This window comes from Notamacropus eugenii, chromosome 5, assembly GCF_028372415.1.
Source record: "Notamacropus eugenii isolate mMacEug1 chromosome 5, mMacEug1.pri_v2, whole genome shotgun sequence".
Lineage (NCBI taxonomy): Eukaryota > Metazoa > Chordata > Mammalia > Diprotodontia > Macropodidae > Notamacropus > Notamacropus eugenii.
The window spans coordinates 89382002-89451620 of NC_092876.1; the positions used below are offsets into that span (position 1 = coordinate 89382002).

Genomic DNA, 69619 nt, shown 5'->3' on the forward strand with positions numbered 1-69619 from the left:
AGGTCTCCTACTTCTGGGAGTAAAGTAGGTCTTAATAAGGACATTTTAAGCATTTTGGGCAGAAAAGAGAAAGAATTAGAACAGCGTAAACTTAACGTCATAGGTGGTAAGGCAGGTGAGACAACTCAGCAAGTTTTTCTAGTCCTGCCTGAGAATTTTAAACATGAATATATGCCTAAATAATAGACTTATTCTTGGGAATTCCATATTACTTCACCCTCTGAGGAAGAGGAATTGCTTAATGAGATGTGAGTTCTTCTAATAAAAGGTTGCAATTCTACAGAGGGGCTGAATGTTACAAGTAAATTCAGGAATTCCACTATATCTATGATTAAGGTTGAGACCATACCCTTTGTGGTAGACAGATATCATAGCACTAAAATTCTGAACTGAATTACATCTCCAGGAGAACAATACTGGGAGACATGGGTTGGACAGGCAGGACAGAGCTTGGGACACTGAAAGATTCCTATCAGGCAATGTAATGAGCTTACAGAGGTCCTAAGGGGGATAGCTACTTTTGTTATTCAGTTATGTCTGACTCTTTATGACCCCATTTAGAGTTTTCTTGGCAAAGATACTGGAATAATGTGCCATTTCCTTTTCCAGCTCATTTTATAGATGAGGAAACTGAGGCAAACAAGGTTAATGGATACAGTGGAAGTGAATAACCTCATGGAGACAAGGTCAGATGCTACCTGGTATGAATGTATACAAACTTTGACTGAGTTGTTTGGGGGAGCGTGGATCAGAAGACCTCTATGCTAACTTTCAGGGCTACTTCAGTCACCTTTGGTGTCTACCTTCACCCAACTCTCATGTGTGGTTCCAAAAAGCTGCAGCCTATGCAGCAGTCAAACCCTGGTAAAACTGTCTTGGCAGATGGGCTAAACCAGGTTGAGGGTAACTGATAGGCCTCAAACATGTTGGTGAGTTAGAGGGAATGCCTACTCCAAGCATGTAAAGATTTTTCCTGGCAGAGTGAGTAGATGAGAACAGTTTGTTTCAACAGTCATGAAGGTAGCTGAAACAGGTGCTATGGAGTGCTTAGAGCTTGTTTAGACATCAAAGATGACAAGATCATCCCCTGCATCCTGGGCCATTGCCAGTTATCCTGACTTTTTTTTTTTTTTGCATTGTTGGCTGATTTCTTTTTTTTTAAAATAAATATACAATTGATTTATTTTTCAGTTTTCAACATTCACTTCCACAAGAATTTGAATTAAAAATATTCTCCCCATCTTTCCCCACCCCCCAGCCCAGGACAGCATGCACCCCATTCACCCCTTCCTCTGATCTGTCCTCACTTCTATTACCTCCCTTCTTTCATCCCTCTTCCCCTCTACTTTCCTGTAGGGCAAAATAGATTTCTATACCCCATTGCCTGTACATTTTATTCCCCAGTTGCATGTGAAAGCAATTTTTGACATTCATTATTAAAGCTTTGAGTTCCACATTCTCTCCCTTCCTTGCTCCCCACCCACTCTCATTGAGAAAGCAAGCAATTCAATGTAGGTCATACATGTGTAGCCATGCAAAACACTTCCATAATAGTTAGGTTGTGAAAGACTAACCACATTTCCCTCTGTCCTATCCTGCCCTCCACTTATTCCATTCTCTCCCTTGATCTGTCCTCTCACAAGTGTTTGCTTCTGATTATTCCTTTCCACAAATTTCTATCCCTTCTATTATCTTCTCTCTCCTATCCCCTTCCCCCTTGCCTTCTTGTGGGGTAAAATAGATTTTCATATCCAATTGAGTGTGTGTTATTCTCTCCTTATGCCAAATCCCATGAGAGTAAGGCTCACTTATTCCCTTCCATTTCCCCTCTCTTCCTCTCCATTGTAAAAGTTCTTTTTTGCCTCTTTTGTGTAAGATGATTTGTTACATTCTACCTCCACTTAATAGTAAATTTTATTTTTTAGGTATTCTGCCTTCATATTTAGCTCACTCTGTGCCCTCTGTCTCTGTCTCTGTCTCTTTCTCTCTCTATACATACATATACACACATACACCCATGCACATATACATACCTACACATATATAATGTATGCATACATACTTCTCTCTCTGTATATCTATCTATATCTATCTATCTATCTATCTATCTATCTATCTATCTATCTATCTATCTATCTATCTTCCCTCTAACTACCCTAATACTGAAAAAGGTCTCATGAGTTACAAATATCATCTTTCCATGTAGGAATATAAACAGTTCAACTTTAATAAGACCCTTATGGCTTCTCTTTCCTGTTTACCTTTTCATGTTTCTCTTGATTCTTTTATTTGAAAGTCAAATTTTCTATTCAGCTCTGGTCTTTTCAACAAGAATGCTTGGAAGTCTTCTAGTTCATTGAAATTCAATTTTTTACCCCTGAAGTATTATACTCAGTTTTTCTGGGTAGGTGATTCTTGGTTTTAATCCTATCTCCTTTGACTTCTGGAATATCATATTCCAAGCCCTTCAATCCCTTAGTGTAGAAGGTGCTAAATCTTGTATTACCCTGATTGTATTTCCACAATACTTGAGTTATTTCTTCCTGGTTGCTTGTAATATTTTCTCCTTAACCTGGAATTTGGCTACAATATTCCTAGGAGTTTTCCTTTTGGGATCTCTTTCAGGAGGTGGTTGGTGAATTCTTTCCATTTCTATTTTACCCTCTGGTTCTAGAATATCAGGGAAGATTTCTTTGATAATTTCTTGGAATTTGATGTCTAGGTTCTTTTTTTGATCATAGTTTTAAGGTAGACCAATAATTTTTAAATTATCTCTTCTGGATCTATTTTCCAGGTCAGCTGTTTTTCTAATGAGATATTTCACATTGTCTTCTATTTTTTCATTCTTGTGGTTTTGTTTTATAATTTCTTGATTTCTCATTAAGTCATTAGCTTCTATCTGCTCCATTTTAATTTTTAAGGAACCATTTTCTTCAGTGAGCTTTTGGACCTTCTTTTCCATTTGGTCAATTCTGCTTTTTAAGGCATTCTTCTCCTCATTGGCTTTTTGGGCCTCTTTTGTCATTTGGGTTAGTCTCTTTTTAAAGGTGTTATTTTCTTTAGCATTATTTTGGGTCTTCTTTAGCAAGATGTTGACTCGGTTTTCATGCTTTTCTTGCATCTCTCTCATTTCTCTTCTCAATTTTTCCTCTACTTCTCTTACTTAATTTTCAAAATCCTTTTTGAGCTCTTCCATTGCCTGAGACCATTGCATATTTTTTTGAGACTTTAGATATAGGAGCCTTGACCTTGCTGTCTTCCTCTAGTTGTATGCTTTGCTCTTCCTCATCCAAAAGGATGGAATAAAATACTTCTTCACTAAGAAAGTAACCTTCTATTGTCTTATTTTTCCTCTTTTTGGGCATTTTCCCAGCAAATTACTTGACTTTTGAATCCTTTGTCAAGTGGAAGGTATAGTACTCCAGGCTTCAGAGGTTTCATGCAACTGTTCTCCAAGATATCTTTAGGTGCCTGTAAGTGTTCAGTTCCTCCAAAGCAGAATAGTTAAGGGAAAGGTGTTTACTCTTTTTCTGGTCTGCACTCTTGTCTGTGAGCAACCAAAAGCACTCTTTTCTGACTTGGAACTGTGAGTAGGATTCCCTCTCCACAACTGCCACCATCTCCGCCATGCCAGTGCTCCTTCTCACATTAGGACTGCCACTCAGGACTGAGATACAGATCAACTGTTCAGTTCCCCCAGGGTCTGTAGGCTGAGAGTTCCAGAAGTGGACACTGCTGCCTCAGTGGCTGCCACACCCCTGGAGTCAGGGCTGGCATCTGACCCTGCTCCCCTCTTACCAAGTGAAAGAGCTTTCTCACTGACCTTTGAAGCTGGCTTTGGTATTTGTGGGTTGAGAAATCTGGAAACTGCAGCAGCTGCCCATGATTCAGTGTTCTGAAGCTTGCTCCAGTTCCGTCTGTGCTCCGCTGTGAGCCTGGTATGATAGACCCTTCCTGTCAGCCTTCCAGGCTGTCTTGGGCTGGAAATCTGCTTCACTCTGTCATTTTGTGTTTTCTACTGTTCTAGAATTTGTTTAGAGTCATTTTTTACAGATATTTTAAGGGCTTTGGGGGGAGAGATAGAGTAGGTCCATGCTTCTACTCCACCATCTTGGCTCTGCCTCCTCAGTCATCCTGACTTTTGTCTTTCCACTTCACTTCTATGACTCTGGAAGAAAGAGTAAGGCTGATGCAACTCTGCCTCATTAAAATCTAATTCACATGCAAGTCAAGATGTCACCCTGTGATGTCATTGGTCCTCTTGGAAAGGTTGAACAGCAACAAAGCTAATTTTGTCTTTAATACTGTGCAGTGAAAAGGAGAAAAGCTTTTTGAATTCTCTAGGGCTTAGTACATGTGCATATACTAATGTACCTTGTGCATCTGATGTCATCAGATTTATGCAGACACAGAAACAATTTCCAACAATGTCTGTGATGAGACAAGTACTCCTGAACTTCAAGGATCAATATAATTTACAGAGCTTAGCTTCAGCAGGTTCTGGGACTTATAAAATTTGGGTTACAGAAGTGAATGAAGACAACAGTATCATCAGTGCTGAGCTGCAGGCATAGAATCTAAGATGATTAGGGGAGAGATGGAGTAGTGCACAATCCTGCTTTTCATGAAGAGGACCAAGGGAATGGAAAGCATGAAAGCCTGGCACAAGATCATCTTCATCAAGTCACCATCAGAGTAATAGATCTACATTTTATTAGAATTGTCCATTAGATGGCCCTACTTATGTTGGAAGTACTAGGAAAGGAAATGTGACATTGGTTATGAAGTAAAAACCTTCTGATCAAACTTCAGAAAAGTAGAGTGGGACCAGGGAAAGAGGTAATACTGAGTTTCAAGGATATCATATGGATTTCATTATGAATTCACTATGGGTCAATTTCACCCAAACTTATAGAACTTCATACAGAGGTGATGATAAAAATTGAGAATGTGGACTGCAATGCTGTCCTGGACAGTGGATTTTAAATTCCCATCATTTTCCAAAATTTCTATGGTAGATATTTGGGTAAAATACCATTAAAGTCTATGACAGGGCTTGTACTTGATTATTTGAGTGATAAAGACTATTCATAGCCTACATACTCCCAGGTGAGCTTTAAATTTCCCAAGGAAGTTACTGGTGTCAACAGAAAAGTAGATATTGTGGCTTTGGTATGTTCAGATCCTCCAACACTCACTGGAGTATTAGCACCAATGAGAACTAATTCTACTCCTTTCATAATTCTAGTAAGAATCTTATAAGATCTATAATCCTATAATCCTATAAGAAACTAGGAAACAGGTTCTTTTGAGAAACATTGGCATTTAAGAGACTCACATGTTAATTGACTAATGGAAAGCTTTATAAAATTATTGAGAGAGAATATAGGCAGTTAGTACAATGGGTAAAGCCCTGGGCCTGGAGTTAGGAAGACTCATCTTTCTGAGTTCAAATCCAGACTCATATGCTAACAATGGGACCAGCTGTAAAATGGGGATAATAATAGCATCTATGTTTCAGAGTTGTTATGAGGATTAAAATAATATATTTTGTACAGTACCTAGCATATAGTTCAGTTCAGTTGTTTTCAGTTGCATCTGACTCTTCATGACTCCCTTTTTGGGGTTTTCTTGACAGATATACTGGAGTGGTTTGCAACTTCCTTCTTCATCTCCTTTTATAGATAACAAAGCTGAAGCAAACAGAGTTAAGTGACTTGTCCAGGGTCACACAGCTAGTAAGTGTGACCTTTGAACTCAGGTCTTCCTGACTCTATGCCCAGTACTCTATCCATTGTGCCACCTAGAAGAGGTTTTGGCATACAACATTTCAGAGCTGGTGGGGAGCCCAAAATACAGAATATTAGAGTAGGGAGGAATTTTAAAACAGAACATAAACTGTTGGAGCTGGATTCATCCAAGTTAGAACAAGGTGCCTATAAATGTCAGTGGAATGGGATCTTAGAACATATATCTAGAACAGTAATAAGGGCAGCTAGTGGATAGATTTCAGAATTTAGAGTTAGAAAGACCTGAGTTCTAATCCTGCCTAATACACATACTAGCTCTATAACCCTGAATAAGTCCCTTAATCTTTCTCTGTCTCAAGTTTCCTCATTGGTAAAATAAGGACAAGAATAGTCCTACTTCACAAGGTTGTTGTAAGGATAAGTTAACATATGTAAAGTACTTTATACACATTAAAAACACTATATAATTGCTAGCTGTCATTATCATTGTCATTATCATCACCATCATCATCATCGCCATTATCGTTTCAGAATGTCAATTCTAAAAAAGGAGTTCAATGTTAATGGTAATAGATTGTGTTTTTTATGCCTATAATACTATTCTCTCTTTTTTTTTTTTTGGTTTTGAAATAGTCTAGGTCTTGACAAGAATATTAGTATGTCTTGTTTCATTTGAATTATAAACTGAGAGACAATGGTCTGAGCATGGTCAGTTTCTTATGCCAGCAGTAACCAATAAATTGGGTCAATGGCCTCTCTCAATGTAGGCACTATATAAACATTATCTATTATTATGTAGAGACCTCTCTCAGGATTATTTATCACAACCAGCTACTGTCCATAAGAGAGCTAATGAGCAGGTGGAGAGAATTGATGAATACTTATCCAGGCAAAGGCTGAAAAGAAGAAACTGTGTACCAGATGTGGGAGCTGAAAGTGATACAACCAGTAAGGATTGTGTGTATTATTACAGGGCAGGAGAACTGAACCTAGAGGCAACTCTTATCCTGCACCAAATTGCTACAGAGTCTTGTAGGGTACAGAATCAATCCACAGAACAGGAACATACTAGTACTCAAGTGACATGCTGGCCTGGGTGAAGACACACAAACCTATAATGATGCTCATGGTCGGCCCATACCAACTTATTAACTCTGGTATAGGAACAGAGAGATCAGTTGGTGACAAGAGAACTAAACCTATCAGACTATTCATTAGGCTGAGTTATGAATAGGTAAACTTGAAGATACAGGTCTAGATATGTGTCTAGGTGTCAATATGAAATGTTTTGAATGTAATTGTGTATTAAAATTGTACATGTGAATTGCTGCATGTTTGAGGATGCTTATTTCTTATTTTGCTTTATTCATGCTATAGCAACAACTGTTAATTTTATTTATTTGCTAATGTAAATTACATAATTTTATTTTTATATAACAATTATATATTTTTATATATAATATTTACATAATGCTAATGCATATAAATTAGTTGTATTTTGTATATAGACCTATTGATAGAGTTGTTGTAGCTAACTAGTTTTATTTTTTTAATTATCCATTATTATTGCTTTTGATTGATTGTGTACTTTGGATATGCATATATTTTTGTAATGTCCATGTGTTATATCCTATACGTAGTTAGTCATGTTGTCACTGCAGTAATCTCTGAGGTGATAAAATATATAATTCCATGTCTGTTTCATGAACTGTTAATGTGCATTTGTTTTATTTTATTTTCAACATCCCACAGGTTGGTTACATGGGACACTTAGAAAATTACTCTTCTTGTTTTAGAGTGTTGATATTTATGTCTGTACTACATAGTTATGGACTTCAAGCTTGTCCAGGCTGATGTTTGCAAGAGAGTGCAAAGAGTTTCAGTCCAGGTGTAACCCTTGGCTCTAAGGGTCAGTTGAATGGGACCCTCTCCTCATTGGTGGAGACTGATTATGTAATGCCCTATACCTACATAGGGGGTGGAGTTGGTGAGGGCTGGAATGAAGAGAGTTCTGGTGTCTCCTGGCTTTCTGGCATGCTGTTCCAACCTGTCTTCAGGTCCCTGAAAGAGAGAATTTCTGGGAAGAGTAGTTTTTAGAAGAGCTGGCACTCTCCACCATGTCCATATTCCCTACTTATACTAGAGACATCGGCGAATTTCCCCTTGGGTGAGATCTGGGACTCTTGGTTGAGCTGAGTTATCTTACTCTCAAAAGGAGAATTCATGCAATCTGTGTGCTGTCTGGTATATAGTCTCAGATAAATACTTTCTCTGATCTCTGTTTTTACTATGGATAAATGGGCTTCTTTGCTATAGGTGTTCATTGTAGAACTAGCATTTGATGGGAAGGGAGTCAAGCCTTGGTTGGATGTATAGCTAGGGGCCCTCCTCTATTAAGGGACACCAATCAGGAATGTAGTTGGAACCTAAAAATCACTTTCACTAGACTAATAAAATTTAAGGGAGCAGATAGATATAATTCCAGACTGCCATCTCTTCTTTCTGAAGACAGCTGAGTGGCCAGCTTCTGGCCACAACCTCCTGCTTCCTTTCTTTCTTGGCAAGAGTCAAAGTCTCCCTTGGAGAGATTTACCTCCCTGTAAATCACATGTAGACAGATCCATGTGACATGCATAAACCACCTAGGCAACCCATCTTCCCTCAATATATATTAAAAAAATTCAGTACATGACAAAAATTCATGATTTCATATACAATCCTCATTTGATTATTAAATTCATACTAAAAATAAAGGAAAAATATTCGAGACAGCTTATTTGAAAGGGACACAGTGATTATAAGGGTTGGGATATGTGCCGAAGAGATACAATTCTTAGAGAAATGTATCTACCTCTACCCTAGGAGGGGTTCTTTGGGTGACATTTTTGTGTGGGGTGGTTTATGTGTGATGGGAAAGTTGGCAGAAAAGGATTTTCATTTAGCTCATATAGGCTTAGTAGAGCCAATTTAATATGAATAAAATACAAGGTAGGTGTGTAATAAAAGCTTGTTTGATTGATTGGGGCTTGGCAATGATATTAGTTGTCATTGCTTCCAATCGGGCTGCTGTGTTGTGACTCTGACTGAAATGGGCCCCCTCATAGGGCAGGGAGGTCTATGACTGTCACTCTATCTGCAGTCATAGAAGTCTTGCCTACTAGCCAGCAAGGAAGGAATTTAGGGATTGCATCTCTGGAAATGTAGTTCAGATCAGGAAAAGAAACAAACTCTAGACATTCCTGTTTGGTAGATCCTTGAGGGACTGTAGGACATTTGAAGCTGAACCCTGCAATGAAAAAAAGAACATCAGAGAGGGTCACGGATCATCTGACCTTGTACTTTAATCGGCTCCCCAGATTCCTTGTGAGAGTCTGTTAATAATGACATCTGTAAATATTAATTTATTAATATTTAATCTATTAATAATGATTTAATCTATTAACAATAATCATAATAGCTCACATTTGCATAGGACTTTAAGGTTTGTAAAGTATTCTTTCAAAACCACCCCATGAAGTAGAGAGGGAAATAATTATTACTTCTTTACTGGTAAGGAAACTGAGAGTCTGTGAGGTCATGTGACTTGCCTAAGGTGACAAAAAGAATAAATCCTAGATACTTGTGGTCTTTGCACTAACTCTAAACCCTTTGTACAATAATTAATGACACACCACTATTACTCATGGAGATGATCTTCCATATCCAGGAAGCACCTTTACTGAGGAAGGGAAAAAATATAGTTTATGTCTTCAAATCATTTTGATATCTGGGGAAATACATTCATGTTTATTAGAACTTGAACCCTGTACAATACATATAATATATGTAATACACCAAAAAGTTTTTTTTTTTGTGGTAAGAGAGACTGATGAAAGCAAGACGATCATTAAAAATAATAATTAACATTTACGTGGGACTTAGCAGTTGCAAATTGATTTACATAGATTAACTCAGGTAAGGCTCATAGCAACCCTATGAAGTAGGTGCTCTGGAGATCATCTCCCCTATTTTACAGATAAGGAAAGTGAGGCTCAGAGTAGTTAAAGATTTGTCCATGGCCACACAACTAGTGTACATTGGAGGCAGGCTGCTAGTTTCAGGTTTTCCTGCCTTAGAAGTTGTGCAGGATTTTCTGTTCTGTATAACCCCTGGATTCCATAGACAAAATTGTGCTACTATGATGGCACCAGCTGTTTGACAAATTCATTGAAACAGGATTCCAATAATAACCCTGACATTTCTATTAATGTTCAAAGTTTTAAAAGTTCTTTCACATCCATTATCTCATGTAGTTCTTTGAGGAAGGCTAAATAGAAATGATTACCTCCATTTTAAAGATGAGAAAACTGAGGCCTCAAGAAGTAAATTTTTTTTTTACCCAAGGTCACAAAGCTAATAAATGTTGGGGCTAGACCTTGAATCCAGGTTTTCTGACTCCCAGTTCAGGGGTCTTTCCACTAGACCACACAATTTTACACATTGCAATTCCTGATGTTGTACTCTGACTGGGGAGAAGGGACACGAGTACATTTACAGAAACATATGGAAACACAAAAAAGGTCACAAGTGACATGACAAGGCAGAGGATACTCTAGGCACAGTCTAAGGACCTGCAGGGCACAGCAGGGCCCATAATGCCTGGGCATGGGGGCGGATGAATAACGAGGAAGGTTTCCTAGGGCAACTGAGTTGAGACAATTTTTAAAAGAGGTGAGTAATGGAACTTGGAAGAGAGAGGACAGGAAGGACAGTCTAGTGAGGACTGGGCAGAAGTTCAGACTTAGTCTATGGGTGAGTCACAGAGCCCTGCAGGTCACAGGTGAGCAGTCAATGCTTGTTGATTAGATGACTGATGTAGGTAGGGGCTAGTGAGAAGATATCTCAAGGCTCTCTAATGGTTCCAAGGTCTGCAGCCCAGACTCCCGGCATCCTATCAAAGCTGATCCTTCCAGGGTATGAAGAACGAGAAGACCTTTTCCCGGATCTGTTTGGTGCGGGCACCATAGATGAGTGGGTTGAGGGATGGGGGCAGCAGCAGGTAGATGTTTGAGAGTAGAATATGCACTGGGCGGGGAACGGTTCTGCGGCCGAATCTGTGTGTGAGGTAGGAGAAGAGGCCAGGCACATAGAAGGCAAGGATGACACAGATGTGAGAACTGCAGGTACCAAAAGCCTTGGCCCGGGCCTCACGGGTGGGCAGCCTCAGCACAGTGTGAGCAATGAGAGCATAAGATCCTGTAATGCCCATCACATCCACACCCGACACTGCCAGTGATAGTGCCAGCCCATAGAGATTGTTGGCTCTGGTATCGCCAGCTACCAGTTCTACCACTGCCATGTGTTCACAATAAGCATGGGCCACGGCCATCATCCGGAAATGCTTGAATCGGGCTACCAGCAATGGGAAGGGCACCACAATGGCCACAGCCCGCAATGCCAGTGCCACAGCAACCCAACCCACACGTGTACCTGTGACCAGGGTTGGATAGCGTAGTGGATTCCCCACGGCAACTGCACGGTCACAGGCCATGGCTAGTAAGACACCTGATTCCATGGCAGTCAGGGCATGGACAAAGAACATTTGGGCCAGGCAGGCGGCATAGGGAATGGGCCTGGGCCCAAGCCACAGGATTGCCAGCAGCCCTGGGGCCACAGAGGAGGCCAGGCCCAGGTCAGTGGCAGCCAGTGTGGCCAGGAGCAGAAACATGGGCTGATGCAGTGTAGTATCTGCCTTCACCACAGCCAGCAGAGCTGCATTGCTGAGCAGAGCTAGTAGGTACATGGAGCCAAAGGGCAAGGAGAGCCAGGCATGCATGGTGCCCAGTCCTGGGATGCCTGTCAGAAGGAAGGAAGCTGGGCAGGGGAAAGTGGTGTTTGACAGTAGGGACTGCTCTGTCATCCTTGATTGTGGCTGGAAGCTGAAGTTAGAGGAATGAAAGGAAAGACTACAGGAGAGACACTGGATTGGGGCTCCAGGCTGGGATGGGGAATAAGTCTCAGTGCTGGAGAGCCCATGACCTTGGGCTGTGGGAGCTGCCTGAGTTTTGAGGTGTCCTGTTTCTGTGGGGAGACAAAGAATTTGAGAATGGTAAAAAGGATGAGATGAGTGGTCTCTGCCCAGCTTTAGAGAACTCAGTGGTTCATGCTAACTGGCTAAGGGCTGCTCCAGGGCAGACGGGTACAGAAACAGAGAATAGGACCTAGAGTGATCAATGTCCAGTTCTGGGAAACCACTATTCTCTTTCTCCATTCTTGACCTTGAATTACTGATTGTAATTGAAGAAAGTTACTAAATTATACTGTTACCATAATAAGTTCATATCTTTTAGCTTTATCTGGGTCCTCACTGTTGCTTGGCAATTCTTTTTCTTCATATCCTACTTAAATTTCCCACCAAGGTTGTTCGTAACCTCCATTTCCTTAAAGAATCTCATTCTTCTCCTGGTTTCTCACTTTTAGTTTGACCGACTTCTTTACTAAGAAGAAGCTGTCTGTCAGAGGCAAATTTCCTAAAATATTCTTTCTCCCCTTTCATATGTCAAATCTCTTCTGTTTGCTCCCATTACTTTCCTCCTCCCTTCTGGTCTCAGAGAATAAGGTAGCCTTCCTGCCTTGTCAAAGTGAATTTCTTCATCTATGTCTTCAAGTCTATCTTTTCCTGTGTTCTTTAGGACCTAGATCCGTTAATTGTCCTAGAACTCTCTCCAAGCCCTATTGCCCAAGTTATTCTCTCAGTAGAGCAAGTCTATGGCACAACTCTTCAAATATTTGAATTTAACCACCATGTTCCCTCAAGTCTTTCCTTCCCTGGGTTAAACATCCCCAGTTCCTTCAACAGGTCCTTGTAAGGATCCTTGTCTCCTATATTTTTCATTATTGTTAGTGTCTTTCGGATGAAACCCAATTTGGTTTCAAAAATCTCATGTCCAGAACTGAAAATAATAGTCTAGATATGTCTGATCAGGGTAATGTATATGTAAGATTATTGCCTCCTTTGTTGTGGACATTACACCGTTTTTGAAAGCACTGAATATTGTGTCATGACTCATATTATACTTTCAGTCTAAAAAAACCTCGAAATCTTTTTTTATATGAATTATTGCCTTTCCACGACAGCCTCCTGCCCAAATTCTGTATTTATACAGTTGTTTTTATGAGAAAATCTCTAAGAGTAGGAATTTTATACAGGATGTCCCAAAAATCAGAGTTCAGTTGTAAGCTTCGGTAGCTTAAAACTGCACTAGAATGCTCTATATTTATTCCTGAAAATTTTATCTTTTTTCACTGGAAAGGAATTGTGGAGCTGGATGAGAAAAGCTCTAAATACTAGGCTAAGGAGTTGAAATTTTACCTTCTTGCTAATGGGTAGCCTTTGAAGACTTTTGAGCAGGGATGTGACATGACCAAACTTATGCATTATGAAGATTATTTTGGCAGCTGTGTGAAGGATGGATTGAAGAGAGGAGAGATAAGAGACATAGAAGATACAATAATCCTCCAGGTGATAGCCTATGAGGGCTAAAATCACGATGCTGGCAATGTATATGGAAAGGAAGGTACAGACAGAATTGGTGATGTAGGAGGAGGGAAGAATAATAGGTAACGCTAAGGTTTCAAACCTGGTTGACTGGGATGATCAATGGTGCTATTAATGCTTATGAAAATGAGATGCAGAAACAGGTTTTTGGGTTGAGAAAAAGAAGATGAATTCAGTTTAAGACAGATGAACAGAATATCAGAGTTAGAAGGGACTTCAGATACTATTTAGACTAACTCGTTCCTGAATACCTTTACGAACATCCAGACCAGTGGTGCATTGCGCCTCAGGTTGAAGATCTTCAGTGAGGTCTACTCCACTTGTGCACATGTCTAGTTGTTAGGAACATTCTTTTCCATCAAGCCTAAATCTACTTTACAACTTTCACCCATTCATCCTGGTCCTGTCTTCTGGGACCAAGCAGAGCAAGTTTAGTTTCTCTTCTATATTGTATGTCTTCAAATACTTGAGGACAATTATCACATCTCCTTTAAAATTTCTCTTTTTCAGGCTAGACATCTACATTTTCCTCACCTCTTCCTTGAATGGCATGACTTCCAGTCCCTCCATCATTCTTGTCATTCATTTTTCTCTGGGTGCATTTGAGTTTCAATGTCTCTGCTAAAATATGCATCCAGAATTAAGCATGATATGTTACATATAGTTGACCTAGGTCACTGCCACTATCACTTCCCTCATGTCATGACTGTCATGGCTCTTTTAATGTTGCCTAAGAACACATTAACATTTTTATTTATGGTATTATGTTATTTACTTATTTTGAACTTGCAGTTTATCAAAGCACCTAGATCTTCTGCACACAAGCTATTATATTGCTATGACGCCAAACTCTCAGTGAGCATCTGTACAGTTAATTTTTTGAACCCAAGTGTAATAATTTGCATTTCTCCCTATTTAACTCTATCTTCTTAGATTCAGCCCATAGTTAAGGCCCATAGAGATGTTTTTAGACACATTATGCAACTCAGTATATTCCCTATCCTTCTCATCTTTGAACCACTTTCAGATTTTATAATCATACCATGTATGTCTCCAACCAAGTCAATGATAAAAATGCTTAACAATAAAAGGCTAAGGATAAATCCTTGGGACACTCAATTAGTGAATTTTCTCTGAGTTGGATACATCAATTATTCACTGCTTTTTGTTTATAATTATTCAACAAGTTCTTCAAGCCATAAGACTGTTCCATCTATCAATTAGCCAATATTGTTCTATTATGTTCAAAAGGATATTGTGTGAGCTCTTACAAAATAATTTACAAATACATATGACACTTTGGTGGTACATTAGGTCAATGGCATTCCTCATTCTACCAGTCTAAATAATCCCGCTCAAAAAAAGAAATGCAGTTAATTTGGTTAAGATCTATTTTTGATGAAGGCATGCTTCTCTTAGTAATCATTACTTTCCATTTTAAGTGCTCATAAACCATCACTTTCATAATACACTCTAGAATTTTGTCATATGAGAACTGAAGTAAAGCTTTTCATTTTATATCTTGAAGACAACTCTTTTCACGTGATTCCTACTTCTTTCACACTTTTCCTTTTCTTCTGTCTTGTACATGCTGAGAGATTAATCTTTCAGGTATGGGTCTGATCATGTCTCTCCCTTGTCTCTCCAATCTAACCTCTAGCGCACTCCCCAATGCTGGCCAAATGAAGTCCAGATGATGCAACAATTACATGGTGTGCACAATAAACCATTCCCTCTTTGCCTTTTAGATTTATCACATGCTTCTCTAATTCATAGGATTTAGAATTGAAAGGGACCTCAGAAATTATTTATTCCAATTCCTTCTTTTTATAAATGAGAATACTGAAGCCAAGAAAGGTGAAGTAACTTGCACAAGATCACTGGTGGTGTCAGAGTCAAAATTCAAACCCAGGCTTCATGACTCCAAATTTGTGCTTGTTCTGTCTGTTTTTTTGTGCAGTCATTTTCAGTTATGTCTGACTTTTTGTGATGCCATTCGGAGTTTACTTGGCAAAGGAACTGGAGTGGTTTGCCACTTCCTTCTCCAGTTCACCTTACAGATGAGCTGAGGTAAACAGAGTTAAGTGACTTGCCCAGGTTCACAGAGCGACTAAATGTTTGAGACTGGATTTGAACTGAGGTTCTCCTGACTCCAAGCCTGGTGCTCTACCCACTGCATCACTTAGCTGCTCTTGTTCTGATTGTACTCTACTTTTCCTAGTTCATATCACAATTTTTGGCTCTACTATTTACTATCTCTTAAAGTTTGGACAAGCTCCATCTCATCTCTGGAGTCCAATTTGCTCATTTGTAAAAAGAGCAGATGGAATTAAAATGACTTCTGTTCTCTCTCAGATCCCACAATCTAGATCTAGATAATCATAAAATTAGGTACCTACCAGGGATCTTATCATCAATTCAGTCCAGCCTCATCATTTTATAGATGAGGAACCTGAGGTTGCTAAAGATAAAGTTAATTGCTCAAAGTCACTTAGCTGGTTGCCAAGCCAGGCTTATGGACTATGTTGACGATGTTCAAGGCTGTTTCTCCAAAATATCTAGTTGTAATTGTTAGAGAAGAGAACAAAGGTGTACGGGGGAGGAGATGGGACCAATGAGTTACAAGAAGGAAGAAACAGAAAGACTCAATGAGGGAGAAAAGAGTGGAAGAATGAGAGAACAAGGGATGGATGGGGAGGTTAAGAAGCTATGAGCTTGAGGGCAAACCAGGGAAGTAATCCTGCTTAAGTGATGGTTAGTGTCAGCTAGGACTGAAAACTGAAATGACCCTTATTAGCCTTAACTCACGCAAGATCTAGATAAGAGTCAGATTCATAGAATGAATTGGAATCCATAGAAATTGGAAGGAAACACAGAGATCATGGGATCATAGGAGAAGACCTAGAAGACACTTTGGAGGTTATGTAATCTAACATTTTATAAACAAGGAAACTAAAATCCGGGGGAGGTCAGGTGACTTGCTCAGGGTCACTCAGGTGAAGGGCATCAGAGGTAGGAATCAAACTTAGACCCTCTCATTCCAGAACCAGAGCTCTTTCCATTACGTCTCCTCTACAACATTTAAGCTGACTTGTTCTGTTTAGTACTAGGCAGAACTAGAAATAGTAGATGGAAGTTGCAAAGAGATAATGGTTAGGGTTGATGTTAGGAAAAACTTTCTAAAAATTTTGTTGTTTAGTTGTGTCTGACTCCTTGTGACCCCATTTGGGGTTTTCTTGACTTGTCCAGGGTCATATAGCTACTAAGCATTGGAAGCCCGATTTGAAATCAAGTCCTTTTGACTCTAGGCCTGTCACTCTATCCACTGGGCTGCCTAGCTGCCCTTCTAAAAATCAGTGTTATCTATAAGTAGAATTGGCTGCCTTGGGAGGTAGTGGATCTCTAGTCATTCGAGGTCTTCCAGTAAGGCTGGATGACCATGGCCTGACATCTCTTCCAACTCTAGGGTTCTGTGACACTGTAATTCCTCACAGATAATCATCTAATCTTCTTGTAAAGGTTCCAATAATGAGGAACTAACTACTTTTTGAGGTACCCTATTCTACTTTTGGGCAGCTATGATGGTTAGGAAGTTTTTCCTTATTTGGACCCCAAATCTGTCATTACAACTTCCCTTACTCCTTGCTCTGCTCTTTGAAGCCAAAAAGACCAAATTGAAACCTTTCCCCAACATCATAGCTCTTTAAATACTTGTATACAGTGATCATATCCCTCTAAGAGTTTTCTCATCTCTAATCTAAATATCCCCTTCAACAAAATTCTATTATGATCTGGACCTGGGCCAGGTGGGGAAAAAAATCAGGAGACACTAACAGAACTCTTGCTTCTCTTTCTTTCTCCTTCCCCATCTTTTATCTTCTTTCCCCATCTACTACTCCTTTTTAGGGGATCCCACTGAATAATTCTTTCTACAGTATCACTAGCTAATGGTTAGCATATAGCACTTTAAGGTTTGCAAAGTGCTTTACAAACATTATCTCATTTAATTCTCATCCCTGGGATATAGGTGCTGCTATTATCCTTATTTTGCAGATGAGGAAACTGAGGCAGAGGTTAAGTGGCTTGCCCAGGTTTGCATAGCTGGTAAGTTCCTGAGGCTGGACTTGAACTTAGGTCTTCTTGATTCCAGTTCCATCACTCTAACTCCTTAAGAATTATATCAGAAGGGACTGAGGATAAGGAACTAAAGAAGATAAAGAGAAAAAGGAGAAGAAAGGAGTCTGGAGAGGGACTTTACGCAGGGGAATGAGGGAGGAATGAAGGGCGAAAGGGAACAAAAGAATTAAGAACTTACCCCAAGCAGCAGTGGTAGAAGCAGTGACGGGAGAAGTATTTCTGAGGCAAGAATGACTTGGGAAGGGGAGTTGGGACAGAGGCAGCGGACAGGTAGAGAGTAGAGGAACAGTACAATGGTAGAGATGAGGCAGAGGACAGGCGTAAAACTGGGGAGGTTACACTAAAGTAGAGATTGGCCACAGGACTACGGAGGTGATACAGGGTTACAAGTTAGCAAGAGGTCCAGACACAGAGGCTGGGTTCCAGGAAAAAGAGGCCAGGTGTCTTTAGGGCCAGTGCTTATTAAACTATTCTGTCCCCTGAGGTCCCTCTTTTTCTCAGATAGGGTTCCCTAGGTAATCTTTCCCTGACTACCTTTATGTGTATGTATATAGGTCCTTAGTCCTCGGAAACTGGAAAAAATAGGGAAATAATATAATAATACTGCAATTATTATATTAATCATCATAGTAATGTCAGTTAGTTATATATGACCATAATTATTATACTGCAAATTAATTATATGTTTATCATTATTAATTATTTTAGTAATGATTACTGCAAGCAGTGAGAGGTGACATTTATACAGTACTTTTAGTTTTACACTTTATACACATCTCATTTTATTTTCACAACTCTGTGAGGTAGATGCTATTATTACCTCCATTTACAGATTAAGAAACTGAGACAGACAGAAATGGAGTGGTTGTGTCATATAACTAAAGTGTCTGAAGCAGAATTTCAGTTTAGGTCATTCTGGCTCCAAGTTCTATACTACGCATTGCACCATCTAGCGGTTTCAAGTCATATTGCGTTTTGCAGTTTTTAAAATACCTTCCAATGTACTGTTTCATTTGACACTCAAAAAACTCTACTAATTAAGAAGAGTGAATATTAGAATTATTGAATCCAAATCTCTGAACTGTAAAAGAGCTTAGAGTCCTATCTGAAGTATGAATTCTCTCTACAATATCACTAGTAATAACTCTTGCCTTTGTGGGATAATGACGTTTAATGTCATGGATGGTCATGGTCAAAGAATACATCAGCATGTGGCCAGTCAGCTGGTGAAGAGTCTTCCTCTGTGTTTAGCTGGATTCATCCTCAGAAAGCATACATAGGTAGTATGTCACCTGGAGCATTTTCTATGCCTCTCTAGGTTCCTCTCCACCCTTTATCATGTCACAGAAGCCTCCTCAACCTGGAAGTTCATTCTAGCACTGAACGTATCCCACTGGAACTACACTCAGACCCTGCGACTCCTTTCTCTGATTGGCTTGTTCCTCTCAGGATCTCTATGGAAATGCCCTTGTCAGCCATGTCTTAATTTCTCTCCAGCCTCCACTTTTAACTCTTTGGACTTTTCTATCACGGTCCTTTGAGAGTACCTTCTCCCACTACCTTTTCAGCTTTGATTTTGGCATTCTTCCCCAAACTCCCCCATTAGAATGGAAGCTCCATGAAGGCAGAGACTGTTTTTCTTTTTCCTTGTACTTGTCTTCCTAGTCCTTAGTACAGTGCCTAGCACAGACTTGACTTTGCGATGGAACCAGAAAGAATTTGTACTCTATTGGAATAACCTTTGAGATTTCATTTTTCCCATTTAATAGAGGAGGAAGATGAGGTTTTGATAGCAAAGTGACTTGCTCAGGATTACACAGTTGATCGTAGAGCCAGGACTAGACCGATCCTCAACTTTGCCATTATGTCATACACTTCAAAAAAGGTAGGTCTTACACATCAGAAGAAAAACTATAGATTCTAGTATTCAGGGGAAGAGGAAGTAGGCATGGCCAAGAAGGAAGAAACCAGTTTATGCGAAGAGAGAAAGTGTGTGTGTGTGTGTGTGTGTGTGTGTGTGTGTGTGTGTGTTTAGTGAGAGGAAGATAGCACTATGGATCTGATGGGCATGTATCTCCTGATCAACCATATGGGGGCAGCTGAGCCCTAGGGATCATTGGTTGCTATGTAACCAGGAATTGTCCTGAGAGTACAGACTAGAAGAGTTGGTCATTCATGTTTATTAGAACTCGAATTCTGTACAATACACATTATACATGGAGCACACTAAAGTATTTTTTTCTTTTTGTGTGTGTGTGCCACTGATGAAAGCAAGATGATTTTTTAATTCATTTATGAATCAGCATACCAATAAATCTTTATTAAGCATTCCCTCTGTGCCAGGTACTGCGCTAAGTGCTGGGGGGGTGGGGAGAGGGGGGAAGAAGCAAAAGACAGTGCCTGCAAAGAGCTTACAATCTCATGGGAGAGACAAAACGTAAACAAATATGTACAAAGTAAGCTATACACAAAATAAATAGGAAATAATTAATGGAGTGATGACACTAGAATAAAGAGGGATTGGGAAAGACTTTCTGTAGAAGGTGGGATTTTAGTTGGAACTTGAAGGAAGCTAGGGAGATCAACAGTCAGAGCAGAAGAGGGAGAGCATTCCAGGCATGGGGCACAGCCAGAGAATATGCCCAGAGCTGAGAGATAAAATGCCTTGTACATGGAAAAACCAATAGTCCAGTGTCTATGTATCTGAGAGTGTGTGTTGGAGAGTAAGGTGTAAGAGTTTAGTAAGGTAGAAGGGGGCTAGGTTATGAAAGGCTTTGAAAGCTAGCTAAATTTCACCCAAAGTAATATACATATCTCAACACCATCCCATTTAAATTACCAAATTTTTTTTACTGAATTAGAAAGAATAATAAAAATTCATTTGGATAAATAAAAACTCAAGAATATCAAGGGAAATAACAGAAAAATGTAAAAGAAAGCTGTTTAGCAGTAACAGGTCTTTAACTATATAATAAGGCAGTAATTATCAAAACTATCTGATACTGGCTAAGAAACAGAATGGTAGCTCAATAGAATAGAATAGACACAATTTACAGCAGCAAATAAACATTATAACCTTGTATTTGACAAATGTAAAGACAAGATGTTGGGATAAGAATTCACTATTTGGAAAAAATTGTTGGCAAAACTAGAAAGCAGTGCGGTAGAAACTGGACATATACCAATAACTTACACCATTTAGCCAGATAAGGTCAAAATGGATACATGACCAAGATATAAAGAGATAATTTACAAGAAAATTAGAATATGAAACACACTTATATGACTTACAGATAGGTAAACGATTTAAGAATAATCAAGAGGTAGAAAGCAGAGTGAGGTATAAAATGGATTATTTTGATCCCATTAAATTAAAAAGCTTTTGGACAAATAAAATAAATGTAGCCAAAATCAGAAGGAAAGCAAAAAATTGGGAAAAATTTTTATAGACAGTTTATCTGATAAAGGTCTCATATCTAAAATATGTAAAGAACTTTGTCAGATCTATGAGAATACGAGTTATTTCTCAATTGATAAATGGCCAAAAGAAACAAATGGGCAATTTGCTGATGAAGAAATTAAAACAATTTATAGTTACATGAAAAAATGCTCTAAGTCATTATTGATTCAAGAAATTCAAATTAAAACAAGCTTGAAATATCATTTTATACCTACCAGATTGGCCAAAATGATAGAAAGGGAGAGTGACAAGTGTTGGAAAGGATGTGGAAGGACTGGGACACCAATTCATTGTTGGTGGAATTGTGAGCTTCTTCAGCTGTTTTGGAGAGTGGTCTGGAATTACGCCCCAAAAGTTATTAAGCTATCTATATTCTTCGACCCAGCAGTACCACTGCTTGGTCTATTTCTGAAGATGGTTGAGAAAAAATGAAAAGAACCTATATGTTCTAAAGGGTTCACAGCAGCTCTCTTTGTGGTGGCAAAGAACTGGAAATTGCAGGTATGCCCATCAATTGGGAAATGGCTGAACCAGTGTGATTGTGATGGAATACTACTGTGCTATAAGAAATGATGAGCTAAATAATTTTAGAAAAAAAACCATGAAAAACCTACATGAAATAATGAAGAAAGAAATGAGTAGAACCAAGAGAATGTTGTATATAGTAATAGCAATACTGTTTTAAGAACATCTTTGAGCAAATAAGTTATTTTGACTATTATAAATGTACAAATTGACTATAAAGGACATATGAAGAAATTTGCTGTCTGCATCCAGAGGAAGAATTGATAAATAGAAATATATACAGAATAATTTTGCCTACATACATACATACATACATACATACATACATACATACGTATACCTATTTGTGTTTAATGGTAGCCATCTCTAGGGTGGGGGAGGGAGGGAAAGAAAAAAAGAAATTTACATGATAATTTTGTTGTGTATTTGAAAGGAATAACAAGTTGTGTATAGTAGATTTGCAGTTTCATGTGCAATCGTGTTTTTTAATTGTGTTTTTATGGAAATGCTTGTTTTACTTCATAAATTAAAAACAAAATAAAAAGGAAAGCTAAACAGTGCTTTCTATTTGCTCCTGGAGGTAATGGAAGTTAATGGAGTTTATCGAGTACAGGGGGGACATGATTAGATCTACACTTTAGAAAAATGATTTTAGTGGCTGAATGGAGAATGGAATAAAGTGGGGAGAGAGTCAAGGCAGGCAGATCCACCTTCAAGTTATTGCAATGATGCAGGTATGAAGTGATGAGGGCCTTCACAAGAATTATGCCTGTGTCAGAGAAAAGGAAAGAATATGTGAGCAACGTTGAGAAATGACCAGCCTTGTCAACAGATTGGATATGGGGGGAGGGATGGTAAGAAATAGTGAAGAGTCCAACATGACTCCTATTTTGTGAGCCTTAGGAGGATGGTGTTGCCCTCTGTAATAATAGACAAGATAAGAGAGGAGGAGGGTTTAAGAGGAAAGATAATGAGTTCTGTTTTGGGCATACTGAGTTTAAGATGTCTACTGGAAATCTAGTTTGAGATGTCTGAAAGGAAATGCAGGATTGGAGGTCAGCAGAAAAATGGGGGCAGGAAAGGTAAATTTAAGGATCATCAGCATAGAGCTGATAATCTGGGTGATGAGATCACCAAATGGATTTATATAAAGGAGAAAGAGAAGAGGGCCAAGGACAGATAACCCTGAGGGTCACCTTCAGATGGAGAATATGATCTGGAAGAAGATGCAGTAAATGAGACAGAGAAGGAATGGTCAGATACGTAGGAGAAGAACCAAGAGAGTGTTGTCCCAAAAACCTAGAAAGAAGAGTTTCACCTTTGAGGAGAGTGATCAACAATGTAAAAGGCCACAAAGAGCTCAAGCAGAGAAAAGACCACTGGATTTGGCAACTAAGGGATCATTAATAACTTTGGAGAGAGCAGTTTTGATAGAATGATAAAGTCAGAAGTTGAATTGTAAATGGTTAAGGAGAGAAAGTGCAGGCAGATTGGCATTTTTGAGTTTAGCTACCAAGGCAGAAGAGATGTAAGGTAATAGTGGGGAAGAAAGGATCAAATAAGAATTTTTTCAGACTAGGAGGTACATAAACATGTTTTTAGGCTGTGGGAAATGAGCCAGTGTAGACAAGGAGAGATTGAAAACGAGTGAGAGTTGGGATGACAGAGGGAATGGGATCAGTTGAATAAGTGGAGGGGTTAGGCCCGATAAGGAGTAAGGCTACTTCATCATGTGATATAAAGGTGAAGGAGGAGATAGTCGTAGAAGGCATCTGAGTGATAGGAGATGAGGATGCAGGGAGAAGAGGCAGATCATTTATATACTCACTGAGATTTCTGTTCAGGCCTCAGGGTCTCCAGATTGTTTTGTAGTGTGCAATTGAAATGCTCAGGTTATGAATGTCCTGGAGGGTGGTGAAAGACCCTCTTGACTTCTACTTGCCAAGGTCAATATCTCCTCAAGTTGTTTACTTTCAAAGACTTTACTTTGGTCAGAATGGTACCTGGGAGGGAAGCCATACACAAAGCATTTATTAAGTATTTACTTTGTGCAAGGCATTATGGTAGGTTTTGGGCGTATAAGGATAACAATGAAATAGTCTCAGTCTCAGGAGTTATATAATAAAAAGTACCAACTTGAAGGCAGGGAGAAATTAACTATGTAGCACATGTGTGAGTGGGGCAGGCTGGTAAGGGAAGATATCATGAACAAGGTGATACTTGAGCTGAGCCTTTAAGGAAGCCTGGCATTTCAGTGGGTGGTAAAGCGGAAGAACTGTTGGAGTTCATCCTATGAAATGTCATGTAGGGGGGATTGAATATCAGGATGAAATCACATTCATGGGGAATAGCAAGTGGTCTAGTTTTGCTGGATCAGAACAGTGATAAGGGAGTAATGCGACATCATTCTTGTAGGCTAGAGTCATCCTCTGTAGTTCTCTGAATGCCAGAGGAGTTTGTATTTTATTTGAGAAGCAATAGGGAGCTTTGGTAGAAATGACCTAAGCCAAGGAGAGGGAGGATTCTGGGTGTGACTATCTGGGGAATAAAGAACAAAGTGAATGTCCATCACTGCTCTCTCAGTCAGAGATGTCTCAGTCTTCGTTTATGTCTGAATTCCTCAGTTAATTGTGTATGACTTTTGTCTAGTACTCCTAAGTTCAGATTTTCTGATGCTGGGTTTTCTATCTCAGTGGGTGATTTATTCTTCCCACTAGAGAGCTACTTCTAGTCCTTGGGAATGAGCTGCTTCCTTATCTCTGTTTTCTCCTCCATCTTATGCCCAAAAGTGGTTCCAAAAGTAGCACCCCCAAGAGGATGGAAGGGTTTTGAGGTTTTCTAGTCACTGAGCATAAGGAGCACCCCAGAGAGGATAGAAATTTCCCTTTAGTGATGTGTTAGTGCTTCATCTTTCCCCTCCCTCTTTCTCACTTTTGTACCCTTCTTCTGCTTAGCCTCTCCTTGCTACTTTTATCACCTTCAGCTCGATCTCTAAGAACCAAGTTCCTGTTAGGAAACAGGTAGGAAAGGATATTGGGTTCAGATTCTGGTCCAGAAGATTTGAGAATGGAGAGAGGGGCCAAATGGTTGGGGAAGAGGACCTTGAAGAGACTTAGGGAGAAGAGGATTGGAGATGTCATCTAATCTAATTAAGCTTTTAGTGACAGTAAAAAGAGGTTTTTAAAGAATTATCTCATTGAATTCTTGCTATTTTAGTTTCTGCTATTTAGATTTCTATTACTATATGCTTTTATTTTTAGAACCTGATTGTGACTTTTATGTTAGAGATGGAGTTTATGTCATGTCTCTTTTCTCTCTGTTGACATTTCTTTATATTTTTACACTCTTTATTCCCTCTCCTGTCTCTGAGGAAGAATTAGCCCTCCTCCTTTCCCACATTAATCTCTCTATCTATGCTCTTGATCTAATTCCCTCATGTTTTTCCGCAGACCAAAATCTTCTCATTATCTTTTTATCCTCCAGTATTTGTAATCTTTTTTCCCTCTGTTATCCCTTTTTGTTATGCTCACAAGTCAACATATCTCCTGTATTGTACAAAAGAATCCCAAACAACTCTTCATCCATTCTGTTGCCTCTTCAATTTCCTATCTCATCTTTCTCTTTCCCTTCACCATCACAATCTTGCAAGAGTGTTCTATATTTGTTGCCTCCATGGCTTCATGGAAAGACCAGAGAATTTGGAATGACACTCAAGACTGGACACTGTTCTGACACTGAAAACCTTTCTGACTTTGAGCAAGTCAGCTCCTCTCTCTGGGTCTCAGCTTCCTCATTTGTAAAGTGACAAGGCTGGGTTACATGATAGCTTAGGTCTTTTTTTTTTTTTCTAGCTCTCTTGTAGCTTTGCACACCTTAAATGCTATTAACTTCATCTTTGCCTATCGTGGCTCAACCATCTTCACTATGAACAGGCACAGATACCTACCAAGTGCCAGGCATTGCGCTAAATGCTGGGGATATGAAGAAAGGCAGTTTTCTTCTCCTTCTACTCTTTCTGGACATAGAGCTTAACCCTTCCAAATGTTTTTTGTCCTCACTGCTCTATTGAAACTACTTTTTTGAAAGAGATTAATAATTTCCTAATAATAGATATTTATTAATCAGTCCTAATAAAATAATCTGTTCCTATCAGTCCTTATTCTCTTTGATATTTTTGAAGCATTTAATATGATTGATCAACAGTGTCATCCCATACTTTTGGATACTCTGTCCTTTAACTTCTATGATACTACTTTCTTCTAGTTCTCTTTTTAGCTCTAAACTATTACTTAAATGAAAAAAATAAACAAACATTTGCCTCTTCTTTGAACATTCTTCCTCTGCCCTCACCAGTTTCTCATAATTAAATAATTAATTCACATTTGTTAAATCCTAAGTCTAAGTAAGATTGCTTCGGCTCTCTAAATGTAACCATTCCACTATTTTCTATCCTTGGATCTCTTCTTTTTCTCTTTGTTGTCTGTCTCCCTTGGCAAACATTCATTTTCATGGATTCAGGTTCCACTTCTGGGTAGGTGACACTTAAATTTATACCTTTGGATAGGTAATGCAGTGCATAGAGAGGGGGACCTAAAATCAGGAAGACTGGACTTCGAATCTTGATTAAGACACATAATGTCTGTGTGCTTCTGGACAAGGCAATCCTCCCATCTGCCTCTGTTTTCTCATTTGTAAAATGGCAATGATAATAATACCTAGAGGATAAAATGAGATATACCTTAAAGTGCTATATTAATGCTATCATCACCATTATCATTATCATCCATTCTCACATGCTTTCAACTTCTCAGTTTTCTAAAAGATATCCAATTCTGCGTCCTGAGAACACTTCAAACTCATCATGTATCAAAATGAATTAATCATTTTTCTTAAAAATTTGTTTGTTTGCCCACCTCATTTTTTTAAACAGCATCAATTTCCCTCCTTTGCTTCTAGTTTTGATTTCTTTATTTCCACTAACCTCTAACTTAAATTGATCATTTGCTTCAATTATTTAAAAATGTAATTCCGAGAAAGTGCCTTCACCAAACTGCCAAAGGAGTCCATTACACACACACATACACACACACACACACACACACACACACACACACTCAGACATTAAGAACCCTTTGCTTAGCTGAAAGATCCTGATTTCCATTTTGGACATGATGATTTTGAGTTTCCTATGGGACATGTAGCTAGAATTCTCTACCAGGTGAATGAAGAAGAAGACTATTCAGGAGAGAGATGATGGTGAGATACTCTAGATTTGGGAATCATTTGCATAGAGACAGCAGTTCATGGAACCTGATGAGATCCTAATAATAATATTAATAAGAATAGTAATAATAGCTAGTATTTATGTAGCACTCTAAGGTTTACAAAGTGCTTTACAAATATCTCATTTTCCTCGTATGTCAATTTATGTCAGTTCTATCTTTTTAATGGGTCTTAAGCTTAGATAACATTAGTAACCTATCTATATAATACTTTAACCCCTACAAATTGCTTTTGTGCACAATGACCCTAAGAAGTAGGTAATGAAAAGATCATTATTTACCATTTCATTATTATTATTTGCCTCCTAGATAAAATCTAAAGATGTTCACCCGGTCAATCAGAGTCCTAAAAAATGTATACCAAAATACTTTCCCATACTCATCCTCTGCTGCCCCCTTAGAGCTTATTGAAGACAATAAGCTCCAAGAATTTTGGACTATCACTGGCCAAGAAGATAAACCAAAGAATTTCTTCACTTTCTACCTCTTTCTTGACTCAAGCCTTCTCCTCTTCTTTGGCTCCTTCCAGTCCATATAAAGATACTGGGAAAGGTTTTATCCATCTATATGAAAGGCATAATAGATGGAGATGGCTTTGATTCTAGGTTCAGGTCTCTCCACTGAGATATACTGGCTGTGCCCCTGGAAAAGTCACTTGACCTCTCAGTGCTCTAGGCATTTCTCCAAGGTTTTCAGTCGCAGAGAAGATGCCATGCTTTGTTGATAGAAGGATTTTCTTCATTTATTGAAATCCTAGGGGTAGTCTCTATCCCTATGAAATGATAGTCTTGCCCCTGTAAGAGGAATTGAGATGTAATTTCCTTTGTTTCCCCACCTTATCTCAGACTCTCAGTTAGATATCCCTGCTTGAGGGCAGGTTTATGGACTGAATTAATCTGCTTATTTGTTTTATTTTTTAGCATAGCCTTCTTTCTGTGAACATGATGAGTCAATTACCTGCAGTGTGCTTTTGTTGTCTTTCATTTCTTTTCTTATTCATCATTTGCCACATCTTGTCCCTTCTTAGTACCCCATTACTTGTTTGTTCCTCATTTTCCCACTTCCCAGGCCCAGAAAAAGATCATGATCTCAGAAGGAAAGTGGAGACTATGCCCTTCCTCTGTAGTAATAATATTTTCCTTGGGGAACGGGAGAAGATAAAGATGTGGATGGAGGAGGGTAGCTTATGGGGACCCTAGGTGCTGGGATTTACACAGCATTATGACATTCCTTTCATGTTCATTCTGAAAAGGAGACAGGATGGAAGTAATTCTCAGTGATTCCAGGAGCCTTCCATGAATAAGAATTTCCCAATTGATGGGTGACAAAGGGAGGATTGGGAACATTCTTCTTTAAACAAAACTCAGTAGAGCCAAATCTTTCTGGATTATCCTGAGTGAGGCACTTCTTAAAGACAGGAGATGGATAAAAATGACCTTTCAAGGCATTTTCTGGTACTGCTACTCCTGCCCCATTTTTCTCTGCACTTCAAGGAAGGTTTGTCTCTAGGTCTCAGGTGAGAGAAGAATCTTGCTTGGGTTCCTCCAGGGCCTCATTTTTGGATGGTAGTCGTTTTAAGCCACAGGAAAGCCATGTTTCCTTATGTATGGGGCCATAGTTCTATATAACATTGCTTTGTGGGATTCAGAGAGGAATGTGCTACATAACAGTTTACTGTTCATCTTCTACGTATCCAAGTTGTATTAAACGCTGGTGAGTGGTAGCAGTTGGATACAGAGAATTATATGACATAATCACTATCTTCATGGTGCTCTCAGTCTAGTTGGGGAGATAGTACATCCATGTGAAACAGAAAACAATACAAACCAGTACACAAAGAAGCAATGCATTTGATATAACTAAACTTCATGAGTGTGCAGGTAAAAGGTGCTATAGTCAATAAAGAGAACAATCAATCTGGAGTTGCTAGGTTGGGCTTCATAGAGTAAATAAGACTGGGCTATTCTTTAAAGTATGAGAGAGCTTTGGATAGGCAAAGAGGAGAGGGTATGAGTTCTAAGTGAGGGTAACAGAAGATGTAAAAGATTGAAGGGGGGAATGACTATAATGTGTGTGGGAGTGGAGGGTGTGAGTGAGGAGCTGTAGGAGATAAAGTTGTATAGTCTGGGTGGAACCAGATTGCAGAGGGTTTTGAAAATAAGGAAGAGGTGTTTAAGATTAGAGAACCATTGCATGTTCTTGAGCATAGGATTGACACAGAAACAATTCATGGGAATGAGATTTTTTTTTTAGCATTTATTTACATCATAATGAGAATTCTACAGGAACACACACAATTTGCTATGTACTCCTCTGCCCCAAACAAGTACCTTTGTTTCTCTCACACATCACCTGGTGTTCTACATATATTGTATATTTAAGTGGTTAGTGAAGTTTGATTTTCGAATTATTATTTGAGGTAAAAGAAGGACAATTGGGAAGTAGTAGTCTATCCATTTCTTGAATTTGCCTTTTCATTACTGCATGTGTGGTAGGTTTCTTCACAGAGCAGGGACAGAATCATGTTCCTCAGCTTAGCTTACATTTTGCTTTAGTGTTCACAGGGAGAAACCAAATTGAACATGGTGAACACCAATCACACTGTCTTCCACCCTGCTATGTTTGTCCTGCTTGGTATCCCAGGCCTAGAAAAATATCACATCTGGCTTTCCATCCCCTTATCCTTTCTATATGCAACTGCAGTGCTGGGGAACAGCATTCTGATTCTGGTCATTGTCATGGAACACAGCCTCCATGAGCCTATGTACATGTTTCTCTCCATGTTGGCTGGCACTGACATCCTACTTTCCACTACCACTGCACCCAAAGCCTTGGCCATTTTCTGGTTCAATGCACGGGATATCGCCTTTGATGCTTGTATCACCCAAGTCTTCTTTGTCCATATGACATTTTTGGCAGAATCTGCCATCTTGATGGTCATGGCATTTGATCGCTACATAGCTATTTGTGCCCCATTGAGATATTCGACAATACTGACAACACCTGTGGTATGGAGGCTAGCTTTAGCCATATTCCTCCGAAGCTTCTGCATCATCTTCCCTATCATCTTCCTGCTAAAGAGGCTACCCTTCTGTAGGACCAATGTAATCCCCCATTCATACTGTGAGCACATTGGAGTGGCCAAACTGGCATGTGCTGATATCACTGTCAATATCTGGTATGGCTTCTCTCTCGCCATTCTAACAGTGCTCACTGATGTGGTGCTCATTGCAGTGTCTTATACCCTGATTCTCCGGGCCATCTTTTGGATGCCCTCTCAGGATGCCCGTCACAAGGCACTCAACACTTGTGGCTCTCATCTTTGTGTAATTATCATATTTTATTTCCCATCCCTCTTCACTGTATTGACTCATCGTTTTTGGCGCAACTTTCCACGCCATGTACACATCCTACTGGCCAATCTCTATGTGGTGGTACCTCCCATGCTTAACCCCATTGTTTATGGGGTGAAGATGAAGCAGATCAGAGAGGCTGTGGCTCACTTCTTCATGGAGATCAAGAAGTGGTTTTCCTCATCCTCACTGGATTAAGGTCTCCTTGATCACATTCTTTATCAGAATTTTTTTCCCTAAAAATCAAATGTAGAATAAAATTCCCTGATCTGGGGATATCTACCTTTTTGGACATTATCTCTGTAATTCTCTTCTTCTTTCAAAGAGATCATTAAATACTATGCTATGCTGCCCTAGAAGTTACAAATAATACATGATTCAAAACAGTTTCTTGCCTTCTAAGACTAAACTCTTGTATCACTAGGCACTCCAACATACACAGGGAAGCCTGCTATCACAGGTTGCCAGATCTGCATTCATAAAAGGAAAGGCAACTTTTGGGAGGCTAACAATCACTTTAATCAAGCACATGTATCAATCCTTTACCCAAACACATATGTCATTCAGCTATTTCAAGGGAATTAGCACCCCAAACTTCAAAGAAAATACAGAGAAATTAAAAGTCAACAGACATGCTTCCAAAATGTTTGACCATCAACACACATCTTCACCAGAGAGGGAACATCTGAGCTTCTCAAAGTGGGGGAGGGGAGAGAGGCTCTTCAGCAGGCTTCTCAGAGTCCTCCTCAGTCACATTCAAATAGAGGCATTATACTTCACGGATTACACCAAAACAAAAACTGCAAAGGATCCCATTTTACTTGCCATTACAACTCTGGGTTGAAATGCTGACTTTGATGCTTTCAAGTTGAGTGACCCTAATCAAATTCTTTAAATTCTTTGAGCTTCCTTAAGTGTAAAGTTGAGATAAGGATAGCATTTTGTAGGTGTTTTAAAATTCTTGATTGATACTAATCTTTGTTATTATAAAATGAGAAATGTGGATGCCTGGGGATTTTCAGAAACTCCAAAATCATGTTATTCTGTATTTTGATAACATTTTATTTGTGTATTTAAAAACTGAGTGAAAACAATAGTAAACCAAATAATTTTTCTGTGATAGTTATACTAAATGTTTCAGAGATTTTTGTAAAAATGTTATTATTGTTAATAATATGAATCAATATATTGTGACAATGATTAAAACATATCTGTCAATGAACTGACTGATTTCCTTATTCTTTCTTAAAAAAATCTTCCTAATATTCTTTAGGTCCAAGACTCATTATTATGGATATCTAGTAAAATTCACTCAGTATATGAAAAATATTAAGATAAACACTTTTTATGAAGAACTTTTGCCTAATATGAATAATTTAAACACTGGAAAATACCAATGAGCAATACTGGGTAGTATTGGAATAACATATTTAGATTTCCTAGCAAAGTTAACAACATTACACATAATCACTTATTGAAGTTACCAGTTTAAGGACTTATTTTCCTCCAGAAATTTGTTATTTCTTGAAACTTCACTTAGAGGATTTGTATAAAGTATACTTTGCATACAAACATTAATATTTATTTTCATTTGTTAGGAGCAGATAAAGACAAGAACACATATTTACAATGTGGCAGTAGTTATGAACTAAAGTGACTGATTAGATCATTAAATCTTCTGTTCTAATAACTCTCATCCCATTTTTAGAAATATAGTTCATAACCTTTGCTCCATGTGTCAGCAGGTTCTGATATTGCTTTTGACTTGATATTGGTGGTTTCCTCTGAACCAATAATGCCTCTGTGTTGTGTGTTAACTGCAAATTCTCAAAGTAGAATTGTTGGTCTTGTTGCATCTCTCTACTGGTCTTTTGGCTCTTGAGTTTCTTGCTGCTATCACCTTCTTGTCTTCATTGTTGCAGGGCACCTACTGGTTATCACTATTTCTGACTGTGAGGGTGAAGTGATAGAAAGCCTCTCTCTGAGGCAAGCTGTCAGTGATGGAAAAAAGAGTCACAACTTGTCAGAACACATGCTTTCATTTTGACCTGTGGGGACTGCATCTGCAAAACTTGATGCACATGCTCATAAGAACTAGAGTTTCTTTGGACTTTTCTCCTTTCCAATATATTACAAAGAATTATGAAGGGGTACAAAAGATGTCGTCAAAGAAATATATGAGCAAAAATGAAGAATGATCGGAATGTGTGGAGAGTGATGGTTATTGACAGACAGCTAATGTGCTACACTGAGAATAGACACACCAGATACATCATAGATCCTTGTGATTATTTGGATATGAATATCCTTCTTGATAGGCTTTATGGATAAAGAAAGAATGAGTAAGTATAAGGATCATAAATCAAAAAAGTAAAAGCTTGGAACAGAAAGAAATTAAAAATAAATAATGAAGAGAACGAAGGAAAGAAATCCTTTCTAGAAAAAGACACAGAAAATGAAATTTCAAAAATAACAAAGGAAGTTGAAGGGGAGAAATGAAAAGAGGATTTTACTTGGCTAATTGAGAGGGGAAAAAAGGAGGAATAATTAAATAACTGGACTATAACATAAAAGAAAAAGCAACCAATAAGCAAAACTTCCAGACTAGGCAAAGTAATAACAAATAGGAGGGGGTGGAGCACAAGAGTGAGAAGAAGAGAGCTGGTGGAAATAGAGACACCTTAAAATAAATTAAACTAATGTAGCTGAAGAAGACAAAGTGCTCTGCTTATAAAGGAAGAGGGAGAATCATAATTTGGACAAATAGCATTAGATACAAATAGAGCAAAATATAAACCCAACTCTCATAACTTTAGATGTAAATACATTAAATAATCCAATGAAGTGAATATGAGTGATATTGGATAAGAAAATAAAACCATTATATATCTTATATACAAGAATATGTTGCCTACAAGACACACATTTCAAAAGACATATACAGAGAAAAAATGAAGGGCTGGAAAATTGACTCTGCATCAAGTTAATTCAAAAAAACAGGAATTAAAATGACAATAATGTTATCAGATAAGGCAGAGCAAGTATTCAAAACCTAAAAAAGGATAAATAAAACTACATTTTCTCAAAGGAACCACACGTATCAAATCAATATCAATATTAAACTTATATGCTCCAAATGTCTTAATACAAACATGCATAGAGGAAAATTTAACTGACATACAAGAAGATATAGACAGTAATACCACAATGACAGGAGTCTTGGATAAGTCTAATAGAAAGACAAACATGGAGAGCAATTTGAGACTATGCCCAAAGGGCTATAAAAATGTGCACACCCTTTGACTCAGCAATACTACTTCTAGGCTGCATCCCAAAGAGATTATACAAATGGGAAAAGGACCCATATGTATAAAAATATTTATAGTAACTCTTTTTGTGGTGGCCACAGACTGGAGGGCCTGCCCATCAGTTGGGGAATGGTTGAATAAGATGTGGCATATGAATATAATGGAATTACTATTGTGCTATAAGAAATGATGAACAGGTAGACTTCAGAAAATCCTGGAAAGACTTATATGACGATACTGAGTGAAGTGAGTAGAACTTAGAGAACATTGTTCACAGAAACAGTCACAGTGTGTGATGACTGATTTTGATAGACTTAGCCCTTCTCAGAAATGCATGGATCTAAAACAATTCCAAAGGACTCATGATGGAAAATGCCATCCACATGCAGAGAAAGAGCTATGGAGTTGGAATGCAGAGTGAAGCAGACTATTTTTTTTTGTTTTTTCTTTCTCGTGGTTTATCCACTTCATTTATAATTCTTCTATGCAACATGACTAATCTGAAAATGTGTTTGATAAGAATGTATGTGTAGAGCCCGTATCAAATTGCATGCTGTTTTAGGGAGGGAGGGGTAGGGAGGGAGAGAAAATTTAAAGTTTATGAAAGTGAATGTTGTTTTAGAAAGAAATTTATTAGGTTGTTTGGTAAAGGAGAGTGAGTTGGAAAGGAGATGTGGTTCTCTCTTGTCCAGGCTTATATAAGATTTAGACAAGAGTCCCCACACATGAATGACAGATATAAAATTAAGTAATTTTTCTGAGAGGGCAACGTGAAAGCAAGGTAGATTGACATAGATATGAGCAAATATAAATATTCAATAAAATGTGGGTAAAGTCAAAATGCAAGGTGTACCCAAAACACAGGCTTGGGTAGACCCAAAACAATACCTGGGTGTGGAGACCCAAAACAAGAATGTATTGTGTATATCCAAGAGTTAGGGGGCTCAAAATTCTTGGTAGCCACCTCCAACATTGCTGGGGAGTTATTGAGATCAGGGCAATATTCTGGATTCAAACAACTTCTAGTTAGATTTAAACAGCATAATAGTCAATAAGTTTTCTGAACAATATAATCAATGATAACATTAACCCACATTGCTATATGACAGCATTGTACTTTGCACACAGTATTCCTTGCCTATAATTGCATGTGTTTATTGATCTGCATTGAGTTGTGATTGTTTTATTGGTTTGTTCTTTTGTTTAGTTGCTTGTGTACTACTGTTATGCATATATGATATTTTGTCTGGTTTTTAATTAGGTACACTTTTACTGCTTGTTAGTTGTGTATAAACCAATACTTATGCATGTTATTTTTATAGATTTATTGATATATTACTAGTGATTTTGTTATTTTGTTTTGTTTGCTATTGCTTACTATTTGCTTGTGAATCATAGATATACATGTACTGTTAGATTGTCCATTTGCTCTGTCCTGGATGTCATTTAATTATCTAGTTACTGAGGTAGCCCTTCAAGTGCTGCTTTGTACTGTTTTATATTTATTATATAGGCATATACTGCTGTGTTGTTGTTGTGAGTAGGACTATGAAATGATCCCTTGAGATAGGGATAATTATCACTTTTACTTAAAGATGATGTTTCTTTTGATACTTGTAAATTCCCCTGATTTCAAATATACCTTAAAAGATTTGTTCAAGGGACTGCAAAATTTCTGGCCCTGGGGATGAATGTTGCCCTTCACTTACTGTCTTTAGAGTTAAGGAGTGTTCTCAGAGGGGCTGAAGATTCTGCTTGTGACCACTGCCTCCCTGAATCTGCCCTCTCTTTTATCATTCTCCCCTTCTTTCATCCCCTTCCCCATCATACTTCCCTGTTGGGTAAGAAATTTTTATACCCATCTGAGTGTCTATATGTATTCTTCTCTCTTTGAACCAGTTCTGATGAGACAGTGTCGTTCACCATGCTTCTCCTCTTTTCTCTTCTATTGTAAAAGTTCTTCTTTGCTTGCCTCTTTTATGTGAGATAACTTTTCCATTCTTCCTTTTCCTTCCCCTTTCTCTCAGTGCATCCTTCTTTCTCACCCTTCATTTTTCTGAGATCATCCTAACATAACTGATTCACACTCATATCTCCTGTCCATGTTGACTCTTTCTAACTGCCCTAATAACGATGAGGTTCTTAAGGGTGGCATTTATCATTTTCTTATATAGGAATGCAAATAGTTTAACTTTATTGAGTCCCTTGTAATTTTTCTTTCGTGTTTACCTTTTTGTACTTTTGTTGAATCTTGTATTTGAATGCCAAAATTTCAATCCAGCTCTAATTTTTTCATCAGGAATGATTGAAAGTACTTTATTTCATTAAATAGACATTTTTCCCTTGAAGGATTATACTCAATCTTGATGGGTAGGTTATAAAACAAACTTTTAAAAAAAACCATGAATCAGTGGTTGCAATAGACAATGCTGGTGGTAGGATGACTGCCATCTGCTGAAGTGGAAGGAAACTCCAATAGGATAGTGGAAGACTTTAGATTGGCACACTAACAGGGAACAATAGTGACTGATGAAACAGTGAAAACAGTGCAAAGTGTGTTAGTAACTCACATGCTTAATGCTATACCAATCAAATTATCTGAGGGATCCTTTACAGAACTCAATAAAAAAATGACAAAATTCCTTTGGGAAAATAGAATAGAATAGAATTAGAATATTGAGGGAAATTATGAAAACAAATAAGAAGAGGAATAGCCCTTGCTGAGCTCAAATTATAGTATAAAGCAGTAGTAACTGAAACCATCTGTTATTGGTTAGAGAATAGAAGGATATAGGATTCCTGCCCTGGTTATTCTACTGTAGGTTTCAGACTGGGCTGGAGGCTGGAATTGAGGCTCTGGTTTCATCCACTGCAGCACAGAGGAGCAGGGGTTCAGAACCATGCAGTGAGTGCTTGCTTCTAATATGATTCTCTTTCAGTATTCAGACAGGAACCAAATCTCTATTCACCCTGAAACACCACCTTTATGTGTAACTCCTTTTTTTTCTTAGTCTTGGATTTGTCACTGAGAAGTGGGTAATGAGTGAGAGAACTTTTAATTGGCACCCGTTCTTGCACTGTGCATTAATTTAAGCCCCTCTGTGATGGATCTAGAACCTCATTTCCCCTGGTACATAGCTTTTGCCTTCCCTGGAGTTCTCTGTATGGCGTTCTCCTGACAAGATTCTGTCCCTAGTTTCCATAAATCTCTCTCTCTCCTTCTTCTGACCTGGGATGAATATTTCTTCTTGAATTTGGTGCATTTCCTGACTTATTTGAAAGATATTTTTTTTTTTTTGTGAGAGTAGGACTCTCTGTCCATCTTTCTGCTCCTCTGCCATTTTGGCTACTCATATATAATAAATTAACACATACACACATCTATCTATGCATACTTATGTACATATGTATACACATATATTTAAAATATGACACAAACTATTTCCAAATAGATGAGTCATCAAGGATAAAGCACGCAGTCCTCAAAAGATTAAGTATTAAACTATAAGAAAGAATGCTCCAAATCACAAATAATAAGAGAAATGCAAGTTAAAAAAACCCTGAACCTTCAACTCTCCACCTGCAATTTGGCAAAGATGAAAAAATATGGTATTCATCAATGTTGATGGAGATCTGGGGAGATAGGTACACTAGTGTATTGTTGGTAAAGCTGTGAATCAGTACAACCTTTTTTGAAAAGCATCTTGGAGTTCTGAAAAATAAAGTGACTACTTTTTGAACTAGAGATTCTATTTCTAGAATTATACCCCAGGAAGTTATTAATAAGAAGAAAGTTCCTATATACACTAAAATACTTATAGTAACATTTTTTTGTGATGGCAAAGAATTTTTGTGATGGCAAAACAGATGCCCACCAACTGGGAATGGCTTAGCTAATGGTCACATGTGAATGTAATGGTTTATTACTTTGTTGTAAGAAATGATGAATGTGGTAAATACAGAGAAATGGAAATATCTATATGAAGTGATGAAGAGTGAAGTAAGCAGAACCAAGAAAACAATATATACAATGACTATAACGACACAAATGGAAAGAACAGCCATGAAATGTCATGTTGCAGAATTATAAATAATAAGTACATCTTGAAGGAACATACACAAAAAATACTAACCTATCTCCCCCTTTGCAGTGGGGACCCTCTCTAGTCATCCTGATTTATATCTTGCCCCTGGTCTCAGATGACTCTGGAGGAGAAAGTGAGGCCGGTGACTTTGCACAGCCCTCCCCCACTTAAGTCCAATTCACTTGCAAGTCATGGTATCACTTTCCTAATGTCATGGTTCTCTTTGAGAATGAAGGACAAGCAACAACTAGTAGCAATGTAGCTGTGAGAGTTAGAATATAAGGAAAGCTAAGTGCCATGGAATTGACACTTTCCAACTGTGGTGCTGGAGAAGACTTTTGAGAACCCCTTGGATAGCAAGAAGATCAAATCAGTCAATAATTAAAGAAATTAATTCAGACTATTCACTTGAAGGTCAAATACTGAAGCTGGAGCTCAAATACTTTGGCCACATAATGAGAAAACAGGACTTATTGGAAAAGACCCTGATGTTGGGAAAGATTGAAGGTGAAAGGAGAAAGGGATGGCAGAGGATGAGATGAATAGAGTGTTGTGAAAGTGACAAACATGAGCTTAGCTGGACTTCAGGAGATAGTGGAGGATAGAAGGGCTTGGTGTGCTGTAGTCCATGAGGTCACAATGAGTTAGACATGACTGAAGTACTGAACAACAACAAAAATGGAATGAACTCTACCTCCCTCCCTCCCTCCCTGCCTCCCTCCCTCTCTCTCTCTCTCTCTCTCTCTCTCTCTCTCTCTCTCTCTCTCTCTCTATATATATATATATATATATATATATATACATATATATGTATATATATATGTAATATTTTATCTTACAGTTCAAATCTCTTACATGGCTTTTCCACCTATTAGATTGTCAGCTCCTTGAGAAGAGAGACTATCTTGACTTTCTATTCTTATCTTCAGTGCGTAACACTGCTTTGCACATGGGAAGCACTTAACAAATTTTCATTTATTCATTTGTTCATTCCCCTACCCAGGCCATCTCACCATCTGTTAGTGATGCCAACCTACTACTCTCCACTTGGAATTCCACCCCTGACATGGGTATAGCGGCTCCACAAAATAAATTCTTAATAAATGGTATTTTCATTCATTCATTCATTCATTCATTCATTCATTCGTTTGCTCACTCATTTATTGAGCTTTCTGTTCAAGTCTCAGGGTCCCCTGACTTTTCTGCAGTGTGAGATTTAGATGCTTAGACTATGGGTCTCTTGGAGAGAGACCTTGCTGACTCCTGCTTGCCAAGGCCAATACCTCCTTAAGTAGTTTACTTTCAAAGCCTTTGCTTTGTTCAGAGTAGATCCTGACAGGGAAGACGTATACAAAGCATTTGCTAAGAATCTACTATCTGTAAAGCATTATGGTAGATACTAGGAATGGGAAGACCCATTAAGCCCCTGCCTTAAAAGCTTGTATTATAAAATAAGCACCAAGTTACTTGCAGGAAGGGGAAAATAAATAAATTTTTATATACATATGTATACACACATATGTGTGTATACATATACACACATGTGTATATACATGTATATATGTATGCACACATATGTATGTGTGTGTGTGTGTGTGTGTGTGTGTGTACACACAGATAAGTATTCCATGGGAAATAGCTAGTAGTTCAGTTTTGTTGGAGCAGAGAGGCAATGGGGAATAATGGGAAATCATACTTGAAAGATAGGCTAACAAACTAGATGTCCATCTCTATCGCTACTGCATCTGTCTCAGTTTATGTCTGAATTCCTTATTTAATAGTGTGTGCCTATTGTTTACTACTCCCCAGTCCCAAATCTTTTGTGCTGGTTTTTCTGTCTCTGTGTATGATTTAGTCTACCGTTAGAGCTTGGGATGTGGCTGTTTCCCTATCACTCTTCTCTCCCCCACCTTATACTCAGAAGTTGTTCCAGAAGTAGCAACCCCAAGAGGAAGGAGGGGGCTTGAATTTTTCCAGTCTATGAGCATAAGGTGTCACTCAATTCCTACCCCAAGAGGGCTTAGCAATTCACCTCATAGCAACATGTGAGTTCTCTCCCTCCCTCTTCATAACCTTTGTATTCATGTCCTACTTTCTTCTCTCTCTTCCATTAGATTATTTAACTTCTCATTGTTGCCTCTGTCACCTTCAGTTCCACCTCTAAGAAGAAAGTTCCTGTTAGGAAGCAGGTATGAAAGGATATTGGATTTGGATTCTGGGTTAGGAGACATGAGAATGAGGAGAGGAACCTTGTATCTGGGGGAGGTGAAGAGATGCTTGAAGAGACTTAGGGAGAAAAGATGGGGAATGGAGATGTCATTTAATCCAGCTGAGCTCTGGGTGCTGGTGCAAAAGTCTTTATTTTTAGTTATCTCTTGTAGAATTCTTACCTTTAAGCTCTAATCTCTATACCTCTACCTCCTTACTCCTAGTACTTGACCCTGACTCTTATTTTAATGAGAAATGTCATATCCCTTCTTTCCACATCAACACTTCTTTTTATCTTTACACTCTTTATTCTCCTTTCCTGTCTTCAAGGAAGAATTAACCCTCCATTTTTTTGATGCTAATCTTTCTATCTGTGCCCATGTTCCAATTCCTTTCTGTTTTTTTGAGACTAATGTCTTTCCATTATTTTCTTTGTCTTCAGGCATTTAAAATCCTTCCTTCTCCAATATCTTTATTTCACATACCTATAAACTATTATCAGTCTCCTGTGTCCTACAAAAACCCCAAATAAGTCTTCATCCATTCTATTATTTTCTAAATTTCTATCTGATCATTCTCTTTATCTTCAGCATCATAACTCTTGCAAGAACATTCTATATTTTCTGCCTTCTTGCCTTTATGGAAAGATCATAGTATTTGGAACGAGGAGACTTAGATTGGATGCTGTTCTGATACTGAAAACCTCTGTAACTTTGAGCAAGTCAGTTCCCCTTTCTGGGTCTCAGCTTCCTCATATGTAAATTGACAAGACTGGATTAAGTGATGGTTTAGATCTCTTTTAGCCCTCAACAATTTGAACTTCTTTTTTAATCATTATGACTCAACCACATGCATCATCATCATCAATAAACATTTATTAAGTACCTACCAAGTGTCAGGTACTGTGCTAAACACTGGGGATATGAAGAAAGGCAATCTTCCCTCCCCTATACTGCCTTTACCCTCAAGGAGTGCATTCTTGCAATATGGTTGTTGTTTTCAGTAATCAATGGAAGCTACTCTTTCAAAGGAATTAATGACTTCCTAATAAGAGTTGTCCAGTAATAAATCTTAATGAAATCATGGCTCTGTTAGACCTTACTCTCCTTAATCTTTTTGAATCATATAGCACTGTTAGGTCAACAGTGTCACCTCATGTTTCTGGATACTTTGTCCTCCTTTGATTTCTGTGACACTAGTGTCTCTGAGCTCTGTTTTTAGTTCTTACATTACCTGTGTGTGTGTGTGTGTGTGTGTGTGTGTGTGTGTGTGTGTGTGTGTGTATGTGTGTGTATTTTCAGAATTTGCCTCTTTTATGACCATTCCTTCTCTATGCTTGCTGGATCCTCTTAATTAAATGACTAATCTTTAATTAATTAAATTAATTAAAATTAAATTTAATAAATAATTTAATTAATACTTAAATAACTAACAAACTAAACATTTGCTAAGGGCTAAGTATGTGCAAAGCTGTTTGGTCTTACCCTCCTAAATGTAATCATTCAAGGAGATTTTATCCTTGGCTGTCTTTTTTCTCCTCTTTATTCACTCTTTCCCTTTGCAAATTCACTTACTTCTGTGGTTTCAAGAATGCCCTCACAGCATATGATCCTCCAATTTATATCTTTGTCTCGGTGGCATGGTAGATTGAGTGCAGGATTTGAAGTCATGAAAACCTGAGTTGTAACTCAGTTGGACACTTAATATATGACCGTGGGCAAGTCATTTGAATTCTGTCTGCCTCAGTTTTCTCATTCGTAAAATGGGGATAGTAATAGCACCATCTTCTTCAGGTTTGCTGTGAGAATCAGATGAGATAATATTTATTTATTTGTAAAGTGCTTTGCAAACTATAAAGACCTAGCCTAGTCTAGGTGTACTTGCTTCAGGCAGGCTGGTGGACTAAATCAAACTATTTATTTTTGCTGATTTGTCTTGTTTCTTAGCACTGCCTTCTCTCTCTGAACACCATTTACTTAGAATCTATTTATCCTGTCTTCCATTTCTTCTGTTAGTCTTCACCTGCTCCATCTTGTCCTCTCTTAATATCCCGTTCCTTGGCTCTTTCTTGTTTTCCTACTTTCCAAGCCCATCACTGTCTCAGCAGAAAACTAGAGACTGTGCCCTTCCTCTCTAGCAATAATGTTTTTCTTAGGGTAGAGAAGGTCAACATTTAGATGGAGGAGGATAGCTTAAGGAACCCTTAGGTGCTGAGTCTTAGACACCATCATGGAATTCTCTATGATAATTCTCAAAAGGGGGCAATATGGAGGTAATTCTCAATGAATAAGAATTCCCCAAGTGATGGGGGATCAAGGGAGGATGGGAAATATCCTTCCTTAAATATCTCCAGATCCTGTAAAATAAAATCTATCTGGAATACTCTGAATGAGGGGCTTCCTGAAGACAGTGGCATGGATAAAATGACATTTTAAAGTCTCTCATAGTACTGGAACTCTTGCCCCAATTTCCTTTGTATTTCGAGGAAGATTTATCTCTGGTTCTCAGGTGAGAGAAAACCTTGCCTAGTTTCCTCTAAGGCTTCATCTTTGGATAGTGGTGGTTTTAAGTCAGATTAAAATCATATTTTCTTACATAATGGGCCATGGTTCTATATGACATTGTTTTTGTGGGACTCAGAGAGGAATATGTTAAAATCACAGTTTACTGCTCATCTTTTACATGCCCAAATTATGTTAAATATTGGTGAGGGATGGTGATTGGATAGAGAGAAATCTATGACATAATCCCTGTCTCCATGGTGCTCTCAATCTAGTTGAGGAGATAGTACATCCATGTGAAACAGACAACAATGTGAACCCATCCACAATGAAGTGATATGTTTAATATAACTAAGCTTCATGAATGTCCAGGTAAGGGGCTATGCATAGTCAAAAAGGGGAGGGATCAGTCTGGAGTTACCAGGGCAGTCTTCACAGAGGACGTAGGATTAGGTTCTTACATAAAGTATGAGAGAGCTTTGGATAGGCAAAGAGGATAGGGTAGGGAGTTCTAAGTGGGGGAACAGTAGAAATAGAATTGAGGGAAGAATGAGCATGATGTGTCTGGAAGTGGAGGGTGTGAAATGAGGAGCAATATAGGCTGTATGGGACCAGATATAAGATGACCTTGGAAGTCATGCAGAGAAGTTTAAAATTAGGAAGCCATTGTAGGTTATTGGACAGGGGATTGACATAAGAACAATTAATGTGAATGAGGTCAGGATAGTTTCTGGAACATTTCTATAATAACATTCAAATGACAATTCTCTGGGGCCGCACATGTTCCGCTAATTACCTCTTTGCCCCAAACAAATGCTTTTGTTTCTCTCCCACTTATGATAGTGACCTACTGTAGTAAACATCTATTGAATTTTCATTTTTGAATTACTTTGAAGTAACAAAAATTAAATCAGGTAATAGTGACCTATTTCATTTCTTGCACTATCTTTTTCCCTGATGCAGGTAAGGAGGCTTCTTCACAGATGTTGGTCAGGATCGAGCTCCTCAGGTGGTTCTATATTCTGCTTTATTTTTCAGAGTGAAACTCAAATCTAACATGGTGAACACCAATCACACTGTCTTCCACCCTGCTGTGTTTGTCCTGCTTGGCATCCCAGGCTTAGAGAGATATCACATCTGGCTTTCTGTCCCCTTATGCTTTATATATGCTACTGCAGTGCTGGGGAACAGTGTTCTGATCCTGGTCATTGTCACTGAGCGTAGCCTCCATGAACCAATGTACACATTTCTTTCCATGCTGGCTGGCACTGACATCCTCCTTTCCACTACCACTGCGCCCAAAGCCTTGGCCATCTTCTGGTTCCATGCACGGGATATCACCTTTGATGCTTGTGTGACCCAAGTCTTCTTTGTCCATGTGATGTTTGTGGGGGAATCAGCCATCTTGCTGGCCATGGCATTTGATCGCTATGTGGCTATTTGTGACCCACTGAGATATTCAATGATTTTGACATCACCGGTTGTGGGGAGGATGGCTTTAGCCATTGTTGTCCGGAGCTTTTGCATCATCTTCCCTGTCATCTTCCTGCTAAAGAGGCTTCCTTTCTGTAGAACCAATGTGATCCCCCATTCATACTGTGAACATATTGGGGTGGCCCGACTGGCCTGTGCTGACATTACTGTCAATATATGGTATGGCTTCTCTGTCCCCATTGTTATGGTGATCACTGATGTGGTGCTTATTGCAGTGTCCTATACCCTGATCCTCCGAGCTATCTTTCAGATGCCCTCTCAGGATGCCCGCCACAAGGCACTCAGCACCTGTGGCTCCCACCTTTGTGTCATCCTCATGTTTTATGTCCCATCCTTCTTCACTTTATTGACTCATCGTTTTGGGCGCAACATTCCACGCCATGTACACATTTTATTGGCAAACCTCTATGTGGTGGTGCCTCCCATGCTCAACCCCATTGTTTATGGGGTAAAGACGAAGCAGATCAGAGAGGCTGTGGCTCATGTTTTCATGGAGATCAAGAAATAGTTTTCCTCATCCTCACTGGATTAAGGTCTCTTTGATCACATTCTTTATCGGGATTTTTTTTCCCCTAAGAAGTCTAGCTTTGAATAAAACTTCCTAATCTGGAAGGCACCTTTCCTTTTGGATGATTTCTATGTAATTCTTTATCTCTTTCAAAGAAATCTTTAAGAATTCTTATGTACATGGTTTTGTCTTAGAAATGATATAAGTTGGATGAATTATATGATTTCTTTATCTTTTAAGAGCAAGACTTGGGTTTAAATCCTTTCTTTCTACTTATGTGACTATGGACAAGTGATTTAAATTCTGTGAACTTCAGTTTTTATTATATTTAAAGTGGGGATAATACCAATCTGCTGTATCACCATCAATAGAATGAAGGGCATGGAGGACAGGTAGCATTTCATTTTTGGTTTTGTATCCTCACTTCCTAGCATTGTGCCTGGCATATAGTAGGTACCTGACAAATGCTTAATGGTTGATAATACCACCGAATAACCCCTAACAGAGTGGTCTTGTGGAGATTAAATGAGATCATGCATATAAAATCTTTTCTCATCTTCAAAGCATTAGATAAATGTTGGCTGTTCTTGCTGTTTTCTCCTTGTCATCTTTCTTGATGGAGGTCAGATAGAACTAGACTTAGGAAAAGTTCCAGTTCTATTATTCCTTTATGTTGAGTGTTCTGTAAAATTTTCACAGATAGATAAAGTGATTATTTTTTATTGTAATTGATAAAGCTTTTGGGATGTCTGCTCATGTTCTGTAGGATCAATGAAAGCCTCTTCTGGACAACTCTGGTAGCCATCTGGACAACTGGGATGAGTTCTTGTTCCCGCCTGATTTTGATTTCTTCTTCCAGGATTATATTTTGAATGCTTTTCATTCCATATAGTTCACAGATTAAGAGCATTTGATATGGTTTAATCTATTAAAATATTGTTCTTGAATGTTTATGCACCAGTGTTATGTCCAGGCAATTGGGTCAATAGTTTTGTCTGTTTTTATGAACATTAACAGTCTATGGAACAAACTGGGAATGCCACAGGTAAGGTATATCAGTCATGCAAATGTATTTTACAGCTAACAGTGTTCCTACAGTAAAGTAAATAGCGTAAAAATGAAAGATCAATAAAATTTCTTTAGAAGTCACCCCAGGTCTAAAGATTTTATAGCTATCAAATTTGCATTGGTCATTATCGTATTGCTGAGGACTTAAATTCAACATGCAGGATGTGTGTATGCAATTCCTCAAACAGTTAATTTATTTATTGAAGAAAAAATCCAGTTATCAAGAATCTGTCAGTAAGTCAACAGAATTTACTAAAGCCCATATTAAGTGTCAAACACTGTGGGGGAGAGGAAGGGTATAAGTATTTATAGAGTCCTAGATCTTTTTATTATTTTTATTTTTACACTTGAGGAAGTTCAGATAGACAAAGGCTAAATGACTTGCTCACTGCCATATAGATAGTGTCTGAAGGCAGATTTGAATTCAGATTCCTGACTTTAAACCCAGAGCTCTATTTGATGTACCACCTAGCTGGGGAAAATAGTATTAAGAAATAGTATTGAGAAAATGAAATAGTCAGCACTTTTTTCAGCTAGTACATGTCATCACATACTCCGGTAAATAATACATTTGTATGGGTGATTTCCTAGCAGTTGCTTATATGCTCATGAGTTGGATGTTTCAAACAAGGTAATCAGTCAGCAAATATTTGTTAAAATCTTACTCTGTGCTAGGCACTTTGCTAAGTTCTGGGGATAAGGCAAACAGAAAATCAGCATTCACATATATGAGTACTTAAAAAATATATAGAAAATCAATACATAAATGCATAGAATTTTTGGGAGGGCAGAGGAGAAACTAGAAACTGAAGGATTCAGGAAAGGCCTCATGTAGAAAATGACCCTTGATCTAAGTACTGAAGGAAACTAAGGATTCTAAAAGATATAATGGAGCATAATGGCAGCCATCTCTGGAGTGGAGGGAGGGTGAGGGAAAGAAAAAAGATTTAAGGGAGGAGAAAGTGTATTCCAGGTAAAGGAGATTTGTGCAAAAACACAAAGATGAGGTTCCAGGAATTACTCCCAGTTATTCTCATATGTTCACTGTGTTTGTCATGTTGTATCTCTCCACTGGTCTTACAGCTGTTGAATTTCTTTCTGTTGTGGGCTTCATCTCCGTAGGACACCTGATATTTATCACTATTCCTGCCTTTGAGGGTTAAGTGACTTGGAAGCCTCTCTCTGATAAATACAGGCTGTCACTGATGGTAAAAGAGTCATAGACATCTTTACATAACTTTTCCAAATTTTTTTCTATTCGTGATCCTCTTTCCAGTTTCATTCTTGAATAATTTCAGAGTAAGCTAGCTTAGATGAATCTATGATCAAATCTCAAAAATAGAGCTACAATCCCTCAAAAGAATTTGGCCTAAGTATCCACACAAGAAAAAACAAAATGCATTATATATATATATATATATATATATATATATATATATATATATATATATATATATATATATAGAGAGAGAGAGAGAGAGAGAGAGAGAGAGAGAGAGAGAGAGAGAGAGAGAGAGAGAGAGAGAGAGAGAGAGAGAGAGAGAAGTCTCCAAAATGATATGCAGTTGGATGGGTAACCATAATGGGGGGGGATCCCTTTGGTAAATATGAGTTGAACAAATACTATGGATAGACCATGTATTGGGTTCATCGTTGAAGTAGAAGAAAAAAATTACCTTTGGAAAGCTGTAAAGTTCTTTTAATGACTGAAAGTTTATTCCTGAAACAAAAAATGTGTCATTTTTATTACCAATATTTGCCCCACTTGGTTGTAGGAATGAGCATCCTGAAACACTGAAATATCTGAATAACTGAAATTGAACATCTCCAAAGGCAAATAGATAAGTGAATGGTAGATATGAAAGTTCTTTAAAAAGACTAAGGTTACTCATTCTGTCTCTCAGTCTCACAGATATCAAGTAGAAACCCTGAGCAAAGCTCCATTTCTGCCTCTGGGTTCTATGGAGGCCCTGAGTCACTGGAGATTTGTTTTTTCTAATACTATTAACTCTTTCCCCCTTTTCCAGTGCATTTCCCCCTCTGACTTCTAGTAATTAGCACTCTACTTGTTGGAATCAACAAATCCAGTTCAAATCTAGTCTTAGATGCCTACTGTGTGACCTTAGACAAGTCCCTTAGCCTCTGGTTGCCTCAATTTCCTTATCTGTAAAATGAGGATAATGATAGTATCTACTTTCCAAGGTTGTTATGAGAATCAAATGAGATCATACTTACAAAGTATCTGACGCATAGTAAATGCCATATAAATATTATTGTTATTAATTATTTGCATCCATTTAGATTTTACCCAGTAGAATGTAAACTCCTTGACAACAAGGACTACTTTGTTTTTGTCTTTGTATTTCCGGTACCCACATTACTGTTCAAGTAAGGATGAGATTGGATAATCACTGAGTTCCCTTCCAGTTTTGTGATCAGGTGTTCTTATGCATGATGGGAGCACCTTTGCTCCAGGGGAGCTCATCTGTCTGGGATTCCTGCCCCTTTGGTCTATGCAGATAATTCTCACAGTGTAGAAGATGCTAGATATAGAACTGAGATAGGAATTATATGGACACTATAGTTCCCACTATAGTAGGGAACTTTATGGTCAATGTGGCTTGCCACAGGTAGGGAAATAAGAAGACTAGGTATGACTCCTAATCTCCTTGTCTTAACTTTCCTACATCCCATTTCACACCAGCCTACAAAAGAATGATAGATTGAGGGTAAAACAGGATTATGTTTGGGGAGGGGCAAAGATCAAGGAGAGATATTTGAGCACAAATTCATAAAGACATAGCATGGTACAGTGGAAAAAGCACTGAATTTGGATTCAGAAGAGAGGTTCAAATTCCAGCTTGCTATCAAAGAGACCTTAGGCAAGTCATTTTCCTTTCCTAGTCTTTAGTGTCCTAGCTTTGCAACATGAGGGAGTGGACTAGATGATCTATAAGGTCTTTTCTAGCTTGAGAGCTATGAATCTATGACCTTATCATAATATGTCTTCAAACTATATTTGCAACCTTCTTTTATATTATTTCCTTTCACATACTCCATACTCCAGGTAATTTGGAATTCTAGTCGATCCCTAAACTCAACATTCCATCCTTGTCCTCATGTATTTATATAAGCTGTGCTTTGTGCCTGCAATGCATTTTTTTCCTCAGTTATACCCCCTCCCTCTGAGGTTTTATCATTTTTCAAGGTTCAACCCAGGTGCTACTTCTTATGTGAAGCTTTCCTTGACCTCTCTTAATTACTCTCCAAAGTACTTTGAAGCTAGGTGACACAGTGGCTAAAGTGCTGGTCCTGGAGTCAGAAAGACCTGAGTTCAAATCCAGCTGCAGAATTTGTTAGCTGTGTGACCTTGGGAAGGTCACCTAACCTCTGTTTGTTTCAGTTTCCTCATCTGTAAAATGAGGATAATAATAGTACTTACCTTTTGGGGTTGTTGTGAGAAAGGATCAAATGAGATCATACTTGTATAGTATCTGGCACATAGTAAGTGCTACATAAATGTTAGTTATTGTTGTATCCACGTGGGTTTTACTCAGCAGAATGACAGCAAAGAGTGTCTTGTTTTTGTCTTTATGTTCATGGTACTCAGTACCATGCTTGATAAATAGTGCTTCATAAATGTTTGTTGAATTGAATTGTAGTTTATGGGGGTAAAAGTAGGAAAACAAACTTATAGTGGGTATAAAAACATAATGATAGAATCTATGGATCTTATTCTAAAATATTCCCAATAACAGCCACAGAGTGATCAGCACACTAACTGGTTAAACTAGTTCAGTTGCTTTCATCTATGTTGTAGAGGGGTTGCAATCTTCACTTGATGGAGGGACTACCCACACAGGTTATATCACAGCTCCTTCATGAATTGAAGTCTTCTCAGAGGTGGAATTAAGCCCAGTGTGGTTATATTCCCTCATTCCATAGAAGTATGTAATTAATGTTCCTTGATGGCAATGGCTATGCCCAGTGCCTACGACAATGCAATGGCTATGGTAGGCTACTGATAAATTCTTATTTAATTGAATTGGATTGAACTGAACTTAGTTGGCATCTTTCCCTGGCTCAGACATGTGGCCAGGAGGAATGATCCCTGGTGAGCATGTTGTAGAGGTAAATCCTCTTCAGATACAAGTTAGACTAGATGCTGTCTGAGATCCCTTCTAAACTCTGAGATTCTGTGAGTTAACAAGAACTTGGAATAAAAATGATTATCTTACTAAAATCATCTTTTGAATAAAAAATACTTTTTACATTTGCCAGTGTATTCCTCATACTTCTTCTCAGAGGATGAATTCTCAACAAAAAAAAGAGAAAAAATTCAATGACTCTAACTAGTATATCGAAATATTTTAATATTATCTTTTACATATAATGTATCACTCTCAACTTTCCCTCTTGGGAGGTGGAGGGTGGTTCTCAATAAAGAATGAAAAAGAAAATAAATCAATGAAACTAAATAACATATAAAAATGGTCTTATATTTTATATATATGTATACACACATATACATACATACATACATATATACATACATACATACATATATAATATTCTATACCCATAGTGCCTGTGTTTTTTTAAACAATAACTTTTTGCTAAGCACAAAGTCAGGCAAGAGTCATTTAAGATAAGGAAAAAAGAAAAGTATTAAGATGCTCAAAACAGACTCCAAGTGGACAGGTAAAGAGGTTTTTATCCTGTAGATATAATCCTTAAAGAGTATGCCTGTATTTCATTGATTTCTCGTTCTTTCTTTGTGAATTCTTAACTTGCATGGTGCACTTTTTTCTCCTCCTGGGATTTCCTGAGATTGACAACAAGGCCCTAGAGTCAAAAGATGGGCTTGAGTACTGACCACATCTAGCTCTAGTGGTATGCCTTAGGGCAAGTCGCTGGATCTCTTTAAGCATTGCTTTCCTCATTTTTAAACTAACTCCCTCAGAAAAGTGTTTTTTTAATATAAATCTTAAAGTGTTATATGTGTAACACATTAAAATTATGGTTATAATTCTTCTCATATTCATCCTTATTCATTCATCTTTAAGGACCACCACCCCTGTGGTCTTCCATCTCTTTAGTCAATAATCAGTCAGACAATAAACATTTATTAAGTACTTCTTATGTGCCAGGCACTGTACTAAGTGTTGAGGATACAATTACAAAAAAGAAAGATAATTGCTGGTCTCAAGGATCTTATAATCTAATGGGGTAGGTTCTTCCACAATGGAGATCTTCAAGCAAAGATTACATGGTCACTTGTCGCGGATGCTCTAGAAGAGATTCTTTTTCAGGTATGAGTTGGACTTGGCAGCTGAGGTCTCTTTCAACTTTGAAATTCTGTGATACTGTTCAGTCTTCTTAGAAAGAGGCCTCATGTAGTTGTCCCTTGAAAAATATCTTGTTTGCCTAAAGGGAATCCAATCTACTCACATAGACTACAACAACTCTAACCTTGACTAATCATACATTTCATTCTCCTTCTGTTCCCATGTCCTGCTAGTTTTAAAAGAGGTGGAAATCTGGGAGAAAAGGCATTGAGAGATGAATGAATGGGTCAAGTGAGTTGGGGGTGTTACGTGGGGAGAAGCAAGGAATAAGTTAGAAGAACAATAGGGGATGGGACATATGAGTGGATGTAGGGTGGAAAGCAGTTAGGATACAGGAAATATTATAAAGAACTGTACCCTATACATAAGACATCACATAATTTGGTATTTTGTTTCATCTCAGTGATAGGGATTTTCTTAACTACTCCATACCGCTCAGAATCATCATGCAGATTTTTCTTTGCAAGGGACTGAGTGGGTTCCAGAGCTCCTTGGGGGAGAGGCACATATAGTTCCAGAGTTCTTTCAGGAAACACATGTGGGGAGAGAACCAGGAAACATATGGGAAAAGATTTCCTCAACTAACCCCTGATTTATTTATTTCTAGCTCGATTGTTTAGAGACTGATAGAATCTAATCTATTCTACCAGTCTTGTCCTACTTGGGCAAAATTAGGCTCCCTCTCGTTTGAGCTATTTTTTCACTCCCAACTGAAAAGTTCATGCACTCTTGTGCATTTTAAAAATGATCTTAATATGCAGAACTTCTCTAATATCAGTTTACTATAGGGAAAAGGAATTTACTTGTTATTTTAAAAATTTAGGATAGTTTTTTGTGTAGCCAGAGTTAGTGGCAAAGAGTAAAGCTGATGAGTGTAGGTTAAGGGCAATCTCTTTTTTTTTTCCTTTTCTCTCCCCAAAATGGAACCAGTTCTCAGGACTTCAGAGTTGATGATTACGAGAGTGCAACACAGAGAATTTTCCCTCTAAAGAAGTATTTGGGTTACTGATAACCTATGAGTTCCCTCTTCAGGAAGACTGGAAATTTGAGCAAAGTGGTTGTTTGGTGTTGATCGAAAAAAAATCACAGAATGGTTCCCTGTCTTGTGTTTGATGTATTTTCGACAGTTTCACAGGGTTTTTCTCACTACCAATCTATTTTTCATTACTCTGACAACCTTGTTTTATTTGTGTCCTGTGCTACCCACATCACCACCTCCTCATTATGAAAACTTTCACTTCTTAGATAGACAGAGAATTGACTCAACTTTCAAGGATTCCAAGTTATTGTCTTTCTTTCTTTCTACCCTTCAAGTCCTCCAATTGAATTTGAATTATGGTGGCACTAAGAATTGAAGACAAAGTACCACATATTAAGAACCTAAGATCAGAGAAGTGCTTTGCAGATGACATATAATTGGGTTTCATCACAGAGAATGACTTATCTGAGACCAGATCAGACCAGAGAATATTTATTTATTGGATTATTCATCACAAATAGCAGCAATTTTTGTTGGGAAAAATAGGGAATCTGAAGGGAATCTGTTACATCAGTTCTCCTTAATAATATCAAGTTACATTTATATATGACTAAGATTTACAAAACACTTTCTGCACAGCAACCCTGTGAAGTAGGTAGTCCAAGAATCATAAGGCTTAGAGAAATTTAGTGACTTGCTTGTGTTCTCCCACATAGTAAATATCAGAGGTGGTGTTCAAACTGAAGCCTCCTGACTTCAGGTTCACTGCTTTTCCCACTATACTATGGTTTCCCAAAGTTGTTATGACCAAGCTTGTCCTCCCTGGCTTCTCTCAAGTTCCAGCTCAAATATTGCCTTCTCCAAAATGCCTTTCCAATTCCACTTATTCCTAGTGCTTTTCTCTTATTAATTTTTGTCAGTTCTTATTTTATTTGTCCATAGCTGTTTTCTTATCTTCCCAATTAGACTGTGACCTCTTTGAGAGCAAGGCCTGTTTTTTGCTTTCATTGTGCCCCCTGAACTTAGTATAGTACCTGACATATAATAGACACTGTTGTTTGACTAAGAGGTTTACATAGAAAAACTGTTTAGTGAGTGGTTTGGAATTTAACTCCCCTGCTTGGCATTTAAAACCCCTCTCACTCTGTCTCCAGCCTATGTTTTCAGACTTCTTTCAGAACATTCTATAATTCAAATTAACTTGCTTGCTGTCCCCGTACATAAGACATTCTATCTCCCATCTCTGTTCCTTTGCACAGGTCAACCTCCTTCCTGAGGAATGCACTATATTTTCCACATCATTATTTTTGCTCTCTTCCTCCCAAGTTCAGTGTGAACTCTACCCTCTACGCAGGTATTTTCTGGTCCCCTCTGCTGCTAGTGCCTCCCATTCTGCAACTGACTTAAATTTATCTGTTATTTGCCTAACATATGTTTTATATATACTTATATGTGGACATAGAATCACAGAATTTAAGAGTTGGAAAGTACCTCAATAGCCATCTAATCTTATCTGTACACTAAAGAAAAAATATATTGTTTCTTCTTATAGAATATAAGCCCCTTGTGGGCAGGGTCTGCTTTATTTTTGTCTTTATTTTCCAGTATCTAGCATAGAGCCTGGCACATAGCAGGCACTTAATGCATGTTTGTTGATTAATCTATTAATTAATTATAAAATTCTATAAAGCTGTACAGCTTCTTGGAGTAGAGAACTCAGGATGAGCTCTCCTTTGCAAATATTTGAGGTTGTGCTTTGACAAAGAAAATTAGCAAAAATAAAACAGGGCTCCTGCTTCATTCCATAAACAGCATCCCTAAGGGGATCATTTGCATTGCTAGACCTGTCAATCATCTCTAGTCACTAGCTAACCAAGTGGTAGGACTGAAGAAAAGAGGAAAAAATCATTTAACCCCTTCATCTATTATACCTGCAACTATTACCACTGTATCCCCTTATGTGTCTTGTAAAGAATCATTCACCATTTAGAACCAAGGACTCTGATTTAAGCAAATGAACTTCCCTTGCCTCAGGCCTCAACTCAGGAGGTTCACAAATGGGAGCTACTTTCTGGACATTTTGCCACCCTGCCCAAGTACCTTCTGGAAGCCCAGCCTGAGTTCCTGGGTTCTGAAAGCATATACCATAGGGTTGAGGGCTGGGGGAATGACGTTATGCAGTACATTGAGGAGCACAGGGATGAGGGGAAACTTCCTCCCTGCCAAGTGTGTGACAGATACCACAATGATAGCTGTGTAGAAGAAGAGGATGAGGATGAGGTGGGAGCTGCATGTACTGAGGGCCTTTGAAATGGCTTCAGTGGAATTCAGCTTCAGCACCGAGCGTAGGATCAGGACATAGGAGGAAAAGACCAGGGCCATATCACTTCCAATCATGACCCAAGCCAGGACCAGCTGGTAAAATCTGTTGACTGTGATGTCATCACAGGCCAGGCTGATGACCCCCAAGTTAGAGCACAAGCAATGTTCAATCTCATTTCCAGAGCAGTAATGTCTCATGGCAGCCAGCACAGGCACTGGCAAGACCAGCAGGCTATTTCTGATCATCACAGACAATGCAGCTTTGAAGATGAAGGTATCTGTGACAAGAGAAGGATAATAAAGAGGGTGGCAAATGGCCACATACCTGTCAAAAGCCATGCAGAGGAAAATGCCTGACTCCATTCCCACAAACCAGTGAATAGCATATATCTGAGTAAAACATTCAGGGAGGCTGATGATTTTGGCATTGAACCAGAAGATGGCTAGGATCTTGGGCATGATGGTGGTGGCTAGGCCTACATCCACTACAGAAAGAATGCCTAGGAACTTGTACATGGGTTTGTGCAAAGTCAGATCCTTCCATATAGTTATCAGGATGAGGAAATTGGCACTGAGGGCTAAGAGGTAGAGCAGAAGCAGGGGGAGAGAAAGCCAGTGCTGCCATCTGTGGATGCCTGGGAACCCCATTAGGATGAACTCTGAGATCTTGAGGTGAGAGCTGTTTATGGCTCTGGGAACAGGAATCATAGCTCAAGATATCTTCTTATTATCTGTCTGAGAGGGAAGGGGATGTAAAAAAAGTCTACGATTGGAACATCAGATAGTGCCAGAACTGAAGGTGAAGGGCATGCCGCTTTTGTCCAAGTCATTCATGTCTGTTCATGGCATTCAATTCTTCTCTGGACATTGGAGGGAGTCTAAATGAGTAAAGAAGACATGAACAGAAAAGGTTTTGTAGGAAAGATTAGAGTATGAACAAAGAGAAGGCTGAAGGGCTATTTGATATTGCCTCCCAAACCATGAAGGACATTTTTCTCAGCTGTGTTGTCAGACTTTCCCTCCTTTAAAACCTTATTCACTTGCCACTGACTCCAGGAAGCCTTTCCTGAACAATATTTGCTGCCTAGCCATATGTTGGGGATGGCAATCTCTCTTCATTTTTTTTCTAGCATGGTGGGCACCTCTTTGTATGAAGAAACTATTTAGATCCTTGTCTTTTCTCCAATTGGATTGCAAGGTCTTTGATAACAGGTTCTATGTCTTATTTCATTTCCATATAACCAGTACCAAATATAGTGTCTTTCACATAACTGGGGCTTCATAGATATAAACTGACTTTATTTGAATCTGGAGAGATGATAGCTAGATATCAGGAAGAACTTACTTAATTTGGAAAGAAGAAAAACCTGGAGGAGGTTCCTGAAGGAAAGAAAAGGGTGGTAGTCTCTGCTCCTGAAAGGTTTAGACTTTCATTTGCTAGAAGATAGGGGACTGCTCCCAGTGATTTTTCTAGATATTTCTTGACTCTGGGGTTCTTAGGTGTGTATATAGATCTATGATTCTAGAACAGAGGTTATTAATCTTTTTTGTTTCATAGACATCACTGGCAGGCTGGCAAAGTCTGTGGACAACTTCTTAGAATATATTTTAAAAAATCATAATAGAAGGAAATGCTAAATTTCAGTTAGAAGTTAGTGAAAACAAAGATGTATTTTTTCACACCCAAGTTCCCAGATCCCAAAAATATATCTTGGGGGCTTTTAGTCCCTTAGGTTAAGAAATCCATATTCTGGAAACTTCAAGTTATTACCAGCAATATCTCTCTGACTAAGAATCTTGTTACCCTTGTGGCCAAAGAGATGAATACTATTCCATTTCCAATGACCCTTTTCCACCCAAGAATGAAGAGGCTCAGAGATTAAGAGAAAAAAGATGTAGTTTAAGGGGAGGTGAGAAAGCTAAAGAAATTAAAGACTGAGAAGGAAAGAGAGAGACAGACATGGAACATAGAAAGAAAACGTTCTTCAAGTCAGCCTTCTAGGAGTTACTTACAGTGAGAAGGTGTAGGATTGTCCTCATGCCAAGGAATAGTCATCAATATCCAGATTTGACGATCTGATGAGTTTGGACTTTTTAAGAATGGGGGAGGGAATCTTGTCTTAATTCCTAGGGACTGAGCTCTTGGTACCAATTAGAGTTCAATTCAGTAGAGATGGTCTGACTCAAAATTGATCTTCCATAATTCTCTAATGAATCTCTCTCAAGTGCCTCAAGTTTCCATTCCTGACTTCATTCAACAGCTCAGAGATGTTGTCACTGCTTCTGGTTGCTTCTTTTATAGCACATCTTGGGCTCTCCAGGGAAACACAGGCTCTCAACACTATGGACAGCATAAACGCTTATTGAACACCTTCTGTGGAGGAAGGAAGTGTGTGTCATCATTTGAGGTGCAGGGGAGGGTAGTGGGCACAAAGTTTTGATATCTTTTTCCTCAAGGAACTGTAAGTGTAGAATGGGAATAAGGACAACAAAAAACACACAATATGAGATATTAAGTGCATTAGAGAATGACAGAATAATGCACAATGTGAAGCCTGTCATCACTAAATGGGGAGGTCAGAGAAAGTCATCTAGAGGAAGGGGAATCTGATTTGGTTTTTAAAGGAAGGATTTGCTGTTGTTGAGTAATTTTTCAGTCATGTCTGACTCTTCATGACCCCATTTGAGGTTTTCTTGGCAAAGGTACTGGAGTGGTTTGCCATTTCCTTCTCTGGCTCACTTTGCAGATGATGAATTGAAGCAAACAGAGTGAAGTGACTTGCCCAGAGTCACACATGGTGTCTGAGGCCAGATTTAAACTCATGAAGATGACCCTTCCTGATCCCAGGCTCAGTATTCTATCTACTGCACCACCTAGATGCCCCTAAACGATGAATAGGAATTCAATAAATGAAGAGGAGATTCCAGGCATAGGGCACAGTGTAACTCAAGGCAAGGTCCAATAAATCAACATGCATTCGTTAAATATAATAAGCCTAGAAAGTGAGGCTTTAGCTAGATTGTGAAAGACTTCAATGGCTAAAAAGTTCATATTTGATCCTAGAGGCAACAGGGAACCACTAGAAATCCTAGAGGCAACAGGTGAGAGACATGTTCAGTCCTATGCTTTATTGACAAATAAAGAAGTTATTGCAGTAGTCCATGAATGTGGCAATGAGGACCTGAACTAGAGTGGTTGTGGTGTGAACCGAGAGAGAAGAGGATAGATGTGTAGGGATGTGTAGGTAGAATTGACAAGATTTGGCAACTTCTTGTATGCATGTGTGCATGTGCGTGTGCATGTGTGCGTGTGTGCGTGTGCGTGTGTGTAGAAGTTTAGAGTTCAAGATGACTCTGAGGCTTCACAATTAGATGACTAAAAGGATGACGATACCTGCAACAGAAATGAACAAATTTAAAAGAGGAGTATGTTTTTGAGGAAGAATAGTTATCTTTTATACATATTAAGTTTGAGATTTCTAAGAGCTATCCAGTTGGAAATATACAACAAGTAGTCTGGTTTGGCTGAAGCATAGGTTGTAGTCTCACTTCAAGCACTCACAGTATCCTGTTTGGTTCCTTCCACTTACTCTTGGGTTCCACACTTTCAGTAGCTGCCAATGTGGGTCATTGGCATGTACCATCTCCAGTAAAGCGTGTCACAAATATCCCAACATCTTCTCTAAGTTCAGATAGATGAATCATGCCTTATATCTCTCAAGCAGGGAATGATTTTACCCAAAGACCATCACAAGACAGTGCTTAGTTATAACTCCCAAATAATCCCCCCCAAGAGTATGGGAAAGAACATTTCATTACAATTACCCTAGCAAATAAGAAAAGTGAAATGTAATAAGTTTGTTTTCTAGCTTTTCACCAACTCTTGAAAGGATTAGATCTGGATGAACAACCAAAGCAACTTGGGTTCCATTCTCAGAGTTAGCTAATTTGTCATTTGATATGTTAGGGAACTTGAACTTCCTTGGTTTTTACCAACAGCTCTTAAAATATATGGGCAACCCTCAGAATCCCTGAATTTAAGAATCAGAAGCTGAAAGGGACCTTAGCAGTCATCTAGTTATCTTGCATAACCTATATATGAATTTAATCCCTACCTGATAAGAGGTCATCCACCTTCTGCATTAAGACCTGCAAGGATGGAGAACCTACCAACTGCTGGAGCAGTCTATCTTATTTTTGGATGCTTTTAATTTTGGACAATTTTTTCCAGACTATATTGTCTCTTTGCAACTTCTCCCCATTGCTTCTAGTTTGTTCTCTTGGGGCAATCTACTCTTTTTTTTCACACAACAACCCTTTAAATAAAGATAACTATAGTATTTCTCCTGAGTCTTCCAGGATAAACACACCCAATTGCTTCAGTTGTTCTTCATTTGACAAATACTTAAGACCCTTTACTATACTAATTGCTCTCCAGTTTTTCAAGATCCTTACTAAATGTTGGTGCTCATAACTGAATACAACACTCTGGATGAAGTCTGATAAGCAAAGAGTGCATAGGAATGATCTAATTCCTGATAGTCATATCTCTCAATGCAGTCCAAGATTGCATTAGTGTTTTCTTGGACTGCTACATCACTTTGCTGAGTCATATTGAGCTTGCAGTACACTAAGACCACCAGATCTTTTTCAGAGCAATTGCTATCATAGATCACAATATTGCAGAGTTGGAGATTGAACTAAGAGGTCATCAATTTCAATCCCCTCATTGTATAGAATGTTGAAAACTAAAATAAATACATCAAAAAAACCCCTACTCTTTATATATAAAATAAGGTTCGCCTGTTCAGAGTTGCTAGAGTTGCTGGAGAAGGGGAAGGGGTCACTTTTTACCATTTCCAACAAGGCAGACACTTTGTAAGCCCTAAGTACTATATTTGACTTTCAATGCTCGAGAACTCTATACTTAGTCTTATGTATCACTATATTTCTCAATGATAGTCCATCAAATGAATTCTCCTACTCTTCTGTCCTCTGACCCTTTCTCCTTCCCCTCCACTTAATTCTTTTGTTCTTTTTTTTTGCAGATGACATGTACAACATGAAAGATTCCAATGTCACCTTTGTAAATCTTGTATATTTCACCCTATTGGCAGTCCCTGGCCTGGAATGTGTGCAGCACTGAATGGGGATTCCATTTTGCATCATGATCCTCCTTGCTCTTATGGGGAACTGTACCATCTTGTCTGCTATCTGGAGGGACCCATCATTCCACAAACCCATATACCTTCTCTTGGTAATGTTGACCATCAATGACATTGGCATTTTTCCTGTCCTGTTCTCTAAAACTGAGGCCATCCTCTGGTTCAACCTCAAAGAGATTGAATTTAATATCTGTCTGACCCAAATGTTTTTGTGCATTCCCTGGCAGGGTTCAAAACTGGAATCCTGGTAGTCATGACATTGCATCACTATGTAGTCATATACTGGCCCCCTAAAGTACACAGTTATCCTGACCCCACAAGTCCTGCTGGGGATTGTGGTGATGGTAGTTATGATGGCTGTACTTGTCATCTCTTATCCCATCCTTACTAAAATGAGGCTAAAATTTCATTTCACAGTAGCAACTCATGGCATCAGAAACTGGCTGTAGATGACACTCGAGTCAATAAGTTCTATGGTTTGGCTGTTATTCTGAGTTTGTGTTGGTATGATAGCTCCTTCATCTTTATTTCCTACATTCTTGTCTTCAGGACTAAGGCTTCCTGGGAAGGAGGCCAGGGTCAAAGCAGTCAACACCTGCATAGCCCACATCACCATTACTGTACTCAGCTATTCACTGGCACTCTTCTTTTTGGCTCACTGATATGGTCACCATGTAGCTTCTTATGTCCACATTCTCCTGGCTAACATCTACCTATTAGTTCTTCCTATTGCAAATCTCATTGTTCATATGGTGAAGACCAAGGAGATCTGTGTTAGAGTGATCATCATGATTTTTCTTCAGAGACAAAGGCCTACATCTTTACTCATTTATGAGGCAGGAATGAGCCTATGCATTTGGTAAGCATATGGCTTTGTCCCTGGGAGCATTTTTCTACGTCTATATCCAGGAATAATTGTGTTAATGACATGGGCTCTGAATGACAGTCTGAAAGACCCATGAAGAAGACGGTTTTCTCATTTCCTTGAACTTGATTATATGGTCTGAAACTATGGGGCCACCTGCCTAGTGCAAAGACCCAAAAAACACTTGTGAATTTTTGCAAAGGGTCAGGAGGTTAGAATTAGAAAGTCATTAAATCAAGAACCTTGGGGGTCACTAGAAATAAATTTCCTAAAAAGAGCAAAGACTCAAAATCAATGAGTAGCAATGAATGAAACAGAGGAAGGGTAACTAAGATCTTAGAGCAGCATCTATGAAAGAAGTATTCAGGAAAGATCAATAAGAGGAAAGACCCTGAGAAAGAATCTTTGTCATTGATTCTAGTCATTAGACCACAGAGGGTGAGAAAGGATAATGAATGGGAATATTATGTTGATGTCAGGATGGTCAATGCTGACTACTATCTTGGGCTTATGGGAATGAGATATGGAAGGAAAGGCAAAAAACAATGATGTTGATCTTGAGAAATTGGGCAGAAATTTTTCCTTTCCCTATTTTTTCCCAGAAGACCCCAACAGTAATATACAAAATATGTCTTTAGCAATAGGAACATTTCTTATTTACAAATGTAAATATATGCATATTTATACATATATGTGTGTATGTGTATGTATATATATGTATGCATATATATGTATATATCTATACCTATATATGTATATATCTAAATCTATATATCTATATCTACATATATCTATCAATACATCTCTCTCTCTCTCTCCACATATATATATATATATATATATATAATCTGTAATCCTGAACTAAAAGCAACCCTGTGTTTCTTGGGACATGAGGGTAGTACATATTGCAGTAACTTATCCTTTGGCTCCTGAATTGTTGGCATTTTGTTGTAGATCTTTATGGTATCTGATCTGTGGACTGTGTACGTAGTTCATGCTGCTCTTTAGCCTAAATAAATTGTGCACCAGAATTGGAATAAAAAATGCTCACATTTTTTGTCAGATCTAGCCTAAGGCTGCTTGTCTGAAGAGTAATAGTGAGATTATTATTGATTTCTGTCTCTAGAGAAATTATTGAGTAGAAGGAATTGAATGCACTCAACAAATACTACCAGCATTACATAAGATTCAATATCTCATTTTCTCAACACATTGAATATATTCATAGAATGTCAGATCTAGAGGGCACCTCAGAGTGTGCCAAATCCAAACCCAAACCTACATCTTGAGGTTTGGGCAAAATTCTCTAGAATGTAACCAGCAATTATCCATCCAATCTCAACTTGAAGACATCCAGTGAGGAAGAACTCATTCCTTTTCAAGAGAGAGCTCATTTCCTTTTGAATAGCTCTAATTGTCAGAGATTTTTTTTCCATAAATTGAGCTTTAATTTGCTTTTTGCATCATCAATATAGAATATTACAATCACTAAATTTTAGTTCAACCCTTTGTTTTACTGTACAAAAGGTAGCTAATTGAATGCCATCAATGGAGGAAAAGCCAAGTTGAGGAGGAACCTCAAGGTAATCCACTGTACTTGTAAATAGTCATTACAATTAGAAAGTTTTCCCTGACAGCAAGCCAACATTTTGTCTCTTCCATCCATTTTTCCTGATTTCTTCTTCTCTTGCCTAACAGAAAAAGTCTAATTCCTCTTTCCACATGATGGATTTTCCAATATTTGAAGATTGTTGTCATTTTTCTCCTGAATTTTCTCTATTTCAGACTAGGCATCCATAGTTCCTTCAGTCTACTCTCATACAACATAAACTGAAAGCCTTTCAGATTCCAACTTGCTATCCTTTTTTTTTTTTTTTTTTTTGACATTCTTCAACTTATCAATGTCATTCCTAAAGGGTGGTTCCCAGACATGGTCTGACAATGGCGGATTATATAGGAACTATCATTCTCTGTATTCTGGGAAGACCCACCTCTTCTAAGATAGTCCTTTTTGTTTCCGAATGCTGAAATTTTTCCTGCTTATCCAAATATTGCCCATAATCAAAACTATTCGCATTCAAAAGGTGGGCTTTTGCTTGATGGAGTTGTTTGGGATCCCCATTCAAATTTCTTTTTTTCTTTGCTTTAAAAAGTATTTTATTTTTCCCCAAATTACATATCAAGAAAATTTGACATTCATTTTTACAAGATTTTGAGTTCCAGATTTTTCTCTCTCCCTTTCTCCCCTCCTATCTTCTGAAAATGGTAAGCAGTTTGATATAGTTTATACATATGCTATCATGCAAAACATATTTCCATATTCATCACAATTGTGGAAGAAGAGATAGATCAAAAGAAAAAAAACAAGAAAAAGACTAAAGTAAGTGAAAAAATATCCTTAAATTTGCATTGAGTATTATTACCAGCATTATTTGTATATGGATAACACGCTGTTCAATTTCAAAATGTAATTTTGGTTGTTTTCTTCATATTGAAAACTGGGCACAGCTCATACCTAGAGTTGCAGGTATGGTTAATTGAGAAGGAACATGGCAGGTCTTTCTACTTCCCTTTTCCCCGATCCTTCTCTGTCACTGATTCAGAATAAAAACGCCTAAAGTGGAAATGCTTTTTTCTGATATGGGCTGGCAATTCATCTGTAATTTACAATCTTAGAAAGCTGCCTCAGGGCGTTATTAAGTGACTTTCTCAGGGTCACACAGCTAGTGGAGCATATGAGGTATGACTTGAATCCCATCTTCTTGATTCCAAAATGTGCCTTATTGATTCTATACCAAGCTGTCTCTTATTTTGTCAGTTAGCATATTTTTCATTTGTTATACTATTTAAATAGAAAAAAACCTGACCAGATATAAGCATATTAGGAAAGACTATATTGAAAGTTGATGCATGTGGCATAAAGTTTAGGGAAATAAATATACCTCGAAGATTGTACTTTTCTTTATGACTTGGGTAGGGTGTTGGACTTGGAGTCAGGAAGACCTCAATTGAAATCTGACCTTAGATTATTACTAGCTGTGTAATCTTGGGCAAGTTACAACTACTGTTTGCCTCAGTTTCCTCATCTATAAAATGGGGATAACAATAGTATTTGCTTCCAAGATTGTTGTGAGGATCATGAGATAATAATTGTAAAGTGCTTTGCAAACCTTAAAGTACTGTATAAATTCTTTTATTACTATAGTTATTATCAACCCCACACCTGATTGAAAATCATAAACAGTGACCATGGTAAAAAAAAATCTTCAAGTAAGCAAAACATATTAAAAATATACACAAGATTATAATTTACAGTTTTAAATATATATTAACTTTACCAACATGATAATGTGGTTTGTCTCTGGGTTCCCTTTTTAATTCTGTGTATTTTTTTCAGAATTTGTTTCTATTAATTTGTACTTAGTGTGCATGCTGTGATTTTGTTCTATATATTCCTAACTATATATATCAGATACATATATGTGTATACATACATACATACATACATACATACATACATATACATATATATATATATATATATACAGTACTCATTGGAGGAGTGAGATTGATATGTCTTATCTAAAACCTTGCCTCATACTGATCAATCAATTACTGTTTCCTTGTTCCTTTAATTGGATATAGATGGTGACTGGGGATGGGATACCTCTTTTTCTGATTTCAGGGAATTGCACCTGTTCACTCTCCCCCTCCCAACTCAGAAAGCCCCTAATCTTTCCTCCAATTAGAAAATGGTTTATCTAATCTTGTATTCTGGTTTATATCCTGTTAATTGTTTTCTTCTAATGCATAAAAAGCTGTCTCCCTCTGTATTCAGAATCTAGTGCCAAGCTGAGGCCTGGACCAGATTTGTTATGCAATTGACATATATTACTTAATAAATTGATATGCTCAGAAGCTCAAACCTTTTTTTCCTCAGTTATTTCAGCTTTCATTTGGGCAATTCTGATTTTTAACGTGTATTTTCTTCATTAATGTTTTGTATCCCTTTTACTTAGCCATGAATAATTCTCTTTTAATAACTTTCTTGGTTAGCTCTCATTTCCTGCCCCTCCACCCACCACTTCCTTCATTTTTCTTCTACTACTTTTACTTGTTTCTTAGAGGGCTTTTTTTTTCTTTTTCTTATCTTTTTGTTTATTGATTCTTTAAACTCTTAGGAATTCTTGTTGGGCTTGTTTCAAGTTTGCATTTATCTTTGAGATTTTAAAAGATGTTTTCAGGTCATTGCTTCTTCCATGTTTTTGTCTTGAGCTTCCCTGTTACCATAGCAGCTCTTTATGATTGGGTTCTTTTTTGCTTGCTCATTCTCCTAGCTTACTTCTTGACTTTGGATTTTTGTTAGCGTTGAGCTCTGCTCACTTTTGGAGGGGATGTGTCTGACTTAAGCTTTTGCTGTTTTCACAGTTCAGTGTGGGAGTCTGCAAGTTTTCAGTGTTTCTAAAGTGGTGTGATCCAGGGAGAGGTATATTAACTGCTGTCCTTATCTGAGAGTCACACGTTTTTTTTAACCCAGTTTTGTATTTTGGTTTGTGTGTAGTTGAGTTTAAGGAGGCTATTGATGGACTTAGTCACTGCTAGCCTACTGTGAATGACTGAACTGCTGGCTCCCTTTCAGTCTTGGTCTTCTGCAGGCTTTATTGCTGGACTAAACATTAGAAATGTCACTGCTCCACTCTGAAGATCAGAGCCATAAAGCTAAATTTCTTTAATTTGCTTTGTGTTCATTATTCAGCTGTGCCATAATTTGGTCTTGGGGACTCCTCTTCATCCTGCTTCTGTGACCTGGAACGGGGTAATGTGGGGCAGAGCTGCCAGATAGCACCCATTCCTGCTCCCAGTGATATTTCAGGGGTCACTTGGATCTATTAGACAGCAAGCTTCTTGGGAGTATGGGCTGTCTTTTCCTTCTTACATCGTAAGTACTTAAAAATATTTATTAATTTCTTTCTTTCTGTCCTTTTTCTTGCTGCTGCTACCACAGTGCTGTGTTCCTGACTGGCTCCTATCCTGGTGTCCACAGATCTCTTTCTCTGTCTCTGTCTGTCTCTGTGTCTCTGTCTGTCTCTGTTTCTCTCTGTATCTGTCTCTTTCTCTCCTCCTAAGTTTCCTGGGGCTATAAAAATTAGTTACTGTGAGTTTTTCTTGGCTTTCCCAATAAGAATTCAGTCTGCTTATTTCTAGGTTGTCATGGAGGAGGTATGTGGGTCGATCTCTAACTCAGCCCCAGTCCAGCCTTTTTACATCTTTTTCACTGCCACATAGTCTTTTATCCAGTGACACTGGCTTCCTTCTATTTCCATGAACAAGGCACTCGATCTTTCTTCCATGGGCAATTTCCATGATTGTCTTCCATGCTTTAAATCTTCTTGGTCCTACACTCTACCTTCTGACTTCCTTCAAGTCCCAACTAAAATCCTAGCTTCTACAGGGAGCTTTTCCTAACTCCTTTTAATTCCAATGCTTACCCTTTGCTAATTATTTTTTACTTTTCCTGTACATACCTTGATTCATATGTATTTGTTTGCTTATCTCCCCATTAAATTAGGAACTCTTTTTCTATCCCCAGTATTTAGTACTGTGCCTGGTGTGTAGTAGGTGTTTAATAAATTATTATCTGATTGACTTTTAAATCTTGTCACAGGTCTCTTTATTCACATTTGTAATTTCTTTTTTAAAAAATTGTTATTTCTTTTTAAAAATATTTATTTATTTTGTTTAGTATTTTATTTTCCCACATTTACATGTAAAAACAATTTTAACATTCATTTATAAAACTTTGATTTCCAAATTCTTTCCCTTCTTTCCTTCCTCCCCATTGAGAAGATAAACAATTCAATATAGGTCACACATGTGAATTATGTAAAACATATTCATAATAGTCATGTTGTAAAAGAAAATAGATAAAAAACTCAAGAAAAATAAAGTAAGAAAAGTAAGCTTCAATTGGTATTCAGACACCATCAGTTCTTTCTCTGGGGATGTATAGCATTTTCATCATAAGTCTTTCAGAGTTGTCTTGAATCCTTGTATAGCTGAGAATAGCTAAGTCATTCACAGATAATCTCCTTACAGTACTGCTGTTACTTTGTGCACAGTAACTTTCACTTTGCAGGAACCCATGTGGGTCATTCCAGGTTTTTCTGATAGCATCCTACTCATCTTTTCTTATAATACAATAGTATTCCATCATAATCCCATACCACAACTTGTTCAGTTATTCTCCAGTTGATGGGTATCCTCTCACTTCTAATTATTTTCCTCCAGAAAAGAGCTGCTATAAATATTTTTGTAATATAGGTCCTTTTTCTTTTTCTCAAAATCTTTTTTGGGATACACACCTGGTAGTGGTATGGCTATGTCAAAGGGCATGCATGATTTTATAGCCCTTTGGGCATAGTTCCAAATTGCTGTACAGAATGGTTGAATCAGTTCAACCATGTTGATTCAACAGACAACACAATCCACCAACATTATATTAATATCTCATTTTCTCAATCCCCTCCAACATTTATCATTTACCTTTCCTGTCCTATTAGCCAATCTAATAGGTATGAGGTAGTACCTCAGAATTGCTTTAATTTGCATTTCTCCAATAAGTAGTTAGAATATTTTTCATATGGTTATAAACAGCTTTGATTAGTTCAGCTGAAAACATATATTTTGATCCTTAACCAATTTTATAAATTTGACTTAGTTCTCTACTGAGAAGTGATGTCTTTATCAGAGAAACTTGCTTCAAAATTTTTTTCACAATTGCTATTACTAACTGTATTTCCCTCCATCCTATCCCCCTCCCCAATTTATTTTATTCTTTCTTCTTTAACCTTGTCCATCCTCAAAAGTATTTTTCTTCTGACTACTCTTTCCCCAAATCTATACCCCCTTTATCCACTCCTTTTTTTATCCCCTTCCTCTCCTACTTTCCTGTACGGAAAGATAGATTTCTATACCCAACTAAGTGTGTATGTTATTCACTCTTTGAACCAGTTCTTGTGAGAATAAGGTTCATTCACTCCCCTTTCACTTCCCTCCTCTTCCCCTCCACTTATTCTACTTCTTTTTGAGATAATTTACCTCATTCTACTCTCCCTTTCTCTTTCTCTCCATGCATTCCTCTCTCACCATTTAATTTTATTTTTTAGATATCATCCCTTTATATTCAACTCATACCTATGCCCTCTCTCTCTATATACTCCTTTTAACTATCCTAATAATGAGAAAGGTCTTATTAGTTACAAATATTTTCTTCTCATGTAGGAATGTAAACAATTTAACTTTATTAAGTCCCTTATGATTTCCCTTTCCTGTTTACCTTTTTATGCTTCTCTTGAGTCTCGTATTTGAAAGTCAGTTTTTCTATTTAGCTTTGGCCTTTTCATCAAGAATACTTGAAAGTCTTCTATCTCATTGAATATCCATTTTTTCCCCTGAGGGATTATACTCAGTTTTGCTGGGTAGGTGATTCTTGGTTGCAATTCTAGCCCCTCTAACCTCTGGAATATGGTATTTTAAGCCCTCCAATTCTTTAATGTAGAAGCTGCTAAATGTTGTGTTATCCTGACTGTGGCTCCACCATATTGGAATTGTTTCTTTCTGGATACTTGCAATATTTTCTCCTTGATCTGGGGATTCTGGAATTTGATTATAATATTCCTGGGAGTTTTTGTTTGGCAATCTCTTTTAGGAGCTGATTGGTGGATTCTTTTAATTTGTATTTTACCCTCTGATTCCAGTTTTTCTTGATGATTTCTTGAAAGATGATGTCTAAGCTTCTTTTTTTGATCATGGCTTTTAGGTAGTTCAATAATTTTAAAATTATCTCTCCTGGATATATTTTCCAGGTCAGTTTTTTTTTGATGAAATATCTCACATTGTAATCTATTCTTTCATTCTTTTGGTTTTGTTTTATTGTTTCTTGATTTTTCATAAAGTCATTAGCTTCTATATGCTCCATTCAAATTTTTCAGAAATTATTTTCTTCAGTGAATTTTTGGACCTCCTTTGACATTTGGCAAATTCTGCTTTTTAAGGTATTCTTTTCATTGTATTTTGAACCTCTTTTGGCCTAGCCTGTTTTTTTAAGGTATTATTTTCTTCAGTATATTTTTGTGTCTCCTTTACCAAGCTGTTGACTCATTTTTCATGATTTTTTTGAATCACTCTCATTTCTCTTCCCAATTTTTCCTCTACTTCTTTTACTTGATTTTCAAAATCCTTTTTGAGCTTTTCATGGCCTGAGACCAATTCATATTTTTCTTTGAGGCTTTGGATATAGAAGCTTTGACTTTGTTGTCTTCTTCTGAGAGTGTTTTGATTTTACTAGTCACCAAGTAAGTGGTGTTCTTTCCATTGTTTGCTCATTAGTTGACATTTAAGTCTTCGTTAAAGTGGGACTCTGCTTCCAGAGTGGAGGGCGCCCTGTCCCAAGCTTCAGGGGTTATTGTGCAGCTGTTTTCAGAGATACTTCTAGGAGCCTGTAAGTTATCAGTTCTTCCAAGTTGCTATGATCTAAGGAGAGGTGTTTACTGTTCTTCTGGTCTGTGCTCTGGTCTGTGAGTGACCCCAAACACTCATTTCTGCCCTGGAACTGTGAGGAAGGTCTCCTTTCCACTGTGGTCCCAAGCTCTGCTATACTATTGTTCCTCCTTGCCCTAGGACCTCCACCCAGGAAAGACCCTTGTAATTTTCCTTTGACCAACTGCTTGATCTTTCCACCATCTGTGAACTGAGAGTTCTGAAAGCAGTCATTGCTGCTGCCACTGCTGTGGCTGGGACTGTGCTGGCATGACCTACACTAGACTTCACTCCTCTCTCACCCTGGTGTAACATACCTTTCCTGCTGACTTTCTAAATTGTCTTGAACTGGAAAATTGTTTCATTTCTTCTTTTTGTGAATTTTACCTTTAAGAATTCATTTAAAGTCCTTTTAAAAGTATTCGGAGGGGTTTAGGGGAGAACTCAGGTAAGTCCATGCATTTACTCTGCCATCTTAGCTCTACCTCTCCATATTTGTTATTTCTTACAGCATAATAATATTCCTTCATATTCATCCATTCCAATTTATTTAGTCATTTTTCAATGTTAGGACTCAGGTTGCTTTTATTTTGTTTATTTGTTTTGGTGAGACAATTGGGGTTAAGTGACTTGCTCAAGGTCACATAGCTAGTAAGTGTCAAATACCTGAGACTGTATTTGAACTCAGGTCCTCCAGACTCCAGGGACAGTGCTGTATCCATTGCACCACCTAGCTGCCCAGGACTCATAGATTGTTGAAAGTTTTTTCAAGTGAAAGATTGTGCTGTTAATACTTTTGTTGTCAGTTGTTTTTCCCTGCTGTTAATACTGAGTCAAATGGTACGAATCATTTTGCGGCTTTTATCTTGTGTCATATTGCTTTAAAGTATTTATGTATATATATATATATATATATATATATATATATATATATATATATATATATATATATATATATATATATATATATATATATATATATATGTGTGTGTGTGTGTGTGTGTGTGTGTGTGTGTGTGTGTGTATGTATGTATATATTCCAATTTATTAGTTTCACCAGCAATATAGTAGAGCATCAGTTTCTGTACTGACACACCCATACTGATTTTTAAATTTTAATGTCTTTTCCAATACAATTTTTGTAATGTCCTGGAACAAGTTTCTACAGATAATTTTCAGTATGAAC

At 38.0% G+C, this 69619-nt stretch overlaps 4 protein-coding genes and 1 pseudogene across 4 annotated transcripts; 3 read left to right on the forward strand and 2 right to left on the reverse strand.

Annotated features, from left to right (window-relative positions):
- Positions 1-10683: 10683 nt before the first annotated feature.
- On the reverse strand, positions 10684-11649 carry OR52W1 (olfactory receptor family 52 subfamily W member 1). Its single transcript, XM_072616531.1, has one exon. The coding sequence runs from the start codon at positions 11647-11649 to the stop codon at positions 10684-10686; it is 966 nt and encodes a 321-aa protein (XP_072472632.1).
- A 17624-nt stretch (positions 11650-29273) lies between these two features.
- Positions 29274-30242, forward strand: LOC140508641 (olfactory receptor 52B2-like). Its single transcript, XM_072616532.1, has one exon. The coding sequence runs from the start codon at positions 29274-29276 to the stop codon at positions 30240-30242; it is 969 nt and encodes a 322-aa protein (XP_072472633.1).
- Positions 30243-42456: 12214 nt separating this feature from the next.
- On the forward strand, positions 42457-59893 carry LOC140507533 (olfactory receptor 52A1-like; annotated as a pseudogene).
- On the forward strand, positions 43165-44188 carry LOC140504820 (olfactory receptor 52B2-like). The gene has a single exon (XM_072610171.1). It carries the CDS (start codon positions 43204-43206, stop codon positions 44146-44148), a length of 945 nt encoding a protein of 314 aa, XP_072466272.1. The 5' UTR covers positions 43165-43203; the 3' UTR covers positions 44149-44188.
- On the reverse strand, positions 53608-54573 carry OR56B4 (olfactory receptor family 56 subfamily B member 4). The gene has a single exon (XM_072610170.1). It carries the CDS (start codon positions 54571-54573, stop codon positions 53608-53610), a length of 966 nt encoding a protein of 321 aa, XP_072466271.1.
- Positions 59894-69619: the final 9726 nt, after the last annotated feature.

Bases quoted from the DNA above. Each gene is read 5' to 3' on its own strand.
- OR52W1 (XM_072616531.1), bottom strand. From the start codon at position 11,649: ATGACAGAGCAGTCCCTACTGTCAAACACCACTTTCCCCTGCCCAGCT.
- LOC140508641 (XM_072616532.1), top strand. From the start codon at position 29,274: ATGGTGAACACCAATCACACTGTCTTCCACCCTGCTATGTTTGTCCTG.
- LOC140504820 (XM_072610171.1), top strand. From the start codon at position 43,204: ATGGTGAACACCAATCACACTGTCTTCCACCCTGCTGTGTTTGTCCTG.
- OR56B4 (XM_072610170.1), bottom strand. From the start codon at position 54,573: ATGATTCCTGTTCCCAGAGCCATAAACAGCTCTCACCTCAAGATCTCA.